This window comes from Artemia sp. Qi Xiang Cuo, chromosome 2, assembly GCF_049724085.1.
Source record: "Artemia sp. Qi Xiang Cuo chromosome 2, ASM4972408v1, whole genome shotgun sequence".
NCBI lineage: Eukaryota > Metazoa > Arthropoda > Branchiopoda > Anostraca > Artemiidae > Artemia > Artemia sp. Qi Xiang Cuo.
The window spans coordinates 13,779,675-13,851,763 of NC_142795.1; the positions used below are offsets into that span (position 1 = coordinate 13,779,675).

Sequence of the window (72,089 nt, forward strand, 5' to 3'; positions counted from 1 at the left end):
TCCAAATATACAAGATTCATCAATTTTAGTGTTACCCATCAAACGTTACGAGCTTGAGAAAATTCGCCTAATTTTTGAAATGGGAAACACCTAATTTTTAGGGGGGAGACACCCCCTAAAATTAAAGGAATCCTGATTCAGCGTATTAGAGAACCATACTGTAGAATGTTCAAGCTTCTATTTGCAAAAATGTGGAATTTTGCTATATTTGCCAGAAAACAGATCACGGATGTGTGTTTATTTATTTATTTTTTCCAGGGGTGATTTTATCGAAACAATGGTCCTAGAGAATCGGGAGAGGGTGCAGTCGAACGGAAATTATAAGTTCTAGTGGCTTTTTCAAGTGACCAAAAAGATTGGAGGGCAACTGGGCCCCCTCCAACACCCGTTTCCCCCTAAATTTATCTGATCAATATTTTGAGATATCCATTTTGTTCAGAATAGTTGAAATATCAAATAATTATGTCCTTTGTGTAAAATGACCCCCCACAGTCCGTGGGGAGAGGCCTGTAATATATGAAATTCGCCCATTGTTTACGTATAGTATTCGTTATTGGGAAGTATACAGACATTTATTCTGGGGGGTGGGGGGTGTGCTTGGGATGGATCTCTATAGGGATCTTCCTTGGGGGGAGAGAATTTCTGAGGAGGTGAATATTCCAGGGGAAATGTGACACTGGGGAAATTTGACAGAATTACTATATGAAATTCATTTTAATTGTCGTACTTTCTCTTTCCCAAATTTTTCACGTGGAGATGTTCCGAGGGAATTATCCAAGGGCTTTTTTGCATGTTTTTTTATTTACGGGGAATAATTCCCGCGGAAGGGGGCATTTCTGGAGTGATCGAGAAGCCGATTAGAGATTAAAGTCTAGCCCAAATGAAAAAATACTAAGGTGAACTTTTCAGGCTGAATTATCCACGAGCAATTTTACGGGGAGGGGATTCTCAGCGAGGATGGAACTGTCTGGAGGGAATTTGACGGAGAGGGGTGCACTTTACGTTGGATGGAATTCCACGGAGAGGTTTTCCGTGAGGGGGAGGGGTATATTTCATAGAGTGTGAGCCAGGTTTACCGGCATTATTCGAAAAACGAACAGAAAGTATTCCAAATATGAAGGGTTGCCCAATCCTCATCACCTTGATTTTTACGCTAAAGTTTGACTGTTTGTCCCAATATCTTAATAGTGTCTACTGAAACACGGCGGCCGTTTAGTTAGAATAGAAAGCTTTTTTAAAAGTACTAACAGCTTTAGCGTAAAGAGCAAGGTATTGAGGAGGGGGCAACACTTCACATGCAGAATAAATCTGGCAAAATCAATAAGCAACTTTTATTTTTTTATTTTTCATAAACGGTGAGTCAAATTCGAACCTGCATTAGTTGAAAAATGTTCAGAAAATAAATAAAAATAAGATTTTTTAACTGAAAGTAAGGAGCGACATTAAAACTTAATATGTACAGAAATTATTTCGTATATGAAAGAGGGTGCCCCCTCTCAACGCCTCGCTCTTTACGCTAAAGTTTTATTGTTTTAAAAAGCAGAGTTGTGACAGAGTCAAACTTTAGCGTAAAGAGTGAAGTGTTGAGGAAGGGACATCCCCTTTCATATACGGAATAATTTCTGTTCGTTTTAGGTTTTAATGTCGCTCCTTATTTTCAGTTGGAAAAAACTTGTTTTTTTTATATAATATTATTAATTACAGATTGTCAGAGAGATACCTGCACAAAGAGACATTATGAAAAATTAGGGTAACGTTGAAGTAATAATGACCCTTTAGAGGGTTTTAACCTAGATTGAACCCAACCACTTGAGATTGTTATTGGAAATATTTTGGACGGTCAAAAGTGCTGCTTTTTAACCTTTGAGACGTGTCTTAAGGCTGTTTTGTGGCAACCCTATATTAGTCTCATTACGAATGATTACAGTTTCCTTCATTTGAGCTTAAGGTAAATTCATTGCACAAAAGAAGTTTGCTATTTAATTCATTTCATATTTCTAAAAATAAAAAATAAAAATTCTACCGAAAATAAGGAGCATCATTAAAACTTTAAATGAGCAAAAATTATTCCCCCTAATAACCCCCTAATATACGGATTAATTTTGGCTCGTTTTAAGTTTTAATGTTGCTCCTTGCTTTCAGTAGAAAAAAGGTAGAATTCTACTTTAGCTACTTTTGGCTATCTTTGAAAGAGGTTAAGTTAGGAAAATCTCTAGAGAGAGACCCTTTAGAGGGAGAAGGAGTGGAGGTGGGTACTTAAAAACACCCTCCCGGGACATACTTTAGCCCGTAGACCCATCCCTGAAAGTTTCATTTTCCTAACCTAACCCCTTTCCAAGATAGCCAAAAGTAGCTAAAGTAAAATTTTACCAACAAGTTTTTTTTATTTAATTTCTGGTCGTTTCTCAAATAATCCCGGGAAATTCACCTCCTCCTCCATGGAAAATCGCCCCACAAAAATTCCCCCATAAAAACTTCCTCCCACCTAAAATCCTTCTCCCCGAGAAATTACCGCAGAACAATTCCCTCCTTGCTGCGAATTACCCCTAGAAAATTCCTTGCGGATGATTCCGCCTGAAAAATACTCCTTAGCTTACTTTCATTTAAAAAAAGACTTGATTTTAATTTAATTTCTGAATCCTGGTGATGAATTCTGGTCATGACAGAATCCCCCATGTGTGGAACATTTCCCCCGGAAATCCCCTCAATGTAAATTTTCTCCCGCGGGACATTTCCCCATGGAGACTTTCTCTTAGTGATGATCCCCCCATGGAGAATTTCTCCTCTGAGAATACCCCCTCAGAGAATAGTCAGAGAAAAATTCCCCAGAGATTTCCAGCCCCGCGACAAATTTCCCCCAGAAAATACCCCAGAGCATCTTCATATGTAAAATGGGGTCACCAACGAGGAAGTAAGACAAATAAAACGAATCTTGTTGACGAATTCTTGAAAATTCCCCTGTGTAAAACTTCCCCTGGAAAGTTCGCCCTCGGAAACTTCCATCCCAATGGGAAGTTCTACCCGTAGAGAATACCCCTTGGAAAATGTCTATATGCTTTCCAGTCACATATACTATGTATGGACAAATGGACAAATTTCATAACATTCGGCCCTTCCTCCAGAGGCTATGGGAGAGGAGGGGTCATGCCATCCCCAAAGACATAGCTGTTGGACTTTTCAACTATACTGAACAAAATGATTATTTTGAAATTTTGATCAGACAACTTTGGGGAAAAGGGCGTGGGAGGAGGACTAGTTACCCCTCCAATTTTTGATCACTCAAAAAAGGCATTATCAATTTAAATTACCTTTCAAACGAGCCCTCTCCCAATCTTGTAGGACATTTGATTTGATACAGTCACCCCTGACAAGAACAAAGAAAGAAAAAATAATAAACACACATCTGTTCATCTTTTTCCTAACAAAAAATACAAAATTCTACATTTTTAAAGATGGGAGCTTAAAAACTCTACAGTAGTGTTCTCTAATACGCTGAAACTTATGGTGCAATTTTCAATAAAATTCCATGACTTTTTAGGGGTGTCCCTCTCCCTTTTCGAAAATAAGGCAAATTTTCTCAGGCCCATACCTTTTGATTGGTAAGGTTAAACTTACCGACTCTTATATATTTGGAATCAGCTTAAAAACCCAATTCTTTCGATGTATTATTGCTACCGAAATTCTGTTTTTTGAGTTTCGGTTAGTATTGGGCCTAGTCACTCCTTGCTTAAACAGTTTGTTACCACGAACTGTTTGATTGCACTTTATGACGGAGCAAAATAAAGTTGATACAAAAAAAACAAACTTCTAGTTTAATTGGTGATATAAACTTAAAAAACATATAACTCCTAATTAATTGCATATTTACATGTTTGTCTTCAAGAAAAAAGGCTGAATAAATGAGTCAAGATATAATTTTTTCCTTAATCATTCATGAATAAATATCACTGTCTGAATCTATACAAAATGTTTAACTTGAATTAAGCTCCTATTTGAGCTATCCAAATAAGTTACCATTAATCAAAGTAATCACCTGTCGGCATTAAGAAATGCGATACCTCATGGTATTATTAGATACCATGGTATTATTTAAAACAAAAAGGGACAAGTCATCGTATTTGACAGTCTAATTTGTTTGAAGTGTTCAGGACGCTCGCCATGACAAATATAATTAATAACTGACAAGTAAACATTTTCCTATTCCTGCCAAATACTGTATATCATTTATATATTTTTTAAATAACCAATTGGGTGGTCTCAATAGCAGTAGTGTTTACTTTTTTCATATTTTTGTGTTGTTTTCTTCCTTCATGAGATCATTTTTAATCACCTATTCTGTCATCTCTGAAGGGACCTAATGAACTGTAACCTAAATAATAGACTTACTAATAATACAATTCACCTCCAAACTTTTGATCAAACAGTTCGTGGTAATGCGTAAGTAAGGAGCGACCCGGCTCAATGGTAACCGAAACTGTAGAAAACGGAATTTTGATACCAGTAGATACATCAAAAGAATCAAATTTTAATGCTGATTTCAAATATATAAGTTTCATCAAGTTTAGTCATACCTATCAAAAGTTACGCGCCTGAGAATATTTGGCTGATTTTCGAAAAAGGGAGAAAGACCCCCTAAAAATTATAGAACCTTAACGAAAATCACACCATCATATTCAGCGTATCAGAGAACCCTACTGCGGAGGTTTCAAGCTCCTATCTGCAAAAATGTGGAATTTTGCATTTTTTGCCAGAAGAAAGATCACGGATGAGTGTTGTTTTTTTTTTGTTTTTTTTTTTTTTTTTTTTTTTTTTTTTTTTTCAGGGGTGATATGAACTTTACCCAATATTAACATATAGTATTGGTTATTGGGAAGTATACAGACATTTTCAGAGGGGATTTTTTCTGGTAGTGAGGGGGGAGTGGGTCGGGGGTTATGTGGGAGGATTTTACCACGAAGGAAGTTTTCATGGGAGAAGAGACATTGCTATGAAGGGGGCGCCGGATTTCCCAGAATTATTTAAATAAAGATCAGAAATTATATACATAAAAAACAAGTTTTTTAACTGAAAGTAAGGAGCAACATCAAAACTTTAAACGACAGAAAACATTAAGTATATGATTGGGTTCATCCCCTAGTCAATACCTCGCTCTTTAAGCCAAAGATTATTTAGTGCTTTCATAAGAGCTGTTTATTCTAATTAAGGGCATTTGTGATTAAGGGTCATTTTTAAAGAATTGGAACAAAATTCGAACTTTAGCTTAAAGAGCAAGGTATTGACTAGGGGGCGAACCCTCTCATATACGTATTAAAATATAAGAATATAGAGGTTCGCTACGTAAGTTAATTCGTAAGTTACGTATATTTATTACTAATAAAAACGTTCGTAAATAAAATTAAACAGGTTTCGAGAAAGCCATTTAACCAAATAAAAGTAAAATTAATATTCAATTTTTTTTTTATTATTCATGTACGGTGAACCAAAATCAAAACCTGCATTAATTCAAAAACGTTAAAAAATTAAATAAAAAAAACAAGTTTTTTTTAACTGAAAGTAAGGGACGACGTTAAAACTTAAAACGAACAGAAATTATTCCGGATATGAAAGGGGCTGTCCCCTCCTCAACGCTCGCTCTTTACGCTAAAGTTTTTCATCGTTTAAAAAAAAATAGAGTTGTGTGAAAGTCAAACTTTAGCGTAAAGAGCGAGGCACGGGATTCTGACTAATAGACAATTCTTCTGGGCTTGGTATGTTTTGAAGGGCGTCTTCGGACTGAAAAACATCTTCCTAGCCAATTTATCTATTATGGGCTGCCTCCCCGTGAGTAGCATAATATTTGTAGGCACGAATATATAATGAGTCGGAGGTAATAGGCTTGAGATTGTCTTTGCATGATTTCGACTCTTGTTGATAGAAGAGCACCGCCAAGTGCTGAAAACCATGTTGTGACCAAGACGGGCCCAGGATTGCACAAAGCCTCCATTCATGGAGTTCCCAGTGACTTCTTGCTGTCCAGATCTAACCCGGCTTAAGCGCTTCGGTGTAGATTTCAGAAGATATGTGATCCCCGTCCTGCACTGGCATCCGGGATCATTACTTATCCTGAGGCGAAAATAATTTCAATCGTTTAAAGAACCTGAAAATTGGAACTTGGAATGTTACGACGTTAAAAATTACTATCGTACCGACATTTTGACTGACGAATTCAGACGATTCGAACTGGATTTATTGGGAGTTTCAGAAACTCATATCCCAGGGGTAGGAAGCATGAAATTAGGTGATATAGAATTTGTTTACTCCGGCAGGAAGGATGGGGTACATAGACAGGTAGTAAGGCTCATGATGAATAAGGAAGCTGCTAAGTCTTGTTTAGGCTGGGGGGTATTAATAATATAATACTAATTGCTCATTTTATGACTAAAAAGTTCAAGGTATCAGTTATAGTAGTATACGCCCCTGTAGAACCGACTGACGGAGATACTTGTGACTCAGATGAATTTTACTTACAGTTACAGGAGCAAATAGACAGGGTCCCAGGTAGAAATATGATGCTATTACTGGGAGACTTTAACGCCCAGGTTGGTAGAAATAAGGATAGATGGTATCCTAGCATAGGTAAATTCGGTGTCGGAAAAGAAAACAGTTATGGATACAGACTTTTGCAATTTTGTAGGCATAACAATATAGTTATAACCAATATGGTGTTTGGTCATAAAATGGCTCATAAGTTTACATGGTATTCACGTGATGGTAAGACAACAGACCTTATTGATTATGTTACAGTAAACCGAAGACTGGCAGGATCAATACAAGATACTAGGGTATATAGGAGTGCTGTTATTGATGTTAACAGCAAAGACCATCATCTAGTAGTGTCTAGGGTTAATTTAAGACTGACATTTTGAAAGGGTTGCTATCTCCCAGGAAATTCAGGTGTCAGCAGGCTTCAGGATGAAAATTGCTGAAAACTTTTTCAGGAAGAGTTGAATACTTGACTTGGTAATTTAAAATCTGACAAGGTTGAAGACTGTTGGAATAATTTTAGAAAAATAATCTGTGCAGTTGCTGAATGTGTATTAGGGAAGAAAGCTAGAACTGCAGCTAAGAATATTAGTGAAAAAGCTTTATGTTTAATAGAAAGAAGAAAGGACTTGTACAAGAATTATCTGAGTGACAGATCATATGAAAACAAAAGGAATGTAAAGAAAGTGGAGAAAGCATTAAAATATGAACTAAGGAGGTGTGAAGTGGAGGCCATGGATAAAATTGGCGAGGATCTGGAAGATGCAGCTAGACGGCATAATAGTAAAATATTGTACTGGCATGTTAACAAATTCAGAGGGAATAGTAGAAAAGATAGGAATGGGGCCGCAATTAGCGATAAGGAAAAAACTAAAGAGAGATGGGCCGAATATTTTGAGAATTTGCTTAACTGAGAGAGTTGCAGGGAAAGATATAGAGGGAAATGAAAATGTTTGTGATACCTTGGATGTGAAAGAAGTTTGGCTCTGTGAGGAGGAATTAGTGACGGCACTAGGGGGACTACAAAATAATAGGGCTTTAGGTATTAATAGGGTAATAAATCATCTTATTAAATAGGATGGCTTTATTGTTAGAAACAAGTTACTCAAAACTATAAAGATAGCTTTTGAAAAAGGGGAAGTACCTAAAGAATTCAGGGGAACCTTAATTAAACCACTGTATAAGAAAGGTGATAAAAGTGAGTGTGGTAATTATTGAAGCATTAGTCTGGTCTCTGTAGGTAGTATATTACTCAGTAATATGATACTTTTTAGACTGAGAGATGCTGTAGACAAAGTTTTAAGAGAAGAACAGTACGGTTTTAGAAAAGGTAGAGGATGTGTCGACCAAATTTTCACTCTTAGGTTAATGATTGAAAAGTGCCTGAGTTGTCAAACACCTTTGGTCCTCAGTTTTATAGATTATGAGAGAGCGTTCGATTCTGTTGATAGAAGAGCTTTAGTAAAGGTTTTATCCTTGTATGGTATACCAGACAAATATATTAAAGTGATTAGTGCTATGCACGAGAATAACACTGCTGCGGTTAAGGTAGGAAATGAGGTTAGCAGCTGGTTTTGTATTAAACTTAAGGATTGTTCTGTGTACCCGGCTGACTGACCGTATTTCAAACAGTAGGCTGTACGAAAAATGTGGTTCAATACCGCTTTCTAGGGCTATAATGAAAGAAAGATTGAAGTGCCTAGGGCACGTTATGTGGATGAAGGATGACAGATTGCCGAAGATTGTTCTTTTCGGCCACCGTCTAGGGCTAAACGGAAAGCAGGTCTTCCCCGTCTGGGGTGGGAGGACGTCATAAAGAAAGATTTAAAGGAAATGAGAACTTCGTGGGCGGGTGTAAAAAGAGAGGCTTTGAATAGATTGGGGTGGAGGAGGAGTGTGTGTAGCTGTGTTGGCCTCAGGTGGCTTGGTGCTGCGGTGAGTTGTTAGTAGTAGTAGTAGAGAAAACTTGCCTGAAACGGGCATATTGGTGAGACTTCTTCTGTCACTTATAAGGGCACTAACAGTTTGATTTTTCATTCAAATGAGAACTCTTTCGATAATCTGCGGCTACTGCTTTTACATGATCACCCCCTGGGAGAAACAATATTCATATGTGACCCTCCTTCCCTTGAAATAGACTGTTTGTATTAACTTTGATAGTAGCTTTAGGGTTCTCGTACTTGTTAATTTTTTTTGTATAATTTCCATAAGGTCCATACCCCTTTTTGGGAGTGTGTAACCCGTTTTTCCAAATTTATGCAGAGTTAGCCTAAATTTGCTAATTTATTTTACTATTATTAAAAACTCACTGGCCAACACAGGTATGAACGCTCCTCTTCCATCCCAATCTGTTACAAACCTCTTTCTTTCTATATCCTCCAAAAAAGTTTTAACTTCCCTTAAATCTTTCCTTACGACCTCCTTCCTTCTTTCCATCTCAATCTTTCTCTCACTATTAATTAAAAAAAAAAACTTTCCGAAAAAGAAGTTATTCAAAGAAAAGTAAAGGGCATATTATACTTAAAATCAAAAGAAGAAAAAACCTACAATAACTGAAACTCAAAACGACCAGAAATTACTATTAAAGAATAAATGAAACCTAAAACGAACAGAAATTAAATAAACAATTATAACAAAAAAATATACAACAGATACTAAAATAAGTGAATAAATAGATCTTAAACCGAGTAAAGCTTCAACTGAATATAGAAATCAAGCTTAAAACGAACAAACATATTTTGCTATTGGAGAATAAATGAAACCCAATACGAACAGAAATTAAATAAACAATCATAGCAAACAAACATATAATAGGTAACAATATAAATGAATAAATAAATCTTAAAACGACTGAAACTTAAATTGAACATGGAAATCAAGCTGGAAACGAAGAAAATCACTACAAACAAAAGTTTGGGTACTCCCTCCTTCTCTCACTGTAAAAGTCTAAAACATACTGCGTCATTGGTGCGTCAAAAGAGGGCAGGGAGGGGAAAGGTAGTTGCCCTCCAGTCCCGTTTGACTCTTAAAGAAGGGACTAAAACTTTCAATTTCCAGTCAAATGAGACCCCTCTGAAGTTAATACGACCACTCCTTACATAAAAACCTTATATGCCCTCTGGTCGTAACTCACAACGCTTGCCCCTGGGATCTGGGGGGTTGGATCTACCCCGGAGTTTTTGTTGTTCCATCTTTGAACTATTTTGAACAAAATGGCTATATCAAATTTTGATCAGGTGCATTTGGGGAAAAAAGGCCATGGGGGGCTAGTTGCCCTCCAATCACTTTTGACTCTTATAAAAGCACTAGAACTTCCGGTTTCCAATCGAACAAACCCTCTTTGAAGTTTATACGATCGTTCCTTCCACAAAAAAACATATATGCCCCCAGGACATAGCTTACGATACTCTCCCCTAGGCCCTGGGGGGTTGTGTCAACCCTGGAGTTTTTGTTACCTGATCTTTGAACAATGTTTAACAAAATTGCTGTCTCAAAAATTTTATCAGATAAATTTGGGAAAAAGGGCGTCTGGGGGCTAGTTACCCTCCGATCACTTTTGACTCTTAAAAAGCGCACTAGAACCTCCAATTTCCAATCGAATAATACCCCTCAAAAGTTTATACAACCACCCCTTCCATATGAAGTTCCTCTGGGAAAAAGAATAAATAATAGTAAAACATTGGAGCCTTATCGCCTTTACTATAGGCAACGCTATAGCGTTGCCTCTGATAAGATAAGATTTATTCTGGATACTAAGATAAGATAAGAATCACGAGGAACTGACCTTATGTGAAACTCCTTCTTAGTATGTTCCTCCCACGTAAAATATACCTCCCCCGTAGAATTTCTTCAGGAGAATTCAATCCTCACTGAAAATCTCCCCTTCATCTTTCGTACAGCTTACTGTTTGAAATATGGTCAATCAGATCGGTACCCAAAACAATCCGTAGACAGTTTCTCTGGAAAATATCTAACAACCCTTCCTCCGTCTTTCGGAATGAGCGAATTTGAAATAAATGAATTTTTATGTTTTACAATCACCATAAATAGTAGATTTTTTGATACTGTAATCCAAATTGTGTGGATGTTGTAATCTAAACTTCACTTTTTAGCGTTCTAGTTTCTATTGACGATAGTAGTTTATTTACAGCTTTTTGCTACGAACTGTTTACTCTAGGCTCTTATAAATATCAGGGAGGGTTATGGCTTGCTCTTTCAACCCCTGTTTTTTTTTTTAAATTTAAATCTAGTATTCGTATAAAAGCACTTCGATCATCTCTGAGTGCTATTATTAAAAAAAGCAAAGTTTGTGCTGCAGAACCATGAACAGCTGGACATGGAACTGGAGAGATTAGAATTTGATATTTTAGAATAAGGATAGAACAATTTTAGTAAAATAGTGTGCGAAGTAGCAGAAAACCTCTTAGAGAGGGAAGTAAGAAGCACAGCTTCTAATTTTAGTGGCAACGGTTTAAGCTTGGTAGAAGAGAAAAGAGGCTTGTACAAGAAATTTCTGAGTGACAGATCATATGAGAATGCGAGAAAAGTAAGCGAAGCAGAGGAGGCATCAAAATGTAAATTAAGAAGATGTGAAAAGCAGCGATGGTAAAAGTGCAGCCAATGGGTAAAATTTCCGAGTATTTGGAAAATGCATAATATAAGACGCTGTTTTGGTACCGAAAAACATTTACAGGAAGTAGTCAGTCTCACAGGCAGATCCAGAGGGGACCACAAAGCCCCCCCCCTAAATAATTCCTGTTTTTTTCTCTTTTTCTCTCTTAATAAAAAAAATGTCAATTTGGTCAATTAATAAAAATCAATTATTTTGCTTATTGGAGCCCTTGTCACATCCCCCCAAAAATAAAATTGCTCTAGATCAGCCCGTGGTCAGTCTGGTATTGTCCTAGTTCCAGATAGGTTTTGGGCTTTAATCATGGCCTGGGAGCATATAAGGTTCTTATAGAAGGTGTTGTCGTAAAAACTTCAAAAACGGCTCATTCGATTGGAAATTGAAATTGCTAATGCCCTTTTTAATAGTTGAAAATGATTGGAGGGCAACTAACTCCTCCACCTTTCACGCCCACCATTTCTCCAAAGAAATACAATCAAAATTTTGTGATATCCATTTTGTTCAACGTAGTTGAAAGTTCTGGAAATTAGGTCTTTGAGGATGATAGCCCCCTCAGAGCCCTCAGGGCAAGGGTTGTAAGTTGTGTCCTGGGGGCATGTAAGGTTTTCATAGCAAGTTTTGTCGTAGAAACTTCAAAAATGGCTCATCTGATTGTTAATTGAAAGGGCTAGTGCCCTTTTTAATAGTCGAAAGTGAATGGAGAACAATTAACCCCTCTCTCACGCCCACCATTTTCCCAAACACATTCAATCAAAGTTTAGAGATAGCAATTTTGTTCAGTATAGTTTAAAGTTCTGTAAATTATGTATTTGAGGATGAAAAACCCCCCAGAGCCCCCAGGGAAAAGGTTTTAAGTTATGCCCTGGGGCATATAAGGTTTTTATAGATAGTGTTGTCATAGAGACTTCAAAAGCGGCTCATTCAATTGGAAATTGAGAGGGCTAGTGCCCTTATTAATAGTCGAAAGTTATTGGAGGGTAACTAACCCTCCTCTCACACCCACCATTTCCCTAAACACATCCAATCAATATTTTCAGATAGCAATTTTGTCGAACGTAGTTGAAAGTTCTAGAAATTAGGTCTTTGAGGATGACACTCCCCCCAGAGCCCTCAGGGCTAAGGTTGTAAGATATGCCCTGGGGGCACATAAGGTTTTTATTGAAAGCTTTGTCGTAGAAACTTGAAAAGAGCTTATTCGATTGGAAATTCAAAGGGCTAGTCTCGATTTAAATAGTTGAAACTGATTGGAGGGCAGCTACCCCCCTCTCGCGCCCACCTTTTCCCCAAACTCATGCAATCAAAGTTTTGAGATAGCCATTTTGTTCAACGTAGTTGAAAGTTCTGGAAATAATGTCTTTGAGAATGACAATCCCCTCAGAGCCCTTAGACCAAGGGTTGTAAATTATGCTCTAGGAGCATTTAAGGTTTCTACAACAAGTGTTGACGTAAAGACTTCAAAAGAGGGTCATTTGTTTGGAAATTGAAAGGGGTAGTACCCGGTTTAATAGTCGAATAAGAATGGTGAGCAATTAACCCCTCTCTCACCCCCATCATTTTCCCAAACACATTCAATCAAAGTTTAGAGATAGCCATTTTGTTCAATGTAGTTTAAAGTTCTGGAAATGATGTATTTGAGTATGACAAACCCCTCAGAGCCCCCAGGGTAAAGGTTTTAAGTTATGCCCTGGGGCAAATAAGGTTTTTATAGATAGTGTTGTCGTAGAAACTTCTAAAGCGGCTCATTCAATTGGAAATATGAGAGGGCTAGTGCCCTTATTAATAGTCGAAAGTGATTAGAGGGTAACTAACCCTCCTCTCACACCCACCATTTCCCCAAACTCATCCAATCAAAATTTTCAGATAGTCATTTTTTTGAACGTAGTTGAAATTCTAGGATATTGGCTCTTTGAGAATGACACTCCACCTAGAGCCATCGGGGCTATGGTTGTAAATTATGCCCGGGGGGTATATAATATTTTTATTGAAGGTTATCTCGTAGAAACCTGAAAAAAGGCTTATTAGATCGGATATTCAAAGTGCTAGTGCCTTTTTAAATAGATGAAACGGATTGGAGGGCAACTAGCCCTCCTCTCGCGCCCACCTTTTCCCCAAACACATCCAATCAAAATTTTGAGATAACCATTTTTTTCAACGTAGTAGAAAGTTCTGGACATTAGGTCTTTGAGGGTGACAATCCCCAAAGCCCTCAGTGAACGGATTGTATGTCATATTCTGGCGGCGAATAAGGTTTTCATAAAAAGCATTGTCGTAGAAACTTCAAAAAAGGTTCTTTTGATTGTAAATTGAGAGGACTAATGCTCTGTCCGTTGCTCGAAAGTGACTGTAGGGCTACTAACACCCCTTCCAAGCCAACCATTTTCCCAAGCAAATCCAATCAAAGTTTTGAGATAACCATTTTGTTCAATTCAGTTGAAAGTTCTGGAAATTATGTCTCTGAGCAGGACACTCCCCCCACATTCTTCAGGGCATGGGTTATAAGTTATGCCCTGGGGGCATATAAAGTTTTTATTGAAATCTTTGTGATAGAAACTTAAAAAAGTACTCATTCGATTGGAAATTCAAAGGGCTAGTGCCCCTTTTAATAGTCGAAAGTGATTGGAGGGTAACTAACCTCCCTCTCACGCCCACCAGTTCCCCAATCACATCCAATCAAAATTTTGGGATAGCCATTATGTTAAACGTAGTTGAAAGTTCTGGAAATTAAGTCTTTGAGGATGACACCCCCCCCCCTACATCCCTCAGAGCTAAGGTTGTAAGTTATGTCCTGGGGTATATAATGTTTTTATAGAAAGTGTTGTTGTAAAAATTTCAAAACGGCTCATTCGATTGGAAATTGAAAGGGCTATTGCCCTTTTTAATAGTCGAAAGTATTCGGAGGGAGAATCCCCCCCCCCGTACACCCATCATTTCCTCAAACATTTCCGATCAACATTTTGATATAGCCATTTGTTCAACATAGTTGAAAGGTCTGGAAATTATGTCTTTGAGGATGACAATCCTCCCCCCATAACCCTCCAGACAATGGTCGTAAGCTATGCCCTTGGGGCATATAAGGTTCTTATAGAAAGTTTTGTGGGAGAAGCTTCAAAAAGGGCTCATTCGATTGGAAATTGATTAGACAAGTGCCTTTTTTATTAGTAGAAAGTGATCAAAGGGCAAATGCCCCAACCCACGCCTATAATTTCTCCAAACACTTCCAATCAAAATTTTGAGATGAGCAATTTTGTTCAGCGTATCAGAACGGTCTGGAAATTATATTTTTTGAGGATAACAAAGCCCCCAGCCCTCAGGGAAAGGGTTGTAAGTTATGCTCTGGGGATATATAAGGCGTTCACAGAAAGCTTGGTCATATAAATGCCGATGGGGACTCATCGGATCGGTAATCAGACCCTCTGGTGTTCTTTTTAAGAGTCAAAGGTATCGGAAGGCAGCTACCCCCCCCCACACACACACACGCGTCGTGTGGTCCCGAAATACATCTAATAGACATTTTCAGATTGCTTTTTTATTAAAAATGCTCTTATTACCACATAACAAGGCCTTTGGGGTTGAAACAAACCCCAACGATGGGCAATGGTTGCAAGCTTTGCCCAGTGGTTACTTAAGGCTTTTATAGAAGGGATAGTTGTTTAACTTTAGAAGAGGCTCAGTCTTTCTTTCTGAAAAAGACTATAGAAAACGAACAGAAATTAATTAAAAAAAACTTTTCCAACAAAATAAGTTCTTAAAAAAAGTAAATAAATCCATTAAACCAAAATGAACAAAAATAGAATAAAATAATCTACCAAGAATATAACTACCACAAATAAATATCAGTAAATAAATGAGACGCAAAACAAACAGAAATTAAAATAAATAAGAGTCAAACTCAAAACGAGCAGAAATTAATATGAAACTAAAAGCCAGAATTTAATTTGTACTTTACTGAAAAAATTCTTTTAAATGTTTTCACTTTTCTAACTTTAAGAAATCAAAAATCAATAAAGATTTTAAAGAATAAATATCAGCATATGTATATTAAACTGACAATGCAGATTTTTTTCAGTAAATTCATTTAAATTTTTTTTCAGTAAAGTACAAATTATTGTCTGGCTTTTAGAAAGCTTTGGGTTTAGAACCCTACTCATACTAATTTCTGCTCGTTTTGAGTTGACTTTTAGGGGGTGTTTCCCAAGGCCGTATCCAGGGGGGGAGGGTTGGGGGGTTTGAACCCCCACCCCCCGAAATATTTGTCTGAATCGTAAAAACTTAGCAAAAATGGACATAAAGGCCTACAAATTTTGTATGCATTTTTTGAGGTTTTTTTTTGTAAACCCTCCCCCCCAAAAAAAAAAAATTGAGTAAAACCCCCTCAGAAAAAAAAATCCTGGATACGGCCTTGGTGTTTCCCTCATTTTTCGAAAAATCAGGCAAATTTTCTCAGACGCGTAACTTTTGATGGGTAGGACTAAACTTGATAAAAGTTATGTGTTCGAAATTAGCATTAAAATATGATTTTTTTTATGTATCTATTTGTATCAAAATTCCGTTTTTTAGAGTTTCGACTGCTATTGAGTCGGGTCGTTCCTTGCTTACAGTTCGTTACCACGAACTGTTTGAAAAAAAAACAAATTTTTTCAACTGAAAGTAAAGTGCAACATGAAAACTCAAAATGGACAGAAGTTATTCCGTATATGAAGGAGTTTCCCCCCTCCCTCAATATCTGACTTTTCACGCTAAAGTTCTTAGCACTCTTAAAAAACATTCCTGTTCTAATTCAACGGTCTTGTGTTTCAGGAGTCATTCTAAAAAAAAAAAAAAATGGGACAAATGGTCAAAATTTTCGTAAAGAGCAGGGTATTGAGTATGGGGCAATCCCTTCATATACTTCATAATTTCTGTTCGTTTTGAGTTGTAATGTTGTCCTTTACTTTCAGTTGAAAAAAAACTGCTTTTTGAGTATGGGGCAATCCCTTCATATACTTCATAATTTCTGTTCGTTTTGAGTTGTAATGTTGTCCTTTACTTTCAGTTGAAAAAAAACTGCTTTTTATTTAATTTCTGATCGTTTTCAAACAGTGCCGTTTAATCTGGTTCACCCTCCGCGAAAAATTTCCTTCCTTCACATTAAATTACTCCTTGGAAAGTTCCTCTCACATAAAATACACCCCCAGTAAAAATGTCTTCCAGATGATTCCATCCTCACTGAACCCCCCTCCCCCTCCGTAAATTTTTTTGCAGAAGAGGTTCAGCCTGAAAAATTCTCCTTAGCATACTTTCCTTTTGAAAAAGACTTTAAGTTCTAATCGTTTTTCTGGTCACTCCAGAAATCGTCCCTTCCGTGAATATTATTTCCTGGAAATCCGAACACGCAGAAAATTTCCCTCGGACAATTTCCCCGGGACATCTCCACATGCAAAAGTGAATAGTCAATAGACAAAGTAAGACAAATAAAAAAAATTTTGTTTAGGAATTTTGTCAAATCTCCCCAGTGTGAAATTTCTTTTGTAACTTTCACCCCCGGAAATTTCCCTCCACACAGAAATCATCCCCATGGAAAGCCACCTCAAGCCCAAGATCCCCCTCCCCTCGAAACTTTATGCATATTGCCCAATAACAAATGCTATACGTAAACAATGGGCAAATTTTATAACTTAAAGAACTATCCCCAGAGACCGGAGGGGGGTCATGTTATCTCCAAAGGCATAATTTTTCAAAGTTTTCAACTATGCTAAACAAAATCGCTATCTCAAAATTTTGGTCGGAAGATTTTGGGGAAAAAATGGTGTGGAAGGGGGGCTAGTTACCCTTCAATCTATTTGGTCATTTAAGAAGGGCACTAGAACTGTTAATTTTTCGTTCAAATGAGCCCTCTCTCTATGTTCTAAGACCATTGGTTCGATACGATCACCCCTGCGGAAAAATTAAAAAAACAAATAAAAAGAAATAAACAAGCATCTGATGGTGTGATTTTCCTAAAGATTTCTCGACTTTTAGGGGGGTTGAAAGTTTTTTCAACTGAAAGTACGGAACAACATTAAAACTCAAAAGCGACAGAAATCATTCAGTATATGAAGGGAATGCCCCCCTCCTCAGTGCCTTACTCTTCCCGCTAAATTTTTTAGCACTTCTATAAAAGCTTCCTATTCTAATTAAATGGCCTTTGTGTTTTAGGAGTCGTTCTTAAGAAAAAGTTGGGACAAACAGTCCAACTTTAGCGTAAGGAGCAGGGTATTGAGGAGGGGGCAAATCCTGTATATACAGAATAATTCTTCTTCATTTTGAGTTTTAATGTTGCTCCTCACTTTCAGTTGAAAAAACATGTTTTTTTTCAATGTCTGATTGTTTTTCAAATAATACCGGTAAATGTGGCTCACTCTCAATGAAAAATTCCTTCCCCTCAGGAGAAACTCCACGTAAAATACACCACCAGCCCGTAAAATTTCCTCTGGCCATTTTTATCCTCGCTGAAAATCCTCCCCTGTAAAATATCTTGTGGACAATTCAGCCTGGAAAATTATCCTTACTATGCTTTCATTTGAAAAAAAGCTTAACTTCTAATCGTTTTTCCAATCACTGCAGAAATCTCTCCTTCCGTGGACTTTTTTTTTCCCAGAAATCCACACCCACTGAAAATTTCCCCCAGACAATTCCATTGGAACATCTCCACATACAAAATTGGGTTTGTAAAGAGAATGTAAGACAAATAAAAAGAATTTCGTATAGAAAATCTTTCACATCCCCCCAGTAAATTTTCTCCTAGAGAGTTCACCCATAGAAATTTTCCTTCCGACGGAAAATTCTCTAAAAATGAGTAAGTTCAAAAAAGTAAAACATTTTCTCTTGGACAGCATTTCCAGTCAGTAGTTATCTTTTTAGCACAACTTGCCAAGACATTAGCAAAAACAGACCACCAGATTGCAAACTACCACCTTGCTAATCCATTTTGAGTTTTTTATGTTTCACTCTAATTGTAATTCTAAATTCAATTAGGACTCCACTGTTCAAACGAATACCGGCAGTGCCGTCGCTCGCCATAATGCGAAATATAATGATAGAAATAGAGAATACTATGAAAATCCATTTCAGGGCTGCCTACCTAGATATACATATAATTATAATTATAGGGTATATAATGCAAAAATCCAGGATGTTCAACCTAGACTGAGTAGAAAGGAGTTGCAATTTTAAAATTAAAAGCTGTGTGGTAATTGTATAGTTTGCACTGGGACTGTAATAGGCGGTAATTCTATCCAAATGCATTTCACTGTTATTACTAGTTTTTAGCATTGAAAATTATATAGTATAAACCTTTATTATAGGGTTGTTTCACTTTTTATTTGTCGAAAAATGGCTACCGTTAGGCTCTCTGCCAATATTAATTCTAGAGCTTGGTCGAAAATTGAATAATAATATTCAGTTTTTCGATCACGATCGGCAACCTTGAGCGCTAAAGCGTTTCAGCGCAAAACATTCAAAATAAGTGGAAATTGAAAAAGGTTGTTAGATACTTTTTTAAAGACTTGTTTTGTATAACACCATAAACGTTTAAATACTTGCCATAATGTGGTATTATTTCTTTTTCTTCCTTGGCTTCACACTTGGTTCCCGCTCGGTCGTGTCATTTAGGGGGTGGGGAGCAGGGATCCCCCTACTGTAAATGCTACCCTTCTTTTGGTGTTTTTGTTGAGAAAGGATTTTTTCATATTTTATTGAGGAAATTTTAAATAAAAAACGAAATTGCCACCCCCCGTATAATTGGAAAAAAAAAATTTTTGATCCCCCCCTCTTAATTTCCGTGAATTTTTGCAATTCTTCCTGTTGAAAAATTATTTAGAACTAGTAAAATTAATTTATTTCTTAATCCTATTTTTGTGTGTGTTCCAGTTCAAATTTTCGGCGTAATTTTAATAAAAAAAAGTATTATTTATTTTTCTTCCTTCAGTTTCAAATGGATTCCGCTCGATGACATAATTCGAGGGTGGGGAGTAGGAATTCCCCCCCACTGAATAACACCCACCCTTTTTTGGTGTTTTCATTGAAGAATGACTTTTTTCATGTTTTCATTAAGGAGGTTTTAAAAAATTCAAAATTCACCCCTCCCTAGATTTCGGAAAATACATTTTTGACCCCCTCCTTCCTACTTTCCATGAATTGATGCCACTGATCCTACTGAAAAATTATCTGGAAACCTTAAAATTAACCTAAAAAAAATGAATTTACAAAATGTAAGCACGAAAGAAAGAAATAAAAAATCGCTCCACAGGCTCATGTTTGGTCAACTCGTACCGGAAAACCATGTTTTTCTAAGATTTTCCTTTAATTGTTTAAAAACTATGAACATTAGGCCAGTATATCATATTTTCGTTGGTGATTCCACGCTAAACCGTGGAACTATATAAGCAAATCTATTTGGTTAAATTTGAAAATGCTTTTCGTCCTTAAAATTCAAAAATTCAAAATCCGTTGATTCCCATAGACAACTACCCCTTCAAGACTACCCCTCCTAAGGCTGTTTAGTGCCATAAGTTTTTAGCTTATCTTTTGCTGATTTTCATCCACCTTTTTTTTTATATTGAATTTGGGTTCCGCCGCTACCAAAAGCTGCATAAAAGTATAGGCTATATAGGTCTTTTTCGTTAAAAATTAGATTTTCGATTTTTCCTCACTTTCAAGATACGTTGTGTTGTGTTACGCACCTTACTGCTTAATCAATTCAAGTAACAATTTAATTTTTTCTTGGCAATTTAATAAAAGCTTCTGATGTTTTACAACTTAATTTTGAAAAGTCCATAAAAGAATAAACAGCAAAAAATCAGAAAGAGCAGTCTCTGCTGGCTTAGGTTTAAATAAACAGATAATCTAGCAGGAAATATTCCTACGATTTTTTTGAGAGTTTAAAAAAAAAAATCGGTTTTATCCCTTTATTTGTTCATTTTGTGCATATACTAAAGAATGTGTTTAATCCAGTTTAGAGCAATACCCTTGAATTAAGAGCAAAATTTAAGATCATGCGAAGCCTTTTGGCTTGTACAAATTTGGCATACAGTACGATTAACTTTTGTTGTTAAAATATTAATTAGAATATCGAAAAGGATATATATAATTTTTTATCAATTTTGGCTCATAAAGTGAAGTTTTTGACTTCTGAGTGATGCCCATTATTCTAATGTTAGTAGTCTGGATCAGATCAGATGTATTTAATCTACATTAAACGTTTCTTGGTCACGTCAACTGTTCATTTTTAATTCCACGTGAGAAAATCATCTTTCCTCCAGTACATATAAATCCAGGTCAAATTAAGCAGTTCGTAAAAGCTCATGACAAGATTGGATCATGCTTTGTATATAAACAGGTGCGGGGGGGGGGGGGGTTGATTGCCACAGGTGAGTAAAGAAAAAATTAAAACAGACACATTAAAATTCGATGGATGAGGTTGAGCAAAATAATGGATGAGGTTGATGCTTAGTAGTTCTAGGTACCTCAAAGAATGGGGCCTAGGTACCTCAAGCGATAAGGAAAAAATTAAAGAGACATGGGCAGAACACTTTGAGAATTTGCCAAACCGAGATAGAGTTGCGGGAAAAGATATAGAGTAAAATGAAAAAGTTTGTAATACCTTGGATGTGAAGGAAGATTTGTTTTGTGAGGAAGAATTAGCGACAGTACTAAAAGGATTAAAAATAATAAGGACCCAGGTGCTGATGGGGTGGTAAATGAGTTGGTTAAATATGGTAGCTCTGAGGTTAGAAATAAGTTACTGAACATTATGAATACGATTTATAAAAAAAGGGGAAGTACCTAAAAATTTAGGAAAACCTTATTTAAGCCACTTTATAAGAAAGGTGATAAAAGTGAGTGTGGTAATTATCGAGGCATTAGTCTGGTCTCTGTAGGTAGTAAATTACTTAGTTATGCGATACTTTTTAGACTGAGAGATGCTGTAGACAAAGTTTTAAGAGAAGAACAGTGCGGTTTTAGAAAAGGTAGAGGATGTGTCGACCAAATTTTCACTCTCAGGTTAATAATTGAGAAGTGCCTGAGTTGTCAAACCCCTTTCGTCCTCAGTTTGATAGATTATGAGCAAGCGTTCGATTCTATTGATAGAAGAACTTTAGCAAAGGTCTTATCCTTGTATGGCATACCAGACAAATACATTAAAGTGATTACTGCTATGTACGAAAATAACACTGGTGCGGTTAAGGTAGGAAATGAGGTTAGCAGCTTGTTTTGTATTAAATCAGGAGTTAAGCAGGGTTGTGATCTATCCCCCTTTATATGGATTATTTCGGTGGAGTTTGTCTTAAGGAGCACAGGAAAGGCAATGAGAGACCACGGAATCAAATGGGGAGGAAAAAGTCTCCTGGACTTAGATTATTCTGACGATTTAAGTGTCCTAGATGAAAGTGTGAGCAAAATGAATGATTTTTTAGAGGTTTTGCGAGTTCAGGGTGCTAGAATAGGTTTGAAAATTAATGTTAAGAAGAATAAGTCACTAAGGCTAGGAATAGGTGAAGATGAGAAGGTTACGTTGGGTAATGAAAACATTGATCAGGTGGGAAGCTTCACTTACCTTGGTAGTATTATTAATTAAGATGATGGGAGCAGTAAAGATGTTAAAAGTAGAATACCCAAGGCTCAGTGTGTTTTTTCACAGTTAAATAAAGTTTTTAAGAATAGGAAGATAAGTCTGCAAACCAAGATTAGATAATTAGAAGCTACGGTGATGACAGTGGTCAAATATGGCTCTGAAGCATGGGCGCTCCGAAAAGCGGATGAAGATTTGCTAGATGTTTTCCAGAGGAATGGCTTAAGGACTGTTCTGGGTACCCGGCTTACTGACTGTATTTCAAACAATAGGAAAAAATGTGGTTCAATACCGCTCTCTATGGCTATAATAAAAGAAAGGTTGAGGTGGCTAGGGCACGTTGTGCAGATGAAGGACGACAGATTGCCGAAGATTGTTCTTTTCGGCCAACCGTCTAGGGCTAAACAGAAAGAAGGTCGTCCTCGTCTGGGGTGGGAAGACGCCATAAAGAAAGATTTAAACGAAATGGGTACTTCTTGGGAGGGTGTAAAAAGGGAGGCTTTGAATATATTGGGATGGAGGAGGAGCGTGAGCGGCTGTGTTTGCCTCGGCTTGGTGCTACGGTGAGTTTTTAGTAGTAGTAGTAGTAGTATTCGTGGTTATAGAGCCTTGCGGGTTGGTGTTTGTTACTGCATGCTTTGGGTTTTGTTGCATTTCGTTGCATGTGTTTGGTTTTATCAGAGCCTGTCAAAGTAAGAAACATCGTTTTTTAATTTTTATTTTCTGGAAAAAAGGTTCATACAAATCTGGTAGGAAAATCTAGTCACGTCAAGGCAAGGAAAGTAGGTATAGACATATTGAAGAAGAGTTCATTTTAATTATAGTAAGAATGATATCCTTAAAGCAAACAACATCCGACTTCGCTTAGATAAATCAAGTCATTTCGTCATTTAATCAAGCAAAAAATTAAGCCTTTCACATTGTTAGATTGTCTTCTTTATACACGCATTCGCCTCCTATGAACGTTGCAAGTACGTTGAGTTCATCATCTAGTATCACAAAATCAGCATCACAACCAAAGTTCAAAGCGCCTTTCTTGTCTTGAATGCCAAGAGCCTGAGCTGGGTGCAACGTCACTGTTTCTAAGGCTTCTTCTATAGTACAGTCTAGAAAACAAATGATTCATTAATATTCTAATTTTTTATGCTAATTTGTTTAATTTGTCAATATGGCATTAAATTAATATTAATGTGCTATTTATCTTATTTTACTTTTGGTACTTGTGCATAATACGGGCCCACTGCTATATACTGTATCAAGGAAATGAGAGACGAAACACCCCAAACGGGTATTTCAATAGAGAAATGGAATGTAAAGCGTGGTTTTCATTGCGTTTACGACATTTAAACTGTTGTTTTTTGGGGTTTAGGGGTGGGGTACCTAGGATAGGTTAGGTTACTTACTTAATATACGCTATAATTTACCCCCCCCCCCCTAATGTGCAAATATATAGCCAGAATTTGTTTCTAAACTATAATATATTCATCCTATTTTATTACATTTTATTAACATTAACCAAACTTGACTTCTTTTGTGGGCCCGTATAATGCACAAGTACCTTATTTTTTTTATTTCTAAAGCGGTAAAACGAATTATAAAGGCCATAAATTTACACAGTATCTTTATAAATCTACTTAGAAGTTAAGACAATGGCGTGTATTTTCAGAAGCCAGGCTGGTATTCAATTTTTTTAAAGTTTTTGATACTTGAGCGTCATCATACTTGACATAGATATTCCTAGAAATAAAGATTCGTGCAGAAAATGTCTAAAAGACAGCTTGGTTCCAGGGGCGCCAATTGGGGATTGAGGGAATTACCCCTAGATTTTTTGCCCTCTTTCTACAGTTTTAACAATACCTTTCTCAATATTTTCATTGAAAAACACCTTTTTGTATTTTCATTGAAAATATCGACAAAAGAACAAAATTGCCCCCAATAAATTTTGAAAAATTCATTTTGTCCCTCCACTTTAATTTTTATGAAATAAGCCGATATAAAAAAAAATCCTGAACATTATTTTCACCAGCTGCTTGGTGCATTAAAATCTAAACCAGTAATGTGTTCTTTTGATTTTTTTCGTTGTTATTTTTTATGGATTTGTTCCATTTGGTCTTCCAAGAGAGGATGTGAAAACTAATCTCAATATTTGAATTGTATATATATATATATATATATATATATATATATATATATATATATATATATATATATATATATATATATATATATATATATATATATATATATATATATATATATATATATATATATATATATATATATATATATATATATATATATATATATATATATATATATATATATATATATATATATATATATATATATATATATATATATATATATATATATATATATATATATATATATATATATATATATATATATATATATATATATATATATATATATATATATATCTGTCTAAGAATCAGCTGAGCAGCCCGATCAGACTGACTCGGTGTCTTCACTCGGGTTCCACATTAAGTCCAGGTTTGTTTAACACCCGCACATCTGCGGGTGTTAAACAAACCCCCTAATATACTTTAGCATAATTTTTTATGATGAAAATTCTTCTATCCAGTGGCGTTAATTCACGAAATGTAGGAGGAATATATTTTTTAAAGTATAGGGGGTGGTAATTTTTTTTCAATAATTTCAATGGAAACACTAAAAAGGCATTTTTCAATCAAAGTACCCCCAGGAAGGTACATTTCAAAATCTAGGGGGCAATGTCCCCCTACACACGCACAATTAATACCACTCTCCATATTTTATGCAGATGAGGTGGTAATATTCAATTGCAATCTGACCTCGTTGCAAGACGACCTCGACCAGTTGGTGTAGTGTAAGGCTACAAAAATATTGGCTTAAGAGTAAATCCACTGGATACAGAATTCATAGATTTCAGACCCGCGGAAGCTAATAATTCTTCTTTCCTTTTCCCTTTCTTTTTGTTTACTCCGCTTTTTTCGTTTTGTAAGAGCGGGCGAAAATGAATTGTTGTTTTTATTATTCTTATAAATAAATGGAAATGACTTCAATGGAATAACGGATATAATGGAATGGGTTCAAAATTAAAAGCTTTATCCGTTGCCATGGAATTCCGTGCTTTCGAACATCATTTCTTTGTTTTGTGCAATGATTTGGGCTTTGTCCGATCCCAAAAATCGTTGAATTTGCGATGCCATGACTTGTTTTTTCGTTGTTTTTCTTGTTTATTTTACTTTTTTTTGTGTCTGCTTAGACAGACTTCTTGTCCACTTAGTCCTGTTTATTTTTATTTATTTGTTTTTTTAGAGACCAGGTGGTAATCTTTTTCACAAAATTTGTAGAAATTTTGGGGTCAAAACGGGAAATTATGTATTCCACTTAATCAGTTCAAACAATCAGATTTAATTTTCATTGTCCTTAGTACTTAAAAAATTGTGGAAATAAAATAAATATTAAACAACGGAATGGAGGAAATATATTTATATATTTATATATATATATATATATATATATATATATATATATATATATATATATATATATATATATATATTGTATATTTATATATAATAAAAAAAAGTTTTCATTTGATGTCCTTTTTACTTTAAACGTGACTTACGACTCCTTCTCTTTGATATATATTACACACACGCAGGGCCCTATCTCGGGGGGATGGAAGGTTACCTAGTTTGAACCACTCCTGAAATTGTGTCCGACTCGCACAAACGTACTAAATATATATTTAGGCAAATTTTGTTACATTTAGTAAATATTGTTTGGCAACCCCCTCAAACAAAATACTCCCCTCCCCCCGAACACTCTCACGAATACGTTGATTCTCCTATCAAAGGCTTTTTTGTTGATGCTGACGCTTTTTTATATAAGGAACGTTATTAGGACAAGGGGCTACTCTCTCCTCTTTAAAAGGGGGAACATTACAACAGATGCAAAAACATGAGAAAATTTCTAAATGGAGTAAGTATGGCATTCTTTATTTAAAGATAATTTTGTTTCATTGAAATTTTCATTTCTATGAAAAACTTTATATTTGTATTGTTTTTATTTTTGATGAGTGACGAAGATTTGGTTCGTTATTATTGTTTTTTTTTTGTCTTCTACATTGTTATCTAATTCATTTATATCATTTTTTTAATTTGGTTATTTTTAATTCATTTTTTTTCATTTTTTTCTTAGTATATAGGCTATATTTTAATTTTTCCGCAACCATTTTAGCTACCGATTTATTGAAGAGGTAAGTAGTTATGTGTAGGCTACTTTTGCTTGATTGCAAACCCTCATAGGGTGTTCCTCCAGTACGAAAGTGTTGTCTTTTATTTATTTATTTGTGAACCTTTAAAGTTAAAACCTGAACTTAAACATGAATAGTTCCTCCTAAAAGAATTCTTGCATCACCAAGGAGGAAATTCTTGCTGAAAGGGGAAACGGTCTTCAAAGCTGTATTCAACGCTGAACTACAGGTTTTCACTTCATATTTTTGTTTCAGTATCATGTCTCTAGACTAGCTGCTTGTCTCTAGACTAACGTCCTTCCAGTGCATCAAATTTGAAATAACAAACAACCAACATAATCAGTTGCTCTTAAAACAGGTATAACCCAATGTTACTCCTGATAGTAACAATGTCGTATGGCGTCTAAATCCAACCCCGAGGATGTTCCTTTACGGATACGTCCTGTCCGTCCAAACATATAATTAATTCTCCATCCAAATCTACTATTATTTCATTTAAACCTTCTAATTTTCAGCTATTATTTGAAAATTGGCCTGGCTTTCGACGGTATGTCAATACCCTTTTTTCTTCACCTGGTGGTCCAGACTGCTGCCAGTTGGCAAATATTTTCACTGACCGACAAGTCAATTAATAGATTTACATTTGTAATAAATTAAGTCCTACTCAGAATAAAAAGGGGTGACTTAGCCTCGATTCAACTTCTTTTTTTTGGTAGTTCTGTTGTAAATGTGTATAGTTGAGAAACAGTTAAGAATTTTAGGTAGCCTAATAATCTAAACCTAACGGCCAGACAGTCAGTGGAATATTTCTACTTCCCCTATATTCAATGGTTTTCGAATGCAAGGTGCAATGGTTTGTCTCTTTACACTTGACCATTTTAGGCCCCGGTGAAACAGTTTGTAAAAAGCTTTTCCTTCCATTAATTTATTTCTTTGGGTTCAATAGTTATGGTAGCTTGATTTTCTTCTTAAGTGCCAGCCAAGGGTAAATATAAAGATAAAAGCTGGGACTGGGGAGCTCCGACGGTTAGTTGCAAAAATTGACAGGGTTTCAGACTAGTGTAAATATTCCAGGGGAAAAGGATAGAAAAGGTTGTTTTGCCGAAAAACGTCGTCATAACTCAGAGCTATCTTTCAGTGTCCAGTGTCACCCTGTCAAGAGTCAGTGCGCTGCAACCAAACACTTCCCTGATGTTGCATTAATTCGTGTCTTGCATCAACAATCATGTGAAAAAAAAAATCTGGACAAGATTAAATTGGCTATTGCAACGATTATGAGCTAACGTCTACTGCACGATTCGAAAGACCCAATGACACTGAACATTTATAGTGCAGAAATGTATCACACGCTTAAAACAGCAAAGACAATGGCATTGTGCAGTCGCAACACCAGTTTCGGGGTGCAGAAAGGGGGATGGAGCAGGTGTTCACCAATAAAACAAGCAAAAAAACTAGCTAAAACATGGCAGAAAATCTGGAAAGATTCTGAAAAGCCCAGGTCTGGTGTAGTATTTTAGTTGTTTTGGAGTATTGATATCAATCCCTTAATCTCGCTGAAAACCTCACGTACCAAGATACGGGGAAGGTTTCAGGACAAGCTTATAAAAAACTGAGGGCTATGTGAAAAATTCTTTAAAAATCCCAATCCAGTGCAAAGACGAGCTCTGCCGACATTCCAGAAGACATAAGGTTGAAACACTAATCTTCATTCTTTGGCTCCAAAAACCCTAATCCAGCGCAAGACTCTGATACTCCTCTAGCCAACAAGATAGACGCTTTGCTGAAAGTGAGAACCTTTCTTGTAGTTTTGAAAAACAGCAATGCTTAATACTCTGCGCAAAATTAAACGCAGTAAAGATCCCGGGCTTGAGAGCATTTGTCCTGACCACCTCAGAGACGGTTTGGACTTTCTCTTTGTGTATGTTTTGCTGCTATTGCAGATGTGCGTAGACAGGGTAGCGCTGTCGGCTTCGTGTCTAACTTCTCAAAAGAGGAATGATCCTGAATTAGTATAGAGGTTATAGACCAATAGCTGTTTCGAGCAATACTCTAAGGCTACTTTTTCTCCTAGAGATCGTAGCAAAACGCAGGCCTGATTATCGCCTGTTTCATTTCTGTCGTTATGTCCGCAAGAAATTCGTTCAAACACTGCTGAAAAAACCTATCAGAAAACCAAATAGATTGGGTTTGTCTTTTTTTATACGCAGTTTGGGCATTCCAGCGTTCTTTGTGCTGTCATCGGTTTTCCCAAAACTTCTCGAGCATAATGTGAACGTGTTCATAGTAGCACTTTCATCTTCTTTGTGTTCAACCAGCGATTTGAGACTCTCTGTCTAAGAATCAGCTGAGCAGCCCGATCAGACTGACTCGGTGTCTTCACTCGGGTTCCACATTAAGTCCAAGTTTGTTTAACACCCGCACATCTGCGGGTGCTAAACAAACACCCTAATATACTTTAGCATAAATTTGTATGATGAAAATTCTTCTATCCAGTGGCGTTAATTTACGAAATGTAGGAGGAATATATTTTTTAAAGTATAGGGGGTGGTAATTTTTTTTCAATAATTTCAATGGAAACACTAAAAAGGCATTTTTCAATCAAAGTACCCCCAGGAAGGTACATTTCAAAATCTAGGGGGCAATGTCCCCCTACACACGCACAATTAATACCACTCTCCATATTTTATGCAGATGATGTGGTAATATTCAATTGCAATCTGACCTCGTTGCAAGACAACCTCGACCAGTTGGTGTAGTGTAAGGCTACAAAAATATTGGCTTAAGAGTAAATCCACTGGATACAGAATTCATAGACTTCAGACCCGCGGAAGCTAATAATTCATCTTTCCTTTTCCCTTTCTTTTTGTTTACTCCGCTTTTTTCGTTTTGTAAGAGCGGGCGAAAATGAATTGTTGTTTTTATCATTCTTATAAATAAATGGAAATGACTTCAATGGAATAACGGATATAATGGAATGGTTCAAAATTAAAAGCTTTATCCGTTGCCATGGAATTCCGTGCTTTCGAACATCATTTCTTTGTTTTGTGCAATGATTTGGGCTTTGTCCAATCCCAAAAATCGTGGAATTTGCGATCCCATGACTTGTTTTTTCGTTGTTTTTCTTGTTTATTTTACTTTTTTTGTGTCTGATTAGACAGACTTCTTGTCCACTTAGTCCTGTTTATTTTTATTTATTTGTTTTTTTAGAGACCAGGTGGTAATCTTTTTCACAAAATTTGTAGAAATTTTGGGGTCAAAACGGGAAATTCATGGCCTGAGTGGGTCAGGGTGTCCACTTGCTTTTGTCCCTATCACAATAATTGACCGTCCTTTTTATGTTATTGTTGAAGATTTTTCCAGTAAATGATAAAAATTTTGGGCTTGTAATTACGTCTTTATCTTCCCGAAAGAATTTGTTAAAAAATAAGTGTTTTTCCAGTCTTAATTTGCGATAGAATAAAAGCTAAGTCACCGCTTCTAATTTTAAACTACAGATGTGATAAATAAAAAATAAGAATATCCTAGCAAATAAAAGTTGATGTCTGTATAAGAAATTATAATAAAAAAATTCTTACCAACTAAATCTTTGAAAATCCTTAAACATTTATCTAAATTTGCAATGGAGCCACAGAGTGTGTCAGTCCCAAGAACAGTGGCCTTGCCATTTTTCACTTCCATCTTCTGGTCACCAAGTGAGTGCACACCATCAGCTAACCCTAAGGCAGCATTTGCATCTGTGACTAAAATTGCCCCTGTGGAAGAATATTTTATAGTTTATATACGAAACAAACTAGAACTACTTCAGATAAAGAAATTGCCCATAAATTAGAAAGAGCTAATTTGGTGACTAACAAAAACTGGCTATAATTTTCGTTTCTGGTGAGAAATTGGTCACCCCAGTCTAAGCCATCAGCAATCGCTAAGGCAGAATTTGTATGTGTCACCAAAATTATCCTTCTTGAAGAATATTTTGTGGTTTAACTACTAATAAAAACTGGAATTGCTGCATCTAAAGAATTTGCTCATAAATTAAAAAGAGATAGTTTGGCGACCAACAAAAAACTGGCTATAATTTTCATATTTGGAGAGAAATTTATCCCCGGTCCAAAAAAAAAAAAATCACCATCAGTCAAACTAAAAAAAACATATATTTTGAATATTTTTTTTATTTACAACTGTTGTAGCAAAAATGAATGAGAAGAAAGTTTGAAAAAAAGACTTGACGTTCAAGATAAATATGACAAGGGTTTTAAATATGGTGATCACATTTTAAATGCGAAACAACAAAATTTACCGACAAAACCACTATGCTTTTTTGATGGATTGTAGTCTTGGATTAATATGCAAGAGTGCAGCTTCTCCTGAAACGAGTAGATTAAACTTTTCTTTAAAACAAAACCCGAATCAGTAAACATGCTATGCCTCTCTGGGTGAGCTACGAAACATGGGGATTCAGTGAAACAAAAATAAACAACATAACAATCATATCAAAAATTCGCTGTAAGATATACATTTCATTATAGAAGTGAACGACACAAAATTCAGAACATAAGTTTCAAAAGAGGATGAAACTCCCTTCTCACGTGCTTTTTAGACTTAAGAGACTCTGTACGTAAGTTTTTAAGGGAAGAACAGTATGGTTTTAGGAAGAGAAGAGGATGAGAAATCTTGACTATTAATTGAGAAGTGCCTGAATCATCAGACCCCCTTTAGTCCTCAGTTTTATAGATTATGAGCAAGCGTTTGAATCATCCTATAGATGATCCTTAGCGAAGGTCCTGTCCTGGTGTGATATATCTGTGTGAAATATATTAAAGGGGTTCCTGCTGTGCACGAGAATAAAATTGCTGCGGTTAAGGTAGGAAATGATGTTAGTAGCTGGTTTCGTATTGAATCAGGAGCTAAGAAGGGTTGCGTTCTAACCCCATCTATATGAATTATTTTGATGTACTTTGACCTAAGGAGCACAGCAACGGCTACGGGAGAGCACGGAATCAAATGGGAAAGTAGACATCTCTAAACTTAGATTATAACTGATGATTTGAGCATCCTAGATGAGAATATTAGCAAAATGAATGAATCTTTAAATGTTTTGAATATTTAGGGTGCAAGAATAGGTTTGATAATTAACGATAAGAAGACTAAGTCGCTAAAGCTGCGAATAAGTGAGGGTGAAGAAGTGATGTTGAGTAACGAGAAGATCGATCAAGTAGACAACTTCACGTACCTAGGTAGTATTATTAGCAAAGACGGTGGGTGTAGTGAAAATGTTAAAAGTAGAATAGCCAAGGTCCAGGGTGTTCTTTCACAGTTGAAAAAGATTTCGAAGAATAGGAAGATAAGTCTGAGAACCAAGATTAGAAACTGGAAGCTACAATGATGACAGCGGTTACGTATGGTACTAAAGTGTGCGCGCTCTGAAAGATGGAGTAAGGCTTGTTAGATGTCTGCGGATCGTTTTGGGTACCCGTCTGACTGACCACATTTCGAACAGTAAGCTGCACGAAAAATTCGATTCAGTCAAGCTTTCTAGGGCTACAATGGAAGAAAGGTTGAGATTGCTATCACATGTTCTGCAGATGAAGGATAACATATTTCAAAAGATCGCCCTTGTCGGCCGTCTATCTAGGTTCAAACGAAAAACGGGTTGTCCTCGAGTGGGGTGGGAGGATGTCGTAAGGAAAAATTTAATGGAAATTGAAACTTCTTGGAAAGGTGCGATGAGGGAGGCTTTGCATATATATTGGGATGGAGGAGGAGTGTGCTTAGCTGTGTTGGCCTTAGGTGGTTTGTTGCTGCAGTGAGTTGTTAGTAGTAGTAGTAGTAGCAGTCATCTGACTAAAAAGACTAAACTGATCACTTTAAAAGAGAGAAGGAATGATCTTTGTTTGAACTGCCCAATATGATATTTTCTATAATCCTGTTAGACCCTGGCATCCATGTATAGTTTCCCCTAAGATCTTTACTTATTTCTCAGATACAACCTGCAGAGAAAGCTGTAATAAAAGTTCAGCCACCTTTGTTACTGATCTCACAAATTATTCAACTCCCCACTGTTTATTTACGTCAATTTACACTTCGTTTAAACCATTCAATCGCTTTTTCACCATCTGTAGTGTCACGCGATGTTCAGCTCTTTAACACTCACATTTTCGTTTATTTTTAGTAGTTTGAGCTATTTAGTAGCGTCAAAAATAGCGACGAAGACCACACTGCCTTTCCATAACAAACAACAAAGGCACAAAGAACACTAGGGAAATCTTTTCGCAAGACAGTGGAGATAATTTTTTTTTCTTTTTTTTACAATTGCTCTTATCTGCTTTATTTATAATAATGGATGAATCTTTACGGAGATTAGATAGAATTTTTAGGTCATACAAATTATCTGGTTTTTTATTGGCAGGAGAATTAACCTTTTTTTGATTGTTGTAAAGGGTATCTATAAGACTAGCCCTAACTTCGTCTGGGTTGGAAATAGATGTATATAATTTGTGCGCAGAGGGTTCTAGAGAGGAATTTAAATCTGCCACAGGAACTTGTTTTGGAAGAAAAGAGAATTTTGGACCTTTTTCGAGAATTTGAATTTCCTTTGGTTCAAGCGTTCTAGAGGATTAACAACAGCCGGTCCAGGAGTGAATCTGGAGTGTAAGTAGGGCTATTCCTCGAAAATTTATATTGTAGGTTTTCCAATTTCTTAATAAGTCGTTCCCTTGATTAGCGGGAATCATGACTAAACAAATTTCTTTCCAATCTAGCAACCTGGCTAAAATCAACAGAGGACAAATTTTCAAAAAAAAATTTTCTAATGATTTTCTTTCAGAGGAAATAGTGTATCTTTTTTGTTTTTGTCTTTAATGATATGTGTTAAGGTTTTTAATTGTAGTGTGCGAGCAAATTGCTCTTCTTTCCAGGTATATTATCTCCACTGTCTTGCAAAAGGATTTCCCTAGTGTTCTTCGTGCTTTTGTTGTTTGTTAGTAGCGTCAATGGAGGAGGACATAGGGGCAGCACTTTGTTTTTACCCCTTCCCCTAGATTTTGAAAAAGTTCTATTTTGGGAGAGGTATTCCATTGCAAATTGGCTGTTTTGGTACTTTCATTAAAAAATTTAAAAAATCGACAAGTGTGCCCCCCTCTAAGTTTTTCAAAAAAAAATTGCACCCCCCCCCCCTAAGATTTCACTGAAGACCTGTTTTTCCTTTGAATTTCTGCCTAACTTTTTGGAAATTGAGTACGGGTTTTGGTGTTGTCACCGTGTTTTGACGAGGAAAACAAATTTGGTATTTTCTTCTGTGATAGATTTTTCAATGAATAAGCAGTCTTAGCACTAATATAAAAACAATACAAATTAAAGTGTTAACGTTAGGTGTATCAATTATTAATCAAAATGGAAAATGAGTAATCGTTGTAACATGTTGAAGTTGAGATCATATTCGAATAGCTGAATTTTAAATTATATGTATATCATCTGTCCATAGGGTATTTTGTAATACATTAACTTGATTGAAGTGTACAAAACTTTACAATCAATAACTGTTTCAATCCTTGAAGTTGTATCTGAAATGAAAAACGTGTCTCATTTTTTAGGGGAAAATTTGTAAGAAGATGTGTTCACCCTCAATAAAATTTAGCAATAAAAATTAAAATGCTAACCGAGGATTTACCCAATTTCCACCACCTGATTTACATCTCAAAGCGCCAGGTGGGCTCTGCAGTTCCCCCACTCTTGGCACACTTCCCGCAACCCTTGGCACAGTTAGGCCACGATTGGCACACTTTTACCACGCTTAGCATGCGCCAACTAGCGCATGTGCTTTCTGAAAGTCGACAACCTATCGATATCAATAGGATCAGTGGCAGCGGTAGGGGGGGGGGAGGTCAACCGTAGTTCATAGTTGACCTTTAGGCTATTTGTGATAGGGCTGATACTATCGATATCGAAATACTCGATAGGCTAAGTGTGATAAAGGTCAGTTCCGATTCCAAGTTAGGCATTGTATCTTCATAATTGAGAAAGGGTAGGGGTGAAATTCCGAAAAATTGTGTTTAAGATGCTTGGGAAGTAATAGTTCCGGCAGTAAAGCTTTAATAATCCCATATGTATATGAGGTACGAAATTGTGGGGGTATGAAATCGTCTTTTCTGTCTATCTGTCTCTCGGTCCGGTCGACACACAATAAATCGTGAAGCGGCTATTACAATTTGTTGAAATTTGGTATGTAGATTACTAACGACCAGGACCGAATCAAGATTGAAGATGGATAATGAACCTCCTTATTTTTTGAAGGAGGAAGGTTTACTTTAAACAAAAGTTTGCTTGCCATAGCTGAGAAGCAAAAGTTTCAGTGAAAAGGTTTTAATAATAATAATAATAATTTATTTTTAACCCACTTTTATACAAAACAAGCGGAGTAAAGTACACTAAAAAGGAAAAAAAAAATCAAATGCACAGAAACAAAGATCACTTTAACCTTAATCACTGACAAAAACACACGGATAATATCATGGTTTGGGCCTAGGGACACAAATGTATTTCTTGTCATATTATTACTAAGCAATTCAAACGATTGGATCATGTCCGTGGTACCCTGCTTCTTAATAATACGTGTATTGCGATATGAAGGGGGAATGTACAATAAAAATTTGCAATATCTAAAATAAGCGATACGAATCTGGCGCAAATCATTCTTATTCAATAACAAATACATTCCACTTAAAAACAAGACAGAATGGTCACAATATGCGGAATACATTTTAGCTAAAGCTCGGCGTGAGGCTTTTATGTGTGCTCTGGCTATTTCTGGCAACCGGTGTTGTTTTTTTTACGCGGTGAGGCTTTTTCTGGTGGAAACCAGCTGAATTCTTGAAAAAATACATTTGATAATTAGTTATGTAAATTCAAATCCGAAAAATAAATCGATTGGTTTCTTATAATACAGTTCAGGTCAAATGCCAAAATAGGCAAAATAGGCATAGAATCCTAATTTTTAAACGAGGGGGGAATTTTGAACGTCTTCGATCTGTATTTGATATTTGTACATCCAGGGTGGTTCAAAAAGCGAGGCAAGATGCCCCAGGTGCCATAGTGGGGGGAAGAGGTGCGGTGGCTGGGGCTTCTGGGAATGTTTTTATTTATTTTTGAGTCGAGAAGGGGGTGCCGTAATTAATTTCGCCCCGGGTACCACCAGCCCCAGGAACAGTCCTGCTTACTTCTTATCAGGAGTCTCCACTAGAATTCAGCCAATTCAGAAAGACATCAGCAGTAAAGTTATGCTTTGATGATGTTTACTCCTGGCCATGTTAGGATAATTTTTGAGATTACAAACGTGCGGAAACATGTGTTGACAGGAAACACGTCGTGAAAGTCTTTCTTGTAATTGGGTTTTAAATGCCGACAACGGGGTATTTGACTCTATTACTTTAGATTCTAAAACTCTAATGTCGCTAGGATTTCTTACCTTAACTAGCCTAATTTGAAGCATAAGATCCCGTCAAAGACCTCGTCTTTTTTTAGGACCGAATAGATAGATGCTTGTATTTTGTATTGCACTTCCAGTCTCTGGCCGAGTGGCACTGGCAGCTAGAGTAACCCCAAAGAAGAGGAAGGCCGAAAAATATTCTTAATTGCACTTATCAGCATGACCAGACACACATCCGCACGATAGTCCAACCCCAAGGGAAGATGTTGAAGTAGCAGCACACTTACAGACATGATTAGCTGCTCTTTTGGAATAAAATGGGTGCAATTGATGGAACAGTAGGAACTAAGGTAAAAAGTAAGGTAATAAAAATATGAGAGAATATGAAATTTGCAACTGAAACTCCATCGCAGTACCTTACCCTTTACCCCCAACCATAAGCTTCCCAATTCCTTTAAATTTTTCCTTATCACCTCTAGATTTCTTACCATCAGGATAAGCTCTATAAGCAATTCGCATCGCCGCTGATGACGTGTGATGCCCATCTGATATAAGACTATAGAATAATGGATACTCTTCTTTCACTACCAAGTCAGATGCTATCAGTCCTACAAGTCCTGGATCTCTGGCTAAAAAGGGCGGCATTGCATTATAAAGATGAGTCACTAAGGTTGCCCCAGCACGAACTCCACTTTCAGCTATCTGAAGACTTGCAGCTGAGTGTCCTGAAAAGTAATATTAGCCATTAATTTAGCTAAAGATGGCTACAAGAAAACTTGTCACTAAAGAAACTATAATTTCCTCTGGACTTGCTGAGCCGTCAAAAAAAAGAACAGAGCATACGGTAAATTGGGACAATTTATCTCAACTTCTACAAGTTTCACCAAAGAATCGTTTACGCGTCAGACACATTTTGAGGAGAGAGGGATTTGATCAGAAATTGTTAGTCGTTAAAACGCCAAAAAGTATACTTTTAAGCCATAGCTTGCAATCAATTTTTTAGCAAATAGGGTGAAAATCTTTAGATTCAGTTAGAGGGTGATTGTCTCCAACTACTCCCCCCTTCTTGTGTATAGTTTTATCACCGTATTTTGGATTAAGGTCACTTATATTTCCAACTCGAAGCTTATGCTGTTTAATTCTAAGTTTACGTTACAGGGTCTAGCTCCTTTTGATGTGTATTAATTTAAAATGACACAATATAAAGTTTTAAAAAGATTATCAAACCTTTGTAGAAGCATGCAACTGGTGCATATTTTTTATACTATGCACGGTCCAAATGTGTCAATTACTGTAACAATTCTATAGCAAATTCCACTTGTCCCACTTTTCTCGGAATATATAATGCCTCAATAGAGATTTTCAATTGAAATTAATAGTTAAAACAAACTTCTGCATTTTAAGAAGCCCTTTGAAGCAATTCATCAATATACAAAGTCAGAAAGTGGCGTATTCCACCAGAAGCTGAAGTAATATTTTGCAGATGGTTAAATTTGACAAAATATCATATCAGTGCAATAGCGCTGCCCAAGTAAAGAGTAATATGGGCAGGGGTGTCATTTAGGGGGCTGGCTGGGGCTATAGCCCCACCCTGATTTTAGGAGGAGCCCCAAATTAACTGTCACAATTTCTGTCAATTTGATTTGAACTGTAAAAAAAAAATTGTGTAAAAAAGTGTTCTCAATTAAAACAAATCCGTTTCTAATATAGCTGTCATTCACAACAATGTACAGTGGGCGTTATTCTCAAACATATTTGTTTATTATTCCTACTTCGTATATTGCAACACATATTTATTGACTTGTTACAACAGCCACGGTAACCAACTTTCATTGCAATCAAGTAATTGACCCAGGATCCGTAATAAAATAATACTTGATACTCCTTGACGAAAACTTATCCTTTGTACATTACCTCCGCGCTGCGAAGAAGAGGCTCTCCTGGAATCATGGCAGCATCAGGAAATTGAAAAACCTTGTCTCTTAACAAACCCTTTGGCTACTTATTAATAGAATCACTAAGCCTCATCTGTACTGCTTTTTGTAAGTTTTACAGTCAACATTCATTTCCAATGTGACAAGACGTCATTTAATCAACCCCCATAACCTGAAAATAATTATAAAAATGGAAGATTTTCTTTCCCGTGAATCACTTTATCATTTATCGTGCTCAGTTATCGTTTTCAAATTTTTCTCCGGATTACTTCCATCAGCATTCCACAGTCTATTCCAGTTGGTATTGGAACAGCATCCTAGGAACACGAGATCTGCCTCAAACCTTCTGGTGAGACGAACGGATCGGATTTTGCACCGGATGTGGCGTGCGCGAAAGTGTGGAACATGCTTCCACAAGAGCTGAGATGTAGGAACTCCCTTGGGTCTTTTAAAAATAATCTGAAAAAATATCTTATTCAATGTTCAATATACAGTTTATTAATAATTGAGATTTTTTTTTTTTTTTTTTTTTATTATTTTTATTATTTTTTTTTTTTTTTGTGTTTTTATTTTTTTTTTTTGTTTTTTTATTGATTTTTTTTTGTAAGGTTAAGGTAGCTGTGCTTTTGGGGAGGAAGGGGGAATCTCTTAGATAGTGATTTATATGGTTGAGGGATGTGGTTGTGTTGAGGAGTTAAGCGAGAGTCGTAAAGCGTGATTAGGAGGAATCGTTATTTTTTTAAGGGACTCAACGTGCGTTTTTTTGCATAGAGCTGTTTATTTATTTTTATTTATTTCTATTTGTTTTAATTAAACCCGATTGAATCTGAATCTGACTTGTCGGTTACGTGCTTCTGGAGTAGTGGTCCTCTCTACAAGGCCGTATCCAGTGGGGGGGGGGGGGTAGGCATTTTTAGCCCCCCCCCCCCCCCCGAAATGTTTGTATGACTCGTAAAAACGTAATGAATAAAACAAACAAATTATGTTCTTTTTAAGTTTGTTGTTGTGTAGCCCCTTCCCCGAAAAGAAATCCGTGTTTAAAATATCCTCCGAAAAAAAAGTCGTGGATACAGCCCTGCCCCTCTATATATACGTATTATGTACTCTATATTTCTTTGAGTCTGTTTGTGAATCTGTTCTGAATCATTTCTGAGTCGTGTGTGACTCAGGTGTTTTCTGTTCCTGGACTTTGTAAATAAAACACTATTTTTTACAAAGGCGGACTTTTTGCGCTCCTAGCAGCCATAGCCGTATTATTTATAATAGACACCAGACCATATGGGATTTTGCAAGTTCTTTATGCTTTTTATTCTTTGTCTCCAGTCAACACGTTAAATTTGAAATTTGGTTTCATTCAAAATGGTTATTTCATGAATTTTGTTTATGGAATTGTCTTGAAATTTAGCGTCTTGAATTTTGAACGGGACTCCGACCATTAATTACTTTTAGATTTCAGGAAAGATAAGAAAGACAATAAAAATATATTATATAAAAAGGTAATTCAAAAAATCATTACAAATCTTAAAGGACGGTACTTAATCTCACACACCGTAGATCATAACAAAATGAGAATATGAAAATGGACAGGATTTGTTAATAAGTGAGTTAAAAAGAAATTTTACCAACCAAACATTTTGATTTCACAAACGAAAGGCTTTATCAACAGGAGGGGAGTTTAGTTTGAATCAACTTATACAAATGGTGAAAAAATACAACAACTAAGAGTTATACCAGAAAACTCTGAGCAATGAAAGAAAAACTCAGACCTATCAATTGATGTTAATTCAAGAAAATCTATGATGGGGCGAGGGGAATTTATTGTTCCACATAAAGAAGGAGGTGAGAATTGGTTGTTTGTTAATTTTTCTGTGAAAATACCAAACCAGTGTCATTAGCGGCCACTTATAAGTAAGGTAAGCCTGTATTATAGAAATTGCACTACATGCAATTTACATTAACTGCCATGCTCATAGCCTCAACCTTGTGTTGAGTGATTCCATTCAGAACTTGAGATGAATGGCATCTTTCTTCTCCACTCTTCAAGAGATATACTGTTTTATTGTAAATAGCAATACACGCTACCAACTGTTTGTTAATGCTCAAAAACCCACCAGTATAACTGTTCTCCAGCTGGAAAAATCATCTACTACAGATGGGCATACTGAAATTGATTGGTGAGCAAAGTACTAAATAGATACAACTGTATTTGGCCGTTTTATCAATTACCAGAACATCTAGTGACGGGGAATTGGCAGCTCATGCCTTCGAACTTGCAACCAGACTTCATACATTTGAATTTATGTTTCTACTCCATCCAGCGGAAAAATTTTTGTGCCACAAACTTTTTCTAAGCAGCTGTGGGAGATAGACCTAGTTTTCTCTTGAGCTACTGGTCTTATTACAGGTACGCGAGATAAAAGTACAGACATGCAAACTGACGATGGTTTTGATAGAATCTTTCATAAAGCAAAAGAATCTTCTTGTGAGTGCAGTCTCAGTGCAAGACCTTTTGCAAAATTCTCAGAATTCTGATTATTTGTCTATAAGACCAAAGCATGCCCAGAAAGTAGCTTCCTGCTTATGTGATTTTGTAACAATGTGGACTTTGGGAAAAAGCAATCTTGCAGAAGTGGAAGAATCAACTAAAAATATTTTAAGAAGGGATCATTTTCTTGTGACAGAGAGATTGTGCTCCAAATTTGAAAGCCGCTCCATGAATGCTTTTCCACCGTTAGAGTCAATCTGTGCGTTAGATGTCGATTCGCCGCACTTCATCAATACTAGCCGACTAGCTAGTGTAGCAGCATATTAAGAACAATTTTCTATTGACACAACTCTGCTGGCCTTGCAAATGGATCTCGTGAGAAGATATATAGACTCATTAGCCAATAAGCCAAAAGATTTCTTTGAATTTCGCGATTGTCTCAAGGCATTATGCAAATCTTCATTACTCTGTCTATCACAATGGCTAGTAATGAGAGATTCTTTTCTACACTAGGTCTGATTAAAACCTATTTAAGATCAACAGAGACAGAAGGCTCAGTGATCTGATGTTGATATTTAGTGAAAAGGCTCTTGTGAAAATGTTGGATTTCAATGCTATGGTTGATATTTTTGGAAAAATGAGACCTTGACTGCTCCCAGTGTTGCAATAGAACTACAAATTACTTTCCAACTTGACTTCTCTCTGTATTCATTAAAAACTTAAATTGATTCTTACTATTATTAGTCAATTTTGGGAGAGACCTGTGCTAACCACTATGAAGAAATATTAGTCTTCAACAACTGTGAGCCAGACCGTTTAGGGGTCCGCAGAGGTTGCTTAGACCCCCCTTAGCTCAGAATCAATTGACGCCACTGAATATGGGCGAATGGAGTTCGTCCGGAATGATGCAGACCTTGTCTGCTGACCACGTGCCTCTGGATATGGGGTAATCCCCTAACTAAACACTCCGATCAGGGTGGCTGCAACCTCATGTTGCGGGTGGAGCCCCCCCCGGGAATATCAGTATCTAGGTTAAACCTAGCTCTAATCAGATTCCAGGCCTAGGGTCAGTTGGGCTAGCGACCCTCCACCTGAAAATCAAGTGCTACGCAAAGTGACTACATAGCCTCGGATCCGGACCTCCTTTTAAGATCTCGACCTACGCGTGTCAACGGACATGCTGACGACGTCAGAAAGACTGACAGACTGAACCTTCTAGACCAAAGGGGGCTTCGAATAGCCACCTGGAATGTTTTGACCCTGAATGCACATGCATCAAAGAACCTACTTTCTCAAGAACTTCGTAATAATAAAGTGGCAATTATAGGTCTCACAGAAACCCGTCTTTCTGGAAGTGGAGAAGAGCGAATAGGCGATAATTACTCGTTAGTCTGGTCTGGAGGGAGCATGAGAAGAAATGGTGTTGGTCTCGCGCTAAACGGCCTTGCAAAAAAGGCCTTACTCTTGCACGAAGCTGTATCGGGCAGAATAATGAAGGCCCACTTTGGGCACAAGCATGGCAGGATGACAATTTTTTTATGCTATGCCCCGACCAACGATTTTGACGACGTAACCAAGGAAGAGTTCTACTCTGCTCTGTCCAAATGTCTGTCAACAGTTTCCCCCCACGATGTCACTGCTCTTCTTGGTGACTTCAATGCTACAGTGCGAGATGATATGGGTGTTTGGCGTGGCACACTTGGACCTGTATCCCCCGACCCACTGAACTACAACGGCCTTCGCCTACTCGAACTGTGCCGATCCCATGAATTTGTGATCACAAACACCTACTTTCAAGGTAAGACTATCCACCAGTACACGTGGTATAGTAACGACGGTTGCACAAAGAAGATGATTGACTGCGTCATTATTTCTAAACGCTGGAGATCATCGCTGAAGAACTGCAGAACTTACAGATCAGCAGAGCTCGGAAATGCAGATCACAGGCTTGCATCTGCTGATGTCCAGCTTCGCCTCCATGCACAGCGATCGGAAAGAAAACCAGTAGCAGCGGATATTGGGAAACTAAAGGAGCCATATACTCGCCAGAAGTATAGTGTTGAGATATCAAATCGCTTTGAGCTCCTGGGCACACTCTACAACAGCGAAGACGCCTGGAAGTATTTTAAATCACAGAACAGCGAAGCAGCACAGCTGGTGCTGGGCAAGCGGAGTTTCCCGAAGAAATCGTGGCTAACTGACGAAACACTGCAGGTCATAGAGCAAAGGCGGAGGGCAAGACTTCTTGGGGACATGGCCACCTATCGGAGGCTCAATGGAGTGCGGAACAGACTTAGTCACCAAGACCAAACTCAGTTTGTTGCAAGGAAAGCCGATGAAATCAAACTAGCAGCAAAAACGAAAGACATGGGTAGCCTGTTCAAGCACCTCTGCGATCTCACAGAAAATAAAACACCAGCATTGGGACCCGTCCTATCCAGGTATGGGACACTTCTCTCTGATGAGGGTTCTTGTCTCGAGCGGTGGAAGGACGAATTCTGCTCACTCCTGAACAACACTAACCCGTCTATGGCTCCTATTGATAGTCCCAGCCAACCTGGCAGTCCAAGATCCGAAACAGATGCTCCTCCAGACGAGCCTTTCAGCCCCTCAGAAATTGGAAATGTAGTAAAAAGGCTCAAGAACAATAAATCTGTCGGTATCTGTGGCCTGAGTGCGGAGCTGCTAAAATATGCAGGTCCTGTTATGCTCCTGTTTCTCCACACCCTGTTCTCTACAATCTGGCAAACCGAGATAATTCCCGTAGATTGACGGAAGGGTGTCATTATCCCTTAATGGAAGAGGAAAGGTTCTAGAACCGACTGCTCGAATTACCGTGGAATAGCCCTACTGTCTGTCCCGGGAAAACTTTTCTCAATGGTCCTGCTAGATCGATGTCGAGATATCATTCGTAAAATCCGGTGACCGGAGCAAGCTGGTTTCATGTCGGACCGTTCAACCATCGAGCAGATTTTTACGATCCGACAAATCATAGAAATAACCATGGAGTTCCGAAAAAAAGATTTTTGTACCTTCGTTGACGTCCGTGCTGCGTTCGACTCAGTAGACCGAGAAGTTCTTTGTCGGATTCTAGAATCGACAGGCCTCCCTGAGAAATACTGCAGAATCTTCAAAGCTCTACACCATGGGACGGAGAGCTGTGTTCAAGTGAACGGCCGCCGCAGCCCGTTCTTCCAAATCACGACAGGAGTGCGTCAAGGATGTGCAGTTGCCCCAGAGCTCTTCAATGTCATCATAGACTACGTTATGACAAGGACTACTTCACGTCTCATCTTTGGACTCAAGTTTGGAGATCGTGTCATTACAGATGCTGATTTTACCGATGACTTGGCCATTCTGATGGACTCCATGGAGCAGATGCTGGAAGCGTTTCGAATCCTATGAGAAGAGGCTGCAAAAGTAGGACTGCAGATAAACTGGACTAAAACAAAAATTATGGCCATAGACCCATCCTCTCCTGCTGCAAATCCTTCAGTTAGCCTGGATAGTACCACTAGCATCGAAGTTGTCCAAAAGTTCACCTACCTGGGCTCCATAATTTCTTCAGATGGCTCGCTTCTTTCTAAACTACAAGCGAGAATATCCAAAGCGTCTTCTGCCATGGGCAGACTGAACCGTCACCTCTGGCGAAAACCAAACATCAGTCGCACAACGATGCTGCGGATTTTCAACGCCCTCGTCGGTTCTGTGATGCTCTATGGAGCTGAGACGTGGCAAGCTTTAGCCGCAACCCTCAAGGCAATTGATGTCTTTCAGTCGAAGAGCCTAAGGAGGATCGAAGGTCTACAATGGTTCGACTTTGTCAGCAATGAGAAGCTGCTGCAGCTCACCAAGCAGTCTCGGTTTTCGACCCAAGCAGCCGAGCGAACACTACGATAGTTCGGACACCTACTTCGAATGCCTCCACACATACCTGCGAAAACGATCCATGACTTTGACCCCGTCAAAGCCGGTTGGAAGCGACCTCGCGGCCGACCAAAGAAACGATGGTCTGACAGCTTTTCCGAGTTCCTGGCGATGGCAAATATCAGGCTGAGCGATGTGCAAACGCTTGCCATGGACCGAAGTGGATGGAGGAGGCAGACGTCACTCTCTACGCCGAGCAGCGCCCGGCAGGAGACATAAATAAGTAAGTAAGTAAGAATATGGGCACAATGTATTATCTATTTATTTTGTTTTATTTTTTGGCTTGTTTTTGACCACGGCACTTCGTATAAAAAGAGTTGTCGTAGAAACTTCGAAAAAGGCTCATTCAACTGGAAATTGAAAGATCTAGTGCTCGTTTTAACAGTCGAACATTTATAGTTTAAAGTAGTAGAGAGGCAACTAGCCCCACTCACGCCCATCATTTCCCCAAACACATCCAACCAAAATCTTGAGATGGCCATTTTGTTCAAAGTAGTTGAAAGGTCTGGAAATTATGCCTCTGAGGATGACAAACACTCCCCTCCCCCCACAGCCCTCAGGGCAAGGGTTCTGATTTACGTCCTGGGGATATATAAGGTTTTTATAGAAAGAACGGCCGTATTGACTTCAGAGGGGACCCATTGGATTAGTAATCAGAAGTTCTAGTGTCTTTTTTAAGAATCAAAGTGATCGGAGGGCAGTTACTGCCCCCCGCATACACACGTCATATTTTCCCGAAAAGAATTTGATAGAAATTTTGAGATATCCATTTTTTCAAAAAATAGTACACAAATCGCATAACAAAGCTTTCGGGGTTGACACAACCACTCAAGAGTCTGGGGGCAAGGGTTGTTAATTACGCTCCGGCGGCATATATAGTTTTTATGGATGGAGTGTTCGTGTGAACTTTAGAGGAGGCTTATTTGATTTGAAATGTGTAGTTTTTGTTCCCTATTACCATTCAAAAGTGATGTAGGGTAACTAGCCCCGCCCGCCTCCCTGACATATTCTTTTCCCCGAACGTATCCGATTGAAATTGTGAGACAGCCATTTTGTTCACAATAGTCCAAAGAGCATTTAACAATGTCTTTAGGGTGGAAAAAACACTCAGAGCCCAGGGACAAGGGCTTTAAATTATAACCCGGGGCATATAAGGTTTTTATGTAACGGGTGGTCGCAAAAACTTTGGATCGGACGGGGCGTGTCTGATTGGAATTCGGAAGCTCTAATGCCCTTAAGAAGAGTCAAAAGTGCATGGAGGGCACCCCCCCCCCCAAGTCTACCATTGCCCAAAACACATCCGATTGAAATTTTAATAGAGCTGTTTTGTTCAGCATTTGAAGGATCCAGTAGTTATGTCTTTGGGGATTTCAACCTACCCATAGTTTTCAGGACAATTCGTCCATTGTTTACATATAGTATATGTTATTGAGAAAGGTAAGTATTTTGAACTTTACTTTCCAAAAAGACAAAGGGCATTCAGGTCATCATTTCAGAGAATGTTGAGCAGAGAGTTGAACTAAATCAAAATACGTTGTGCGTATACGGATTGTCAAAAGAGCGTATCTCAGGAATTAATTTGGATCTTTCAGGAAATGATAAGAGAGATGATCAAAAAGGTAATATTTGCCTGCTACCACTACTTCTACCACTACCACCAATACTACAGCTATGTCTTCTACTACCACACTTCTCCATTTATAATATTGAGGGAAATTTTTAACTAATTCTAAACACTCTAGGTGCATGCACATTGTCGAAAGAGCGTATCTCAAGAATCGATTTGGGTATTAAGTTAGAACTTTCAGAAAATTCTTAAAGGGGAAGATCACCTGACCAAAAGACAATATGGGCACACTACTACTAATACTACTATCACTGTTACATTTACTACTACTACTACTACTACTACTTCAGCTACTACTTCTATTGCAACTACTTTTACGACTAATAGAATTGAGATGAAAATTTCAAGAATTTCATATGAATAAACAGGTTATCAAAAGGACATATCAGCAATGTAAAAGCAATGGGTACTTGTATCAAGTTGAAACTTCCAGGACTTGATTAGAGGAATGTTCAACTGACCAAACAGAAATACGTTAATACTACTGCTAGGACTACTGCTATTGCAATTAATACTACTAGTAGTAAAAACCAATACTACTACTGCGACTACTTTACAACTATGCCTAATGGTATGAAGGTGAAATTTTCAAGGAATTTTGAGGGGGGAATAAATTCCAAATTTTGCATTTTTTATGTATTTGGTTATCAAAAGATTAGCTATTCACGCTTTCATCCAGTGATATTGTATTATATACGAGAAAGTTTCAGACAAATCTCATTTGGCGGGGGGGGGAGGGGAGTTAATACCCTGCCCCTCTGTGCCCTAATTTCCTGATAAACATTATCCACAGACAAAATATAGTTTTTTTTATTATAATATTTTCTAAAGATTAAAATCATGCTTTCCTAGTTTTTGGAGAGTGATTAGAAACAAAATATTACCTCATGAAGGAATGAAAGGAAACAGTAAATAATTGGCTCAAACTCACCAAGGGACACAACAATATTTTTATTTCGCAAAAAAGTGATGGCTTCAGGGGCTCCTTCTAATTCTGGAGCTAGAGTAACAATAGCCACATTTTCTATATCTCCATAAATGTCAGTCAAATCCTGCAAATAGAAAGGTGAATAAAAGAGAAAATGGCCTGATATTACCAAGACTAGTTGATCAATTTAAGATAGTTTGTCCATCGAGGCCCAAGAAGAACCATGATAGAAAAAAACAAAAAAAAATAAATAAACAACACTTATTCACATTTGAAAAAAAAATTACCAACGTTGCTGACAATTAAATGTAGGGAATCCAACAGTTTCACCCTCTAAAAAAATAAGTTCCAATCTTCAATATTAAATCTCCAAAAACTATGCTAAAATATAGCAGCGAACAATTTTTTGCCTGCAAACCCCTCCCCCATTCCTAGATGAGAATTCCACGAGCTGTTTTTTCTTGCATCCCGACTTAAAACAGCAGCATATTTTAAATGATTTCCTTAAAAAGTGATGCTATATCAAATGTGTAACAGCTTCACCTCCAACCGTAAACATCCCAGTATTAATGATCTAAAATTTGAAATGAAGATTTCCAAATGAGCGATATCACCTATATACAAAAAAAAGCCTGTTCTGTAGCCTATTCTTTAGGTAGCAAATTACTTAGTATGAGGGTACTTTTTAGCTTAGAGATGCTGTAGATAAAGTTTTCAAAAAGTTCGTGGTAACAAACTGTAAGTAAGGAGCGACCCGGCTCATAAGTAACCGAAACTTAAAAAAAAGAAATTTTGATACCAATAGATACATCAAAAGAATTAGATTTTAATGCTAATTTCAAATTTATAAGCTTCATAAAGTTTAGTCTTACCCATCAAAAGTTATGCGTCTGAAAAAATTTGTCTTATTTTCGAAAAAAGGAAACAACCCCTAAAAGTCATAGAACCTTAATAAAAGTCACACCATCACATTCAGCGTATCAGAAAACCCAACTATAGATGTTTCAAGCTTCTATCTATTAAAATGTAGAATTTTGTATTTTTGCCAGAACAAATATGACGGAAGCGTGTTTATTTGTTTTTTGTTTTTTTTTTTTCCCGGGGTGATAGTATCGACCCAGTGGTCCTATAATTGATCCAGCTAATAGAAGAGCTAATGCGAAGGTCTTATGCTTGTATGGTATACCCACAGTTTATAGAATTAGCAGTATGATCATTCCCTATCTCACCCATTATAAAAACCCGGACCGAGGTGCGAATGCTCCAGACAACGTTTTTGCAGATATAAACATAAGCGGCATTAGATCTTTTCACGGGTAGACAAGTCAGATTTCTCTTGGACGCGAAACTTACAGTTATAATAGAAATAATCGGAAATAAGTGGAAACCCGCTATTACGAATAATGTACTTTGTAACCCTCTTGGACGTGAAACTTACAGTTATAATAGAAATAATCGGAAAAAAGTGGAAACCCGCTATTACGAATAATGAATTTTGTAACCATTTCTCATTGATTGACGGAAACAGACTAACCCGCTAATGCAGAAATAAGTGGGAGGAGCTTTTTGTTCGCACCGAGAATGAAGACCAGAAATGATCTGCGATAAACTTACTGGATAATTCTATAAACTGTCGGTATACCAGACAAATATATTAAAGTGATTAGTGCCACGTACAAGAAAAACATTGCCGCGACTAAGGTAGGAAATGAGGTTAGAAGCTGATTTCGTAGTAAATAAGGAGTTAAACAGGGTTGCGTTCTATTCCCATTTATAAGGATGATTTTGATGGACTTTGTCTTAAAAAGACGAGGATGTTTTTCACGGTTGAAAAAAGTTTGGAAGAATCGGAAGACAAGTTGGTGAACCAAGATAAGAATATTGGAAGCTACAGTGATGACTGTGGCCAACCATGGTTCTGAAGCGTGGGTGCTTCAAAAAACGGAGGAAGATTTTCTAGATGTTTTCCAGAGAAAGTGCCTACGGATTTTTTTCGGTACCCAGCTGACTTATCGTATCTCAAACAGTAGGCTGTACAAAAAGTGTGGTACAATCCTGCTTTCTACGGCTATAATGAGAGAAAGGTTGAGATGGCTAGGACACGTTCTGCGGACGAAGGATAAAGGGGCTGTCCGCGTTCGTCCGCGTTCGCGCTTCACGGACGTCCGCGTTCTGCGGACGAAGGGGCTGGTTGCCCTCAAATCAATTTTTGAATCTTATAATTGGCACTCGGAATATCAATTTCCAATCGAATGAGCTCCTCTCGAGGTTTCTGTGACAACTCCTATTATACGAAGTGCCTTGGTCAGAAAAAAAATAATACGTTTTGTCCATATCGCTCTTTCCTAAAAGTTTTCAAACTGACAGAATTCATCCTGGGTGCTTGGCTTTTGTTTTTGTTCCAGACCATCTAAAATCCAAATTTTAAATTGTGTTAACTTTTCATTTTTAATTGGTAATAATTGATAAATAAATAAATATTTATCTTGACTGCAGCGTAAAATCAAGGAGAAATAAAACTGTTTTATAGAAGAAAGAAAATAAACGTGCAAAGAATTTCAAGAATATTTACAGACAGTTGTCTTTGGCAAAGAGCAAGCAATCCCGAAAAAAATACAGTATAAAATGTACAAAATTAGTAGCAAGTAAGTAGTTAAGTAGATTTGATTCTAGTTAAGTGGTCTTAGCACTACTTTGGTGCTAGTAACATTTTTTTTACAAAAATATTTATCCAGTAGGGAAATATTTTGTTTTGTGTAATAAATGTGCAAAATGTGTCTCTTTTATCTACCAAATTTCTAAAATATGTTCCTTATTTGCCATTTAATGTCATCGTGTCCCGACACATAGGAATATCCTTAGGACATAAAATATGTCCAGTTGGCCACCCTGCTAATGACTCACCACCCCTAGTAAACATTGTTTTACTTGTCATAATATTTTCACTACTCTCTTGTTCATTGGAGTTGAGGATTGAATTGAGGGATTGAGGAAGGGGGTTGCCCCTCCTCAATACATCGCTATTTATGCTTAAGTTTGACTTTTCGTTCCCATTGTTTAAGAATGACTCCTGAAACGCAAAGGCCGTTTAATTAGAATGATAAGCTTTTTTAAATATCCTACATAAACTTGAGCGTAAAGAGTGAGGGTACCTCACTCTTCTTATGTACCCCACTAATATACATAGAAATTCTGTCCGTTTTAAGTTTTAATACTGCTCCTTACTGTCAGTTGAAAAACTTGTTTTTATTTACTTTCTGATCGTTTTTGATTAATGCTGGAAAATCTGGTTCTCCCTCCATGATAAATTTTCTTCTCCCACAAAAAATTGCTCAATGGAAAAGTCCTCTGACGTGACCCCCCACCAGAACCTCTCGAAAAATGTCTGTATACTTCCCAATATCCAATATTATAAGTAAGCAATAGGTAAAGTTCATAGCTTGCAGCCCTTCCTCCAGGGACTGTGGGAGGTCAAGTCATCCTCAAAAACATAGTTATTAGATCTTTGACTATAAATAGTGACAAAGACCAAACTGCCTTTCTATCATAAACAATTAGTAGAACAACAGGAAATTTTTATACAAGACAGTGGAACGCAACTTTAAATGAATATTTAACCCCTGTATCCAAGGGCCGTCACCAGCAAAACGAACGAAGAGAATAAAAAACAATACTTCGGGTTTTGTTGTTAATGTGTTTTATTTTTTTAATAAAACCTTTTCTCTCTCTAATATAAAAGAAACTTACGTTAAAATTCAATCATTAAAACTGAAAAGAGTTTTTTTTAAATCTTTTAAAAACAGCCCTAATATCATTACTTCAAGGAAGTTCAACCAGGACTCCTAGTTGAGTCCTGGTTGAACTTCCTTGAAGTGATGATATTAGGGCTGTTTTTAAAAGATTAAAAAAAAAAATTTTCAGTTTTAATGATTGAATTTTAATATGAGTTTCTTTTATATTGTTTTTTTTTCTCTTCGTTTGTTTATCTGAGGACGGCCCTTGGATATAGGGTTGCAATATTCATTTAAAGTTGCGTTCCACTGTCTTGTATAAAAAAATTTCACTGTTGTTCTACTTATTGTTTATATCTTTGACTATGCTGAATAAAGCATATTACTCTATCCCCATCTTCTAGGATCACTGGTTCAATACGATTACCTATGAAAAAAAATAAAAAATAAAACACGCATCCGTGATTTTTTTTCTGGCGAAAGATGCAAAATTTCATATTTCTGTTAATAGGAGCTTGAAACCTCTAGAACAAAGTTCTCTCATATGCTGAATCTGATGGTCGAATTTTCACTAAGGTTACTTTTTTTAGGATGTTTCTCCCCTTTTTAAAAATTGAGAAAATTTTCTCAGGCTCGTAACTTTTGATGGGTGAAATTGAACTTGATGAATTTTAGGCTATATATTTTGAATGAACATCAAAATTTAATTCTTTTGATGTATCTATTGTTATCAATACTCTGTTTCTTAGAGTTTCGGATAAGCATGGGCACTGTTTCTGTTTTCCGTTTCTGTTCTGTTTTTAAAGTATCTGTTTCTGTTCTGTTAATTCAGAAAAAACAGAGACAGAACAGAAACAGATGACCTGTTTTTTATTTACCGGTTCTGTTCTGTTTCTGTTTTTATAATAGCTATTTCGTCCTGTTTCTGTTTTTTTTTTCTACCTGTTTTTCTTCTGTTTCTGATTTTATTCTAGTGATACGAAAATAAAATATTCGAGACTTTCGATCTTACAAAATAGTGTTCTAAATCATAATTTGAAATTGTGTAAGCTTTTTCTTTTTTCATTAATTTGCATAAATACAGTAGTACGAATTTATATGAATCCTGGGGAGGGGGCAAAAAGTGCATCTTTTCTTAAATTTGAAATATTGGAAGATCCAGAGATTCTCGAGGGGGAGGGGAAATCGGCTAAGAAACAGAATTAGAATTCTTGGATTGTGTAATTATAGTTAGTCATAGTAGAGGGTGTCACTACCCCTTTTCCTTTTGGAATGGACCATGAGAAACGTAGCTACCTACTCAAAAGCATGCCCGCTCCTATTCTTGAGATAAAAGTTTGAAGTAGTAGCAATTTATATGATAGAGCAAGTGTTTGTGCGTTGGAGAAGGTATTTTCTGCCGCAAAGCCACGGAAATTTTCGAAATAAGATACCTAAAAGTGCAATTGTCCTTGTATTTGCATCCCTTTGAAAAAATATTTAAGAGAAGAGAATACTGGAAGAAAGTATGTATCAAATAATCTAAATTTCTTTGAAATTCGGAATTTGAGAAATTTCCCTTTACTTATTTACTTAAGAATGTATTTGGTGGAGGGCCTAGAACAATAATTTCTAGCACGAAGTGCCGTAAAAATATGCGAAGTACCTTTAAACCATTAATTTTCATTAAAATAAAATTTGACACGCATTGGCTAGGATATAATTAACCTTCTTTCTTCTTTCATACTTTTGTTTAAGATGGCTTCCGAAGTCCAAACGTTCCGAATGGGGGGGGATCCGAAGTCCAGATGGGGGGAGTGGAAAGCATGGTCTGGAGGGAAAAGCCGCCCCCTCCCAAATCAACTATAGGCTCTGCTGAAACACTAATGACTTTGCGCTGACTGCACAATTTCATGCCGAAAATCGTTTTATTTTCGAAATTTCCGGGCATTTCCGAGTAGTTTGAGAAGATGCTGTATAAACATAAATACGCATTTTCGAAAAAAAGGACGGGAAATGAAAAAAAAATGAACATAAAGAAAAAAAGATGGCGATATTTGCGTACAAAGACAATTTTTCGCCCCTTTATTAGAAACACTGCACTTTTTAGCGGAAAAAACATTGTAATAGTACTGAGTTTTCTCAAAAGTGTTATCGCCAGAGAAAAGTACTACCCGTGGCAAGTGACAATCTTGACGAGAAGTTAATGAGAGACTAAAATGTTAATGTTTTCATATTGGAGACCCATTCATTTTCTAGACTAGAAATTATGAGATCTTTTCGGAGCTGTCAGAAACCGCTCTAAAGCATCTTAGCGTACTACTACTAGTATCGAGCGAACAGGCATTTTTGATCTCTGAGTATTTCATGCAAAAGGAGTATGCCCGGACAATGTCCAAACAAGGGGAAAGCGCGATTTTTAAGTGATAAGCTATAAGGTTTGAACAACTAATGCTCTTATTAACTTTCTGATAATAAGCCAAAAGTAATCATTTACATTTTTTTCTTTAACCTTTAAGTGTTCAAAAAACAGCTGTTTAAACAGCTGTTTTCTGTTTTTACCAAATAACAGAACAGAAACAGGAACAGGTCTTCTGTTTTTTTTGTTGGCCTGTTCTGTTTCTGTTCTGTTTCATTCAAGCCCTGTTTCTTTTTTTTCTGTTTCTTCAGGAAAACAGAACAGTGCCCATGCCTAGTTTCGGATACTATTGAGCCGCATCGCTCCTATCTTACAGTTCGTTACCAGGAACTGTTTGAAAAGCATCGTCTTCGTGAGGTTAAACTATTTTATTGAATTCAGCATTCAAAATGCTATAAACATTTTTCGTCATTTGTGGTAAAGAATTTTATTTTGGGTTGAACAAGTTTAGGTTCCTGAAATAGAAAAAATATAATTAAAAAAAAATGTGGTAGAATTGAATTTCTTCTTCAGAACTCTGATTAAATATCATTTAATTCTTACCATTAAAATTGCACCCACCCACCCCCCCGCGTACCCCTCTAATGAACAAAATTTAGCTGTAGACTATGAACAAGGTCGGGAAATAGGAGCCTAAGACAGAATTGACCTAAAATATATGATTCGTATAAAAAAAAATGTATATTACAGCCTAAAGTAAAAATTTGGTTATTAGGCCCATATTTTTTTCTTGCCAATGTTTATAGTATTATATGGGCTGGTATAAAATTTAGACTGGAATATTTACTGTATTTGGAACACGGGCGGCCACAGGGGTTGGGTGGCAGGGGGTCAATCAGTGACTTGGGGGGGGGGCTTGTTGACCTCCAAACGCTTTCGACTACTAAAAAAGGTCCTTTCAATTTCGAATCGAGTGAACCTTTTTTGAAGTTTTTACGACAACAAATGGCCATCTCAAAATTTCTATCAGATAAATATCGAGAAAATACAAGGTGTGTGTGTGGGGGGGAGGGGGGTCTATCCACCCTCCCATCAATTTGAATATTAAAAAAGATACGAGAACTTCTGATCAACAATCCGAGGAGCCCCATCCGAAGTTTATACGACTACCCTTTCTATAAAAACCTTATCTTTTATCTACGCTAAATAAAATGGGTATCTCAAAATTTGATTGGATATGTTTCGGGAAACTTTGTGAAGTTTCTACGACAACTCCTTCGATACAAAGCACCCTGGTCTGAAACAAACCCCCCCCCCCCCCAAAAAAAAAAATAATAAATAATACATTGTGCCAACATAGCTCTTTAGTTAGGCAGCGCTATTGCGCTGCCTATGATCACGAGCCCCCATAGGAAGGTACTTGATAAGGTGTGCGCAAATTTACTATGATTTCAATTTTTCAGGTCTAATTTTTAGGTGGTGTGTGCAGTAGTTTCAAGAGATCTAAAATCTCTAATAAATTAGATTCATAACATGCATATTTGGTCATTTGTAATTCTGAAACTACTGGACCGTCGGTTTTTTTTTATGTTGGCTTTTTTTTAAAGGGTATTATTGAAAGAGCTATTCAATGTATGGAAACTTTTTCAATACATAGAAACCTTTCTTATACAATACATCGAAAACTGACTGCTTTCTCTTTATCCATAAATAGAAACTTAACTGCTAAATTAAACAATATATTTAATGTTCTTAATATAAGAAATTCAGTCTTTGACCTACCTTGGATTTGGGAGCCATTAGATTGGACAGATTGTGAGCTCCTTTTTTTGATTTGTTTAGGAATGGTCCTTCAAGGTGGACCCCCAGCACAGAAGCACCCTCCTTTCCACCAGGTATCCTCCTTACTTTTGGAAGAATCTAAAAACATATAAATTTTTCTTATAAGTAAACAATAGTGAACCTGAGAGGGCGTATTCAGACTTTTGTAAGCTATTGTCAGAACTATAGTTGAGAAAAAACACTGGTTCAACCGAAAAAAGCCATATTCATAGCCAAGTCAAAACAGGTATGAAGCCATCGAATTTAATGCGGCTTTGGGTCATGGTATCACCTGGACAAAAGATAGTCATTTATCCCTTTGTCACCATCTGCTTTGGCAAGGCGACTCTGAAATATATTTAGCATAGCTAATTACTTAAGCCACCCTGAATTTCTACGGCAATGGGGAGGGGGGATAGTAATGTACTACGGTAATGGGAGTTTGTTGGATGGATTGGGTAGTAAAATATTACGCTTCGTTTTAAGCGCGTATGGCACAAGTAACCCTCTCTAGCCGAAGAAAGTTAAGAAGAGGTTACACGGGGAGTCCGATAAAGCGGGATAGCAGGAGAGGGGCTCCCTTTCTAAGAAAGTAATTTTGGAATATTTATAAAAGAGTTGAAATTTGATTTTATCCTCAACTACCTAAATTTTTCCCCACTTAAGTACACTAAAATTAAAATTATCCATCGCATAATTTTCGCTTTATATAATTCTAGCTTTTTAGGGCCGATATTTTCTTTTTGCAGCAGGAAATTATGAGTGCGGGAGAAGTTCAAAACAGGATGAGGTGAAATTTTTTGAGGCGAGAGGGTAGTTTGTGGTAGAGTGACATCAGCAAGCGTTGAAAAATTGGAGATGTGACACGAAAAGAAAATACTGTAATAAACCATTTTAAAGACTCCCGAACAAATCTGACCTGATCAACATTGTAGCCAAACAGTGGCGTAATTTCATCAAAATCCTTGAGGGGGGGGGGCAAAGTTGGAGCCAATTTTTTCAAATTAAGCGAAAATGACAGTGAAAAAGAAAAAATTACTCAGATAGTACCATAACGGTAAATATATACTAATGAAAACTGATATGTTTCTCTGGATGCTTGAATTATGCAGGCTTATCTTAGTTTTGACAAGTTTCTTTGCAGAAACTAAATTTCAGTCGGGGGGGGGGGGGCAAACTGAGGTCTGAGGGAGGAAAAAATGTGTTCCGGCGGGGGCAGATTCCCCCCTTGCCACATAGAAAGTTACGCCCCTGTAGCCAAATCGTCTCATAAAAGTCAAGACAAAGATCGTCTGTTGATGAAATAATTCTACTTTTAGTAGTGATCTGTATTTGGAATAACTGAAGTACGTTCCTAGTTTGCCACACATTGCATCTTAAAATACTCCAAAATTTTTAAGTTTCAACAAAAAATTAAGCTAAAATTTTCAACAAAAACGAAAAATCAAAACCTACCTGCTTATAAACGGACGGTGTTGACGAAATAATGGCCGGACAGAATGCAGTCACTCCATGTTTTAAAATGTTCCTCCTCACCTGATTGATTTTCTCGGCCATATCCCCGGCCTCTTCAGAAAAATCTAAGCCCCAGCCACCGTTTAATTCTAAATCAATGAATCCAGGTGCCAAAATTCTATCTCCACAATCCACAAAATGACCAGCAGTAGAGTTTTTCTCAAAAAATAATTTCTCGCCGTCAATAATTTTTCCATCCTTTACCCACAAATCCCGGTTCACAAGTTTTTTGTCAATAAAAATTCGGCAGTTTCTAAACTGAATCACCGACGTGTCTTTCATCGTGGCACAAATGCAAACACTGAACCTATAAAATAATTTAATAAAAATCGCATACTGATAAGCAACATCTGTCTAATTAGTTTATGATAAGTACGGAGTGGCTTTGAAAAAAACCATACACGTACAATAATAAATTCTTTCGGTAGTTATTTTTCAAACAGTTCGTGATAACGAACTTAGGAGTGACCCGGCTCAATAGTAACCAAAACTCTAAAAATCGGAATGTTGATACCAATAGATATATAAAAAAAAATCAAATTTTTATGCTGATTTCAAATATATAAATTTCATTAAGGTTAGTCTTATCCATTAAAGGTTACGAGCCTGAGAAAACTTTCCCGATTTTCGAAAAAAGGGGAAAACACCCCTTAAAAATCAAGTGATCTAAATAAAAATCACACCATCAGATTTAGCGTATCAGAGAACCCTACTTTATACGTTACAAGCTCATATCTGCAAAAATGAGGAATTTTGTATTTTTTGCCAGAAGAAAGATCACGGTTTGTTTTTGTTTTTTTTTCCCCCAGGGGTGATCGTATTGACCCAGTGGTCTTAGAATATCAGGAGAGAGATTATTTGAACAGAAACTAAAAGTTCTAGGGCCCTTTTTTGGCCAAACATTGAAGGGCAACTAGGCCCCTCCCCCGCCCCTTTTTTCCCAGAATCGCCTGATCAAAATTTTGAGGTAGCCATCTTGTTCTGCATAGTTGAAAGGCCCAGTAACTATGCCTTTGGGTATAACATGACCCCCCTCCCCAGAGCCCCAGGGGAAAGGTCTTTAAATTATAAAATTTGCCCATTGTTTACGCTTAATATTTGTTATTGGGTAGCATGTATACATTTTCGGGGGGGGGGGTTTTCCACGGGAGACTTTTCCATAGGGAGGGAAGTTTCCAGGGAGTGAACTTGTCAGGGGAAATTATACACCGCGGGAATTTGCCAGAATTCTAATACAAAATTCGTTTTATATGTCTTGCTTTCTCTTTTCCGTCTCAATTTTACATGCGTAGTGGCTAAGAGTAATTATCCGGGTTAAATTTTCACCGGGATTGAATTGTCTAGAGGATATTTCCGTAGGGAGGGGGATTCTCTGCTGAGGTGGGGCCAGCTTTCCTGGGATTATCTAAAAAACGATCAGAAATTAGATAAAAAAAACAACAAGTTTTTTGAACTGAAAGTAAGGAGCAACATTAAAACTTGAAACGAACAGAAATTATTACGTATACGAAGAGGGTTGTCCCCTCCTCAATACCTCACTCTTTACGCTAAAGTTTGTATTTTGTCCCAATTCTTTAAGAATGACTCCTGAAACACAAGGGCCGTTTAATTAGAACAATAAGACGCTTTTTTAAGAGTACTAAAAAACTTTAGCGTAAAGAATGAGGTGTTAAGGAGGGGGGGAGCAACCCCCTTCATATACGTAATAATTTCTGTTTGTTTTAAGTTTTAATATTGCTCTTTACTTTCAGTTGAAGAAAAACTTGTTTTTTTTTGTTAAATCTCAAAATGAATCCAAACGTATAATGAATGCTGCTTTGGGTTGATGAAATAAAAAAACAAAAAAACAAAAAAAACTACGAACTAAATTGTAAGCGCATTACTTTAAAATATTTTCATTAATCGAATCAGTTTTTGTCAATGAGAAATTGCAGTACTAACGACCTTGTACGTTTGTAAACATTAACTAAGGACAAATTGAGCGGAAGAACGGTTGACATATAATTTTATCATTTTTCATTAATTTAATATTTTAATACAATTATTATCATTATTAATTTTTTACATTATATTTTATTTATATTACCATTTATTATTTAATCATTTTAGTTTCAACTAAAATAAACATTAGCGAGGGAATGAATAATTTTTGCATTCGAAGAGGAGATGGGAACAATTTTTGAAATAACTAAACTAGTTGAGTTTTAATCTCTATTAACGATTCTACACATGCAATTGTTTAGTAGGCTAATTTATGGGAGTTATACTAAAAACACAGTTAAAAAGAAAACTATTTATTTGTTTTTTTCTCATTTCGTATAAAAAAAAACTACTTTTTCGCATGCTGACCAATTGTCTGCGTTGCGCAGGTACCGATCTCCTGATTCGATGCCCTCGGCCGGGAGTGCAATCCATGGTTGATGGCAGTTCATCCGACGCTTCCCGTGTTTTCCCCCCAGACTTCTCCAGGTACCCATTCAGAGCTGGGTCGACTCTGGCTAAGCTTACAGAGTCACATCATTGAACCCTGTTCAAAACTAAATAACCAGCGAGAACAGGTCTCGAACCCCTGACTTCAGGAGTTCAAGTCTGGGCGCTAACCACTCGGCTAGGACGCCAATTGATGCAGCGATACATTGAGTTTAATAGAGAGCTCTATCAACTATTCATTGATATTCAACAGGCCTTTTGACCTCAATATAGAGGAAACTTAAACTTAAAATAAATCATATTTCATTTCGTATAGCATGGTGCCATAATGGTACCGCAAGACCTATGGTGCCATCAATTACTAAATAATATGCCAACAGTTATAGTAGTTAGTTAATCGCCAGCTACAGGATTGGCTTGCTGATTCAAGCCATATAGATTCTCCTTTACTTCATAATTTAAGGAAAGGCCAGAAAGGCCTTTGAAGCATGAAAAAGACAGCCTTATCAACAGAACAGCGACAGTGGGATACAATTGAGGGAAGGCTTAAAAGTGGATGATTTATTGCCAACCAAATGGATACGATCAAACCAAATTGATGCCTAGGATTTATTTTTTTCCAGAAGACAATTCCCACCCAGATTTCGTCCCTATTTAAATGTTCCTATTACTTTATTGCTCCATTTCTTTTCATGGACCATGAAACTCAAAACAGTTTGAGCTTTATTAAACCAATCACACGGGGAGAACCAATCACGAACTGTGAGTAAGGAGCGACCGGGCTCAATAGTAACTGAGACTCTAAAAAACAGAGTTTTGATACCAATAGATACATCACAAGAATCATATTTTAATGCTGATTTCACATATATAAGTTTCATCAAGTTTAGTTTTACAGATCAAAAGTTAGGCACCTGAGAAAATTTGGCTGATTTTCGAAAAAAGGGGGAAAGACCCTCTAAAAGTTATAGAACCTTAATAAAAATCACACCATCATATTCAGCGTATAAGAGAACCCTACTGTAGAGGTTTCAAGCACTTATCTACAAAAATGTGGAATTTTGCATTTTTTGCCAGAAGGAAGATCACGGATGTGTGTTTATTTGTTTTTTTGTTTTTTTTCCCCAGGGGTGATCGCATCGACCCAGTGGTCCTAGAATATCGTGGGAGGGCTCATTGGAAAGGAAATTAAAAGTTCTAGTGCCCTTTTTAATTGAACAAAATAATGGAGGGCAACGAGGCCCCCTCCCACGCTCATTTTTTTCACAAAGTAACCCGATCAAAATTTTGAGATAGCCATTTTGTTCAGCATGATCGAATATATGATAACTACGTCTTTTAGGATGACTTAATCCCCCGAAATCCCCAGGGGGAGGGCTGAAAGTTATGGACTTTACCCAATGTTAACATATAGTATTGGTTATTGGGAAGTATACAGACGTTTTCAGAGGGGATTTTTTCTGGTAGGTGGGGGGGAGGGTTGGTCGGGAGTTAAATGGGAGGATCTTTCCACGAAGGAAGTTTTCATAGGGGAAGGGACATTGCTATGAAGGGAGCGCCGGATTTCCCGTCATTATTAAAGAAAAAGATCATAAATTAATTAAAAAAAAAGTTTTTCAACTGAAAGTAAGGAGCAACATCAAAACTTAAAACGAACAGAAAATATTACGTATATGATTGGGTTCATCCCCTAGTCAATACCTCGCTCTTTAAGCCAAATATTTTTTAGTACTTTCATAAGAGCTATTTATTCTAACTAACGGCCTTTGTGATTAAGTGGTCATTTTTAAAGAACTGGAACAAAATTGGAACTTTAGCCTTAAGAGAAAGGTATTGACTAAGGGGCGAACCCCCTAATTTATGTATTAAAAATCTATGAACATAGAAGTTCGTTACGTAAGTTAATTCGTAAGTTACAAATATTTATTACTAATAAAAACGTTCGTAAATAAATTAAACAAGTTTCGAGAAAGCCATTTAACCAAATAAAAGTAGAATTAATATGCAAATTTTGTTTTATTATTCATGAACGGTGAGCCAATATCAAAACCTGCATTAATTCAAAAACGTTCAAAAATTAAATAAAAAAAAACAAGTTTTTTTAACTGAAAGTAAGGAACGACGTTAAAACTTAAAACTAACAGAAATTATTCCGTATATGAAAGGGGATGTCCCCTCCTCAACGCCTGGCTCTTTACGCTAAAGTTTTTTATTGTTTAAAAAAATAGAGTTGTCAGAAAGTCAAACTTTAGCGTAAAGAGCAAGGCATTGAGGAGGGGACAGCCTCTTTCACATACGGAATAATTTCTGTTCGTCTTAAGTTTTAACGTCGTTCCTTACTTTCAGTTAAAAAAACTTGTTTTTTTTTATTTAATATCCTACAAAAACTCTTAGTGACTGAGGTTCTTAGTGACTGAAGGTTGAGGCTACTAGTGGTATGGTAATGATAGCAAATGTTATGTTTCAACCAAGCATAAAAAAGAAAAAAAGTGGATTTCAGACATTTCGTAGTAACGGACTTTACGTATAGAGCGACTCGTGCTAATAGTAATCAAATCTAAGAAAAACAAAGGTTTGGTAACAATATATATATATATATATATATATATATATATATATATATATATATATATATATATATATATATATATATATATATATATATATATATATATATATATATATATATATATATATAATAAATTTGGCATGTTAATAAATTGAGAGGGAGTAGTTAATCCGGACTTGGGCCAGTTAAAGATAGAAATGGGGCCACAAATAGCGATAAGGAAAGAACTAAAGAGAGAAGGGCCGAACATTTTGAGAATTTGCTTAACCGAGATAAGAGTTGCAGGAACATATATAGAGGAAAATGAAAAAGTTTGTGATACCTTGGATGTGAAGGAAGATTTGTTTAGTGAGGAAGAATTAGCGACAGTACTGAAAGGATTAAAAAATAATAAGGCTCCGGGTGTTGACAGGGTGGTAAATGAGTTTCTTAAATATGGTTGCTCTGAGGTTAGAAATAAGTTACTGAAGATTATGAATATGATTTTTGAAAAGAGGGAACTACCTAACGATTTTAGGAAAACCTTAGTTAAGCCATTTTATAAGAAAGGTGATAAAACTGAGTGTGGTAATTATCAAGGGATTAGTCTCGTCTCTGTAGGTAGTAAATTACTTAATAATATGATACTTTTTAGACTGAGAGATGCCGTAGACAATGTTTTAAGAGAAGAACAGTGCGATTTTAGACAAGGCAGAGGATGTGTCGACCAAATTTTCACTCTTAGGCTAATAATTGAGAAGTGCCTGAGTTGTCAAACACCTTTGGTCCTCAGTTTTATAGATTATGAGCAGGCGTTCGATTCTTTTGATAGAAGAGCTTTAGTAAAGGTTTTATCCTTGTATGGTATACCAGACAAATACATTAAAGCGATTAGTGCTATGTACGAGAATAATACTGCTGCGGTGAGGTTAGCAGGTGGAATTTGTATTAAATCAGGAGTTAAGCAGGGTTGTGTTCTACCCCTTTTTATATGGATTATTTTGATGGACTTTGTTATAAGGAGCACAGGAAAGGCAATGGGAAACCACAGAATCAAATGGGGAGGAAAAAGTCTCATGGATTTAGATTATGCTGATGATTTAAGCATCCTAGATGAAAGTGTGAGTGAAATGAATAAAGTTTTGGAGGTTTTGCGAGTTCAGGGTGCTAGAATAGGTTTGAAAATTAATGTTAAAAAGACTAAGTCACTAAGGCTAGGAACAAGTGAAGATGAAAAGCTGATGTTGGATAATGAAAAGATTAATCAGGTGGGCAGCTTCACTTACTTTGGTAGTATTATTTGTAAAGATGGTGAGAGCAGTGAAAATGTTAAAAGTAGAATAGCCAAGGCTCAGGGTGTTTTTTCACAGTTAAAAAAAGTTCGGAAGAATAGGAAGATAAGTCTGCAAACCAAGATTAGAAAATTAGAAGCTGCAATGATGAAAGTGCTCAAATATGGCTCTGAAGCATGGGCGCTCAGAAAAGTGGATGAAGATTTGCTAGAGGTTTTCCAGAGAAATTGCTTAAGGATTGTTCGAGGTACCCGGCTGACTGACCGTATTTAAAATAATAGGCTATACGAAAAAGTTGGTTCAATACCGCTCTTTAGGGCTATAATGAAAGAAAGGTTGAGGTGGCTAGGGCACGTTTTGCGCATGTACTATGACAAATTTTTAAAGATTGTTCTTTTTGACCAACCGTGTTGGACTAAACAAAAAGCAAGTCGCCTTCATTTGGGGTGGGAGGATGTCATAAAGAACGATGTAAAGAACATTGGAACTTTATGGGAGGGTGTAAAAAAGAAGGCTTTGAATAGATTGAGATGGAGGAAGAGCGTTCGTAGCTGTATTGGCCTCAGGCGGCTTGGAGCTGCAGTGAGTTGTTAATAGTAGTAGTAGTAGTAGTAGTAGTAGTTATATATATATATATATATACTAAAAGAATTGTTTTTTTTTCAAAATAGTCCCAAATATGTAAGATTCAATAAGTTAAAGTTTTGCCCATCAAATTTTAGGAGGCTGAGTGATCTCCTGATTTTAGAAAAAGGATCTCCCTGATTGATTACTCCCTGATTTTAGAAAAATCAGACTCCCTGATTAGACTGGATCTCCCTGATTTTAGAAAAAGGATGAGTTCCCGCTTTCTCCACGAAGGAAAGATACCTTAATGAAAATTAATCAATCAAATTCAGCTTAAGAAAGCTCTGTGAAATATTTTAACCTTACAAGCTCCTCCTACCCCATTTGGGGACGACCTGCTTTTCGTTTGGCCCTAGATGATTGGCCAAAAAGACGATATTTGACAAACCTTCATTCTTCATCCGCAGAACATGTCTTAGCCATCTTAACCATTCTCTCATTATAGCCTAGAAAGTGGGACTGAACCACATTTTTCTTACAACCAACTGTTGAAATATAGTCAGTCAGACAGGTACTCAAAGGACCCATAGACAATTCCTCTGAAAAGCATCTAGCAAATCCTCTTCCGTTTTTTTTAACGTCCACGTTACAGAAGTTGAAGAAAACTGATAAGAGTGAGTGTGGCAATTATCGAGGCATTAGTCTGGTCTCTGTAGGTGGCAAATTACTTAGTAATATGATACGTTTAAACTGAGAGATGCTATGGACAAAAATAAAAGAGAAGAGTAAGGTGGAAGATGTGAAGAGCTATAAGGTGGAGGATGTGTCGACCAAATTTTCACTCTTAGGTCAATAATTGAGAAATGCGTGAGATATCAAACACCTTTGGTCCTAAGTTTTATAGATTATGAGCAAGAGTTCGATTCTGTTGATAGAAGAGCTTTAGCAAAGGTCTTATCCTTGTATACCAGAGAAATACATTAAAGTGATTAGGGCTGTGTACGAGAATAACACTGACGCGGTTAAGGTAGGAAATGAAGTTAGTAGCTGGTTTCGTATTAAATCAGGAGTAAAGCTGGACTGGGTTCTATCCTCTTTTATATGGATCATTTAGATGGACTTAGTCTTAAGGAGCATAGGAAAGGCAATGGGAAACCATGGAATCAAATAGGGAGGAAAAAGTCTCCTGGACTCAGATTATGCTGATGATTTAAGCATCGTAGATGAAAGTGTGAGCAAACTAAATGAGCTTTTAAAGGTTTTGCGAGTTCAGGCTGCTAGAATAGGTTCAAAAATTAATGTTAAGAAGACTAAGTCACTAAGGCTAGGAATAAGTGAATATGAAAAGGTGACGCTGGGTAACGAAAAGATTGATCAGATGGACAGCTCCACTTACTTTGATAATATTATTAGTAAAGACGGTGGGAGCAGTGAATATATTAAAAGTGGAATAGCCAAGGCCCAGGGTTTTTGTTTTACACTAAAAAAAAAGTTTGGAGGAGTGGGAAGATAAGTCTGCAAACCAAGATTAGAACATTGGAAGCTACAATGATCACAGTGGTCAAATGTGGCTCTAAAGCATGGGCGCTCCGAAAAGCAGATGAAGATTTGCTAGATGTCTTCCAGAGAAATTACATACGGATTATTCTGGGTACCCGGCTGACTGACCATATTTCAAACAACAGCCTGTACAAAAAGTATGATTCAATCTTGTTTTCTATGGCTATAATGAGAGAAAGGTTGAGAAGGCTAGGGCACGTTCTGCAGATGAAGGATGACATATTGCCGAAGATTTCCCATTTCGGCCAACCATCTAGGTCTAAGCAGAAGCAGGTCGTCCGCGGTTGGGGTGGGAGGATGTCATAACGAAAGATTTAAAGAGAATGGGAACTTCCTTGGGAGGGTGTAAAGTAGGAGGCTTTGTATAGATTGGGATGGAGGAGGAGCGTGTGTAGCTGTGTTTGCCTCAGGCGGCTTGGTACTGAGGTGAGTTGTTGTTAGTAGTAGTAGCAGTTTAAAATGAGTGGACGAGTGTTATGTAAGATGTGAAACCTAAAACGGGCAGAAACCAAGCCGGAGATCCCAAAAAATTATCTTGAAAAGGGGCCTAAGCCAGGCTGAAATTATAATGAACAATGAACCCAAACTTGAAACAAACAGATATTACCACTAATAAGTTTAGCGTTCCTAATTGCTCGTACACTTATTTATGTGGCCAAAAAAAAAAAAGATATCTTATAAGACAGCCAAGGCATCGATGATTGGAGTTGCTGCTTATCTTCATTGTTTTAAAATCTACAGGAGTAGCCTGTTTGCAATTATTTAATTTGGCAGGTAAAATCCTTTTATGATTTTCAAGTTATTCAAATTGCGAGGAGGATATTCAGAAAACTTGGGAGCTGATCAATTTTGTCCTTAAGCCTTTATTCCCACTTTTTTGTATTCTTCAAAGTTTGGTGGTTAATGACTCGGCTATCCTTTTATACCTGATCTCAAATAATGTTTCGGTCCAGCTTACCTGAAGTTGATGGCCCTACAACTAGTTTTTTTTTGTTTGAGAGAGTAATTTCCAGACTAAAGGTAATTGTCTGGCCTTAGGTGTTACTTAGTCGAGCTTTCTGGTTTTATCGCCGATTTTTCAGGCTTGTCGTCTACATTTTGAAATTAATCTTTCACGGACTTCTCTCAGTAGACCTTGATCGATATGTCCCGTTCCAAGGTATTTCTTCTTGATGAAAATATCCCCTTCACACATCATATTAATCTAATTGAAATAAAGTTACCGAGGAACTTTTGAATTCTTAGAAAGTTCAAATAGGTTGATTCTATGAATTCTGTTTCATTACTCAATTCAATCTCACGTTTCTAAGTGTCCTACAGCTGTACGTACAGCAGTATTTCCTTTCTTATATCTTATATCTTTAGTGTTTATCTGCCGTTACTTGATCTGAAGCGTCTTAATTTTCTTGTTTGTGAGTCTCGGCTTCTTTAACTGCAAAGTGCTGCTCCCGTGTCCCCTAAAAATAGTCCATCTCATGTCTCCGATGATTTTTCTGAGAATCTTCGTGATTCTAGCACCAATTCAATTTATATCAGTCAGACAGGACTTCACCCCCACTGACTGCCTGTCATGCTGACTGGAATACTAAGCCGAGTCAGTTAAAATGTATCACTCGTTTGGTACCTTCACCGGCATTGGAGAAAAGAAGTGATATCTGTCACAAATTGTCACAAAAAAAATTCTGAAAATGCTTATTCGTCTTAAGTTCGACTTAATTATTCATTGTAGTTTCAGTTCGTATTAGCTTTAGTTTCTTTATTAATATAATTTTTATTCGTTCAAAGATTGATTGAGCTAATTCCTGCTCCCTTTAAGATATACTGTTGCTCCTTAGTTATCGTCTAAATTTAATCAAAACTTCTCATGATACTATTGCCGGAAGTTGCTTTTGAAGTTAAAGTCAAATCGTCAAGCCGAAAAAACATTTTCATGTTCTTTGAGAATTATGACTTTTTATAAGCGAACTAGAAAAGAAGAATGGAAGATTAGGGCAATCAATCTACCCAGGTGACGACATCAGAGGTACCCAGGCATGTTTCGGCAAATTTAATCACAATGCAGTCAAAAATTTCAATTTTAGCTCAAGCTGCTTCCAACGTGGCACAATTCAAATTTTTTAAATTGAAAATGAAATATTCAGCAGCAGAATGTTTTATACAACCATATATGGCATTTCTGTCTTATTTCATTAAATGGGTTTCAAGGGAGAAAATTAACTAGAAAAGCCTGTCCATACAATAATTGATTAGAAAGTGGACTTCAAAATCTGAAAAAACATGCTTCTACAGTGCTACACCAAATCAAATACTACACGACATCATATTCCAAATTTCCAATCTTTTTTTTTTAAATGAGAAACACATATCTATCAAAAATAGATATATTAAAATCATGTAAAAGCTTACATAATTTTGAATCTTATTTTTTAAATGAGCTGTAAGAGTGAAACATCATTAGAAAAGTTAGTTATTCGAATTATTACAGGCAGCTCAATAGCGCTGCCCAAGTAAAGAACAATGTTGGCACAATGTATTTTTTTTTCTGACCAGGGCGATTCGTATCCAAGGAGTCGTCGTAGAAACTTCAAAAGGGAGTCATTGAATAGGAAATTAAAAATTTATAGTGCCCTTTTTAATAGTCAAAAGTCATTGGAGGGCAAGCAGCCCCCCTCCTTCCCATGCCCATCATTTTCCCAAATATATCCAATTGAAATTTTTAGATAGCCATTTTGCTCAGCATATTTGAAAGGTCCAGTAACTATGTCTCTTGGGATAACACCTCCCACGGCCTTCAGGACAAGGGTTATAAGTTATATTAGTTGCCCATTGTTAACATTTAAGGTTTTTATGGAAGGGGTGGTCGCATAAATTTCGGAGGTGGCTCTTTCAATTAGAAATCAGAAATCTTAGTGTCCTTTTTAATAGTGAAAGGGATTGGAGGGCAGCTATCCCCAACTCACTTCCTCTTTTTCCCAAATGCATCCGAAAGAGATTATGAGATAGTCATTTTGTTCAAAACAGTCTAAATTTCATATAAAAAGGCCTTTGGGATTAAAAAAAACCCTCAGAGCCTGGGGGCAAGGGTTGTAAGTTATGCCCTGAAGGCATATAAGGTTTTTTATGGAAAGAGTGGTTTTATAAACTTTAGAGGAGGCTAATCTAATTGGAAACTGAAAGTTCCAGTTCACTCCTACCAGTCAAAAGTAAAGGAGGGCAACTAGCCCACCCTCCCCGATACCCTCTTTTCCCCAAACGTATCAGATCAAAATCGTGAGAAAAGTATATTGTTAAAAATAGTCCAAAGAATATATAACAAAGCCTCAAGGGTTGACACAACCCACCGGGGCCCTGGGGCAAGGGTTGTAAGTTATGCCCTGGGGGCACATAAGGTTTTATGAAATGGGTGGTCGTATAAACTTTACAAGAGGCTCATTTAATTGGATACAGACCGTTGTAGTTCTCTTCTAAGTGTCAAAAGTGATGGAGGGCAACTAGCCATCCCCCCACCCCCAACTCCCTATTTTCCCAAAACGTACCTGACCGAGATTGTGACATAATCATTTTGTTGAAAATATTCCAAAGAATATATAACAATTCCTCCGGCGTTGACAAAACCCACCAGAGTCCTGGGGCAAGGGTTGTAGGTTATGCCGTGGGGGCATATGAGGTTTTTATGAAATGGTAGGTTGTATAAACTTTGGATAGGGCTCATTAGATTGGAAACTGGAAGTTATAGTGCCCTATCTAAGAATCGAAAGTTACATGAGGGCAACCAGCCCCCCCCCCCACGCCCAACATTTTACAAAAGAAAAATGAAAATTTTGAGACGTCTATTTTCTTCAGCATTGTTCAAAGGTTCAGTAATTATGCCTTTGGAAATGTCAAATCCCCTACAGCCCTCATAGCAAGTATCATCATCATCATTTTATTTATAACCCATCACAAAAAACTAGGCAGAGCCCAGAAAAAGACAGTAAAAATCAAGAAAAATAGCAAAAACAACGGAAATAAAAACACACTTTGGCAACTACAAACAAGGGACAAGTAGAAATGACCAAACATGGGAAGACTTTCTGGCATTCAGTAGAGAAATCACAAATAAGCTTCTTATTAACCCGAGCTGGGTTTACCAGTTAATACTTTCTTTGCAGAAAAGAGTTACTTGCCCAAGTTGGAAGTTCCAGTAAATACTTTGCAAATTTAACATAAAGGCGGTGAACTTGCTTTCTCTTACCACAATTAAAAAAAGACGAAACAGGAGCAAGGGCAAGTAAGGGAGGAACTGTTAGACTATTATATAACCGAAAACGGTGAGCACTACTCAGATACGACACGTTCGAAGCCAGGAAGGCTCACGCAGCCCGGATCTTACTAGCATAATTTTTCATTGCCAGGTTTACAGTTTCTTTCAGGTTTGCTCCAATAGGCATGCCCAAGTAAGTAAGGCTGCTAGCTAAAGGAACCTCAGAACCGGATATACTTATTGAATTACTATTCCCTTTATAGTTGGATGGTAGAACAACTGTTTTATCAGTATTAAAGTTCAAACAAATGTGTTCGTACTCTTCTTGGAGAAGCTCAAAAGTTGAAGAGCATCCTTGGAAAGTGCAGGAAAGGTCCAGTAAATCATCTGCAAACGTAACTAACGAAAGGTCAACTCCTTTGAAGATAAATGTAAAGTTCAACTTGTCCTGAGCACAGGTAACACAATTATTAAACAAAACCGGAGAAGTCAGAGCTCCTTGGCGTACACCTTTCAGAATTGGAAATAGTTGACTACCATATTTAATTCCAGCCTTCAGATTTCTATACATGTATCTTAAACAAGTAATTACCGCAGTATCAGTACCTTTCAAATGGGCCTCAAGCAAAACCTACAAAAATATACAAGAGTCAAAAGCTCTTGCAACATCGAGTGCACACAAGACCAATAATCACCTCTTTTTTCAATATCCTTCAGCGCATTTATAAGCAGAAAGAGAGCCTACGCTCTACCTAAGCCGCACTGGTACCCAAACTGACGAGGATGGGCGGAACAATTTTCTTTAATGTCTTTTATCAAAAATGACTCAAAGAGCTTGAAAGTAATACACGAAACGGCAATGGGGCGACAAGAACTGCAGAGAGAAGCGTTTTTTTGCCATTTTTAAGGATGGGAGTTATTTGTCCGATGTAAAAATTGTAAAGGGACTCACCACGGACAAGGATCATCTGAAACAGTAGCGTTAAATGTTGCTTGACTAAAGAAACTGCAAGTTGCAGATGCCTAGCTGAAATAGAAAAAACACCAGAGAAATTTTTTTTCTTTAATTTCGGAATCAAAGAATGAACAGCACTTGGCGACACAAACAGGAAAGATCTCGTCTTATTGAAAGAACAAGGTCAAGCTGTTTTTCAAAAAACTCCTCAGTGCTTTGGTTGGGAGCACTGAACTCCCTCGCGAAATATTCATCCCACTTCTTTCAAGGCACACTAGCACTCTTGGCTTTGGTAGGCTTGCTATACTTCCAGGTTTGGAGGGGTCTTCAGCAATACGGAGTACATTTTTCTGGATCAATGTTAACTTAGGGTTTTTCAGTTCCTTGCTCAATTTCCGTTTCGTACGGAGCCTCAAGTCATTTACTAAGCCATCTCTCTGACGGCCACAGTCATTCCAAACAGAAAGCCATAGCTTGGCCGAATTAAACACATTCACAGGGCCTTAAGGTGAGCCTTTCAGGGAATGTTGAGGGGAGTGTTGAACTAAATTAAAACACGTTATGTGTATACAAGTTTTGAAAGGGCGTGACTCAGGAGTGACTGAGTATATTAATTAGGAACTTTCAGGAAATGATAATGGGGATGATCAATAGGCCAAAAGACAATATTTGCGCGTTGTTACTACTGCTACCACTACCACCACTACTACTGCTGCCACTACTACTACTACTACTACTACTACTACCACTACTACCGCTAAAATTGCTGCTTCTGTAGTGAGTACTACCAAGGCTGAGGATATTAAAATAAACATCTGAGGAAACGTTTAGGGAAAAGTTCAACTATATCAAAACATGCTATGTGCATACAGATTGCTGATATGGGCACATCAGCAATATTTTTGGAACGACTACCCGTATGAAGAGGAAACTTCTGAATCATCATGAGTGGGATGTTCAACTGGCCGAAAGGCAACATATACCTACCGCTACTGTTGTTAATACTGCTTTTACTACTGTTCCTACGATTACCACTACTGCTATGATTCTAGTAAAATAAAGGCTATGCGTATGAAAGTGAAAATTTGAAGGAATATTGAGGGATAATTTGAACTACATCAAAACACAGAATGTGCATGCAGATTGTAAAAAAAGCGTAGGTCAAGAATGGTTTTGGGTTTTCAGTTGGAACTTCCAGAGAATGCTTAAAGAAGAAGATGAATTTACAAAAAGATAATATGTGCATTCCACTACTATCACTACTGCCACTCCTACTTTTACTAATACTGCTACTACTACTACTAAACTACTCTAACTACTACTTCAATTGCAACAGCTTGTAAGACTTAGAGTATTAAGATGAAAAAGGCGTCAAAAAGGGGTCAAAGTAACACACATCAGCAATATTTTTGGAACGGTTCACCCTATCAAGGGGAAACTTCTGAGGCATCATGAGGGGGACGTTCAACTGACCAAAAGGTAACATGTACATTCTATAAGTCTACGAAGGTGAAAACTTGATACAATATTTAGGGCAAATTTGAACTAAATCAAAAGACACTACGTTTATTCAGGTTGTCAAAAGAGCGTATCTTGAGAATTTGTTTGGGTATTAAGTTGGAACTTTCAGAGAATACTTAAAGGGGAAGATCAACTGACCAAAAGGCAATTTGTGCACGGTTTTACTTGTGCTACTAACACTGCTACATTTACTAATTCTACAGCTACTATTACTATTGCTCCAATTAATAGTTCTATTGCAATTACCTGTAAGGCTAAGAGCCTTAAGATGAAAATTTCAAGAAAACTATGAATATACGGTTATCAAAAGGACGTATCTGAAATTTCATGCCAATGGCTAATTATATAAGTTGAAAATTCCAGAACTTGATGAGAGGGATGTTCAACTGACCAAAAGGCAATATTTTAATACTTCTGCTGCTACTAGTACTAGTGCTATTACTATTAATACTACTACTATTCACTACTACTGTGCCTACTATTGCAACTATACCTAAGGGTATGAAGGTGGGATTTTCAGAGAATTTTTAGGAGAGAAGGTGAACTGAATCACAACACAAAGTCTGTATACGGATTGCCAAAAGGGCATATCAGCAATATCTTAGGAACAGTGTTGAACTAACCAAAAGACATTGTTTGCATCCTAATGTTACTGCTTCTGCTCATACTACTACTACTACCACTACTGTTACTGTTACTACTGCTACTACTACTACTACTGCTACTAAAACTAAGTCTAATACTATTAATTCTACTGGTACTACTACTTCTGTTACTACTAATACATATCGGTGCTACTAGTGCTACTAAAGCTAAAGAGTATTAAGGCGAAAATTTTGGGCAATATTGAAATTGTATTTACCTAGATCGAAACACACACGTTGTTAAGAGGACGTATCAGCAATGCTTAAGGAAAGGTTGATAAGCTTTAATTTGGAGTTTAATCAATTAAGTTGAAGCTTTCAAGGAACATTTAGGTGGACTTGAACTAAATCAAAACGAACTATCATCAATCAATGATCAAAACGAAACATGATTCAGTCTGAAAAATTATCCTTAGCATGCTTTCATTGGAAAAAGACTCTAAGTTCCATTCGCTTCTCCGATCACTCCAGATACCCTCTCTCCTTACGTGGAATTATTTCCTGGGAATCAAAACACACAGAAAATTTTCCTTGGACAATTCCCTCGGAACATCTTTACGTGCAAAAGTGAATAGACAAAAACAAGGTAAGACAAATAAAA

General features: G+C 37.0%; 2 protein-coding genes across 2 annotated transcripts; both read right to left on the bottom strand.

The window, feature by feature from the left end:
- Nucleotides 1-22,448: 22,448 nt before the first annotated feature.
- LOC148954924 (N-acetylglucosamine-6-phosphate deacetylase) lies at nt 22,449-56,035 on the bottom strand. Its single transcript, XM_089107993.1, has 6 exons — nt 55,669-56,035; nt 54,175-54,312; nt 46,327-46,447; nt 35,911-36,147; nt 29,580-29,756; nt 22,449-22,846 (listed from the first exon to the last, which is right to left on the bottom strand). Exons 1-6 carry the CDS (start codon nt 56,008-56,010, stop codon nt 22,656-22,658), a joined length of 1,206 nt encoding a protein of 401 aa, XP_088964119.1. The 5' UTR covers nt 56,011-56,035; the 3' UTR covers nt 22,449-22,655.
- Nucleotides 56,036-68,477: 12,442 nt separating this feature from the next.
- On the bottom strand, nt 68,478-68,939 carry LOC148954925 (uncharacterized). The gene has a single exon (XM_089105606.1). It carries the CDS (start codon nt 68,937-68,939, stop codon nt 68,478-68,480), a length of 462 nt encoding a protein of 153 aa, XP_088961732.1.
- Nucleotides 68,940-72,089: the final 3,150 nt, after the last annotated feature.

Coding starts and splice junctions, on each gene's coding strand:
- LOC148954924 (XM_089107993.1), bottom strand. CDS start 56,010: ATGAAAGACACGTCGGTGATTCAGTTTAGAAACTGCCGAATTTTTATT. Junction 54,313..55,668: donor CACCGTCCGTTTATAAGCAG/GTAGGTTTTGAT, acceptor ATATGTTTTTAG/ATTCTTCCAAAAGTAAGGAG. Junction 29,757..35,910: donor TTATAGAGCTTATCCTGATG/GTAAGAAATCTA, acceptor ATTCTTCCACAG/GGGCAATTTTAGTCACAGAT.
- LOC148954925 (XM_089105606.1), bottom strand. CDS start 68,939: ATGTATAGAAATCTGAAGGCTGGAATTAAATATGGTAGTCAACTATTT.